Raw genomic sequence first — 72,089 nt, 5'->3', positions numbered from 1 at the left:
GAAAACAAATGAAATTGCTTACAGTGGAGACAACTGCAATAGCAAGTATTGAGTTAAGAAGTACTAGCACTAGCCTTTAAAAACTCCCGACTCTACATTTTGAACAGTGACTGGTGATGTAGGTGTTTCACCTTAAAGTATTCAAACTAAGATGCCTCAAACAGTTTTCAATTTCACAGTGATTGAATACTTGCTTTTTGGAAATTAGTTTCCACAAGTTATTTTGAATTAAGTACACAAACCAAATGACTTTTTGAAATTTTAATCAAAGTATTAAATGTATATTGCATTACATGCAATGAAGTTACGGATGGACCCATAGAGTGATGGTGAATAGAGTTAAATCCCATTGACATCCAGTCACAAGTGGGGTTACCTAGGGCTCACTATTGGGGCTAGTTCTCTTTAATATCTTTATTAACGATCTGGACAGTAACTTTGCAGATGACACCAAATTAGGCAGTGTTGATCTAGCAGGAAGGCTCTGCGGAGGGACCTGGACTGGCTGAATTGGTGGGCTGAGGCCAACAGTATGAGGTTCAGTAAGGCAGAGTACTGTACATCAGGCAAGTACTTCAGTTACTACAGCCCCATGCAGCACTACAGGCTGGGGGCAGGTGGCTGGAAAGCTGCTCAGCAGGAGAGGTCCTGGGGGTGTTGGTCAACAGCCACTGAATATTAGCCAGCAGTGTGCCCAGGTGGACAAGAAGGCCAATGGCCTCCTGGGCTATATTAGTGTGGCCAGTGTGGCCAGCAGGACCAGAGCAGTGATTGACCAACTGTTCTTGGCACTGGTGAGGCCACACCTCAGCTCCTGTGTTCAGTTTTTGGGCCCCTCACTATAAGAAGGACATTGAGGTGCTGGAGCATGTCCAGCGAAGGACAATGAAGCTGGTGAAGTCTTGTGAAGAACATTGAGGGAGTTGGGGGTGTTTAGCCTGGAGAAAAGGAGGTTCAGAGGTGACTTTACCGCTCCCTACAACTACAAGAAAGGAGGTTGTAGTGAGGTAGGGGTCAGTCTCTTTTTCCAGGTAACAAGTGAGAGACCAAGAGGAAGTGGCCTTAAGTTGCAACAGGCGAGGTTTAGACTGGATTTTAGGAAAAATTTCTTCACTGAAAGGGTGGTCAGGTTTTGGAACAGGTTTCCCAGGGAAATAGTGAAATCACCATCCCTGGAAGTGTTCAAAGGTGGGTGGATGTGGCTCTTGGGGGATACGGTTTAGTGATGAACATGGTGGTGCTGGATTAATGGTTGGACTCAAGGGTCTTAGAGATCTTTTCCAAACTTAATGATTGTGTGATTCAAAGTTCATTATTGCTAAGGTGTTTTAGAGACATAGTGGAATTAGGAGCTCTATGAATGTATGGATTTCTAAATTTAAGATTACAAATAAGTTTTGGTGAGAAAAATATTACTTACCATATTATCACACATTATGGGTATTGCAGCTAAATTCTAGGCCTTTCTATTAAATTTATGAGACAAAATATCATAACCTCCACATTGTTTGTTTTATTAGTCACTTTTTTCATTTTTTTCCCACTTAAGTATTTCTAATAATCGACTTAATAGCAAGATAATAATCCACTTAGAAATTTTTGTCTTATTTAGGTAAATCATTCCTCCTCATATTTTCTGCTGACAGGTAAAAGGTATTCTTTCAGCCCACTAAGAATGCAATTAACTATAGGTGGAATAACAAGATGATGATATTCATTAAGAAGAGCTAGGTAATTTTAGAATTTAGTCTTTGGTTTTAGTATTACCAGAAACCAAATCATTCTTTGGTATAGCAGCACATATGGCATATAATATCACCCACTGTTCTGAGGCACCCTGTTAGACAACCATATGTGCTGAAAAAAGTCTCTGGTTGTTCAGGAGCTTATTCAAGATTGACTGGCTGCTTTTTCTCAAAATGTCCTTGATTTACTGTTTCACATCTAAATTAGAATTTTTAAACTGTAAATATTCATGTTCAGTTTTAAAATGCTACAGCATGTATAATTTTGGCCTGAAATACAGAGCTTCATTTCTACCAGACAAAACCAAGCAACTCCTTGACATTCAGAACTAAAAAGAAACGTTTGTATTCTAATATTGCAGTCTAAGCATTATTAACTTCCTTGCCTAAATCTTTTTCTTGCTTTACTCCCTACCAATACAGACCTCTAGATGTGACTTTCTTAATGATTGTAACACTACAGTCCTTATTTCACCTCTTGTATTTTAGTATCCAATTTGCACTTACAGTCTCTAAGTTCTCTGTAGTTTGAAGAGCAAAACATCCCATAGGAAATGTATGTAAATAGCAGCAGTTATGGGACAACAAATAATGAATCTTTTGTGAGTCAGCTTTGTCTGCTCTGAATAATATGGTGTAGAAGATAGCCCATCACAATAAAAAGGATATTGTACAATATTTGCTTAAAGGAAATGTTAAATCATGGGAATATATAGTGAAAATGAGTGGAAGAATATTTTACAATGCCAATTTAGTGTGATAGAGTGCAGAATAAAACCACACAATATTTACAATGAAATATTTGATAAACAGTTTTAATGGGAATTAAAAGGTAAGAAGATATAAATTTCAGTTAACACAAAAATAGGTAATGTTACCTCTTTGACATAAGAATTCCTTTGCTAAAGGAACTGAGATAATTTAACTCAGGTTTTAGTAAAGAGTATGACTTAGGACCACACAATACCTGCAAAGTGCATAATAAGGGGACTCAGAAATTACAGTCTGCAACATTGTCAATATGGAATCATCCTAGGGTAGTGTGTCTCTGATGGATTTCCTTATGACTAAATTTCCCAGTATTCAACATTCTCCTTAGTGACTTAAAAGTAAATATAAAATAAGTATTAATAAAAGCCGCATATGACATGAGGATTGCCAGAGTGGTAACTAACAGTGAATATAGATAAATTAGTGTGATTTGGGTCAGCTGGTAGACTTGTCTATTCAAACACACTAATTTAATTCAGCAAGACACAGCTATCCCTGCAGAATACCGAATTCTCAACTGAAGAATAGGGAGTTTAAAATAAATTGTGGAGTCACAGTGGACAAGAATCTGATTTCTCATTGTGATGCTGTGGCACAAAGAGGTAGCAAAAATTGTGAATGAACAAACAAATAGTGAATAGAAACAGGGAAATATTTTTTACTCTGCATGTGGTATTGGTGACACCAGTGTGCCACCTCCAGGTGTGGCATATACATCTTAAAACTAGTGCTGAAAAATTAGAGGGAAGGGCAGAAAAGAACTGCAAATATATAATGAAAGACATAAAGAGCTCAGCACTTATTTTTAGCAAGGAGGATATTATGAAGTGACTTGAATATATTTTCTTTATAAAGAAAATACCAACTTATCTTCCCTAGGAGAGAAAGCAATAATACTGGGAGAACGGATTTTTTTTTTTTTTTAATTCAGGTCTGTCTTCCTTTCACGAGGCAGTTTTAATCACAAAAATGTCTGAAATCAAGTTAGGGGTAAATGGGTAAAATGTGAGGATTTACGAAAGGCAGAGTGACAGGCTGAGTAATTAAGCACCCTTTCTGATGCTAAACAACATGAATCTATGATATGTAGATGAATTTGTTTTCTCCCATCTTCATTTGGTTGTTCCAAAAATAGATTTAATTGTGGTAAGTATTAATCCCATTTCTTTCCAAAAAGCGCTGGCACTTTCAATGGAAAAATATTAGTTATTATAGAAAATCTGCAAATATTAAGTGTAAATGTTTATATTTACATCACCCTGAGATGGGTGGGCAGATGACGATATCCATGTGAAATGGCATTAATATGGATTGTTGAGTATAAAGAGGAGGGGAAAAATCATTTATTCATAGATGATACTGTAAGGGTTCTTGTACTACTTCATCTAAGTATATCGTACATTTTTAAAGTTTTAAAGTGTTCGGGCTTTCAGCTACCAGCTACTCCCACGGAAGTTACTTCCGACAGGACCCGCGGTGGGGTCCTTTCAGCACCCTGGCCAGCATCAGCCTCCTGCACGGCTCTCCGGGCTTCCCACTCCTCCTCCTGCAGGCCTTACGCTTCTCGGAACAAAACCCTTTCTTTTGTAACATTCGGTGGATTACTTTGATTATCCTCCATAGAGAAGTCATAGTAATGATGGACAAAGTGAGAGACTTGTGTTTTGAAGTCATTAGAGATGCGTAGGTGTACAGTCCATGCAGTTAAATTGCAAACAACAAACTGCAAGTGAAAACCTTGTCCTGCTGGTAGCCATCATTGACAGGATGCCAAGTCTGGTGTGTGGTGGGATGGCCTCGAACAGCAGCCAAACACCCAGAGAGCCTTGCGTTCACTCTTCCCTCCTTTGCCTTCTCACAGTGGGAATGGGAAGAATATAGGAAGAACAAGAACTCATTCTAAAAAGTGATACACACACAGGTAAACCCAGATGACCAAACCACAGCTAAGGTATTAAGGAAAAGCTTATTCTGAGGTTGGAAGCCCTGAATACACTGCTAAGCCAAACAAACAAAAAGCATGTCTATGAGAAGTTTGCTCTCATCTTGCAAGAAGGGAGTTAACTTCTCAAAACAGACAAGCAGAAAATAGGTAGCACTATTCATGGGAAAGAATTTTCTCCCACAACAGGTTTTCCCAGGCCTAGTTTTCCCAGCAGCAAAAACCTCCTTAAGCAAAACTCTTTTTTCTCCTCAAATAAATCTTCTGCATTTAACTTTCTTTCCCTATGCTCATGTATCAAAACAAAGATCATTCACCAGTTACTGAAGTTGTCATAAAGGCTCAATTTGGGGAATTTAGTTTAAAATACTTAATTATTTATTTGGGTATTGGGAAACAAAGATGACAAACATCTAAACACGTAGGGAAGACACCTTTTTTGTCCCACTTCCCAGGTTCAACTTCAATCCAGACACCTCTCCTTCCTGCTTCCGAATCTCCACTCTCCACACCAGGAGTGATCCAGATGGTGGTGGCAGGAGCTCCAGTAGAGGATAGTGCCACGTGAACTCTGCAGGCACCAGCAGAGAAGAATTCTGCTTCCCCCACGTGTTTTTTTCTTCCCCTCCCCACCTGGTCCTGTGAGGGGGAAGCGTATGAGGGTGGATGTGTGTGTGTGTTCATTCTTAAGAGGCAGCCCCTCCAAAACAATGTTGGAAAAACGGAATAAAATACAAAATCTCCTTTAACCATGACACCAGCTTTACTGTGGAGTACTTCCTAGTGCTGTGGCCTTATTGTTCCCTCTGTTGTTCACTTGTTCCATTTCCCTTGGTGTCTTCTGCCTTTTCTTAAATACATCCTCACAGAGGCACTGCAAATTCCTCTGATTTACTTTAGCTTTGGCAGTGGATCCATTGCTGAGCTGGCTTGAACCATCCGTGCCTGGCACAGGGCAGTCTCTGACTTACTCCAACAGAGGCCACCTTTGCAGGCCCCCGACTACCAAAATGGCATTTATACCCTGCCATTAATGTCATGTCTGAGCTAAAGAAACTAGCTTTGGAAGAGATCAATGTGTTGAGCAGGGCTCAGTAGTCTTTTTTATATGAAAGAAAGTGCCCCCTAAGGACTAGAGAAAGAGATGTTTGGCTCACTGCATCTGAGATCAAAACAAATGCATTATTTTCATTTGCCCTGGTTCCACAAGGTCTCATGGACTCATTTCAGATTTAAAGCACAGACTTAAAGTTGAAGGATAATGAGGATAAAATTCATTTGTTGTCCTCTTTGATTGAATTGCCCCTGCATTGTGCATTGAATAATTACTTGCAGATGTGCAAAGAAAATGTAGAATGCTACTTTACTGATTTTCAGACATGAAAATCTATAAAGACTCAAAGGATTTGGAAATTAGGCATCTTTCACCACTGATAAGACAGACCTCTTAAGAAGCATGGGTATTCTTAAAAACAGATATGAATATAGCATGCGGCAGAAAATCTCTCTTAGATCAATCTAACTGTTGCAAAGAACTTGCAGCACAGCACCTCAAACTTTCAAACATGCACCCAAGATATGGAGAGAATCTGTGCTGTAGGTACGAGACTGCATGGAAGACCATGATATTTTATCTTCACAATTACTATTTGTGCTAGCTAGGTTAACCTGGAACTGGCAAAATTGCAAATGCCAGATCCATAATTCCACTTTGTTTTTAGACTCATTTCATGTATCAGAGACTGGCTTGGTGCAGCTTTGCTTACCTTTTGGGATTTCTTTGATGTATTTTGCGTGGGATTGATATCAGTGCAGCTCCATTAATTTCAGATGCATAAATCCAGACATACATGAACATAAATGTCATATGTATGATGACATCCATATATTCTTCATTATATTCATGGACAATAGTCTACTAACAAGTCAATCAACCTCCTTCCAAACAAGCAGACTAATAAAAATAACTTATCAATATCCACCTATTGCTTTTTTCACATACAAAATGAAATCACATCACGCAAACTAAAAAGCCTCAATGTTTCTTCTGTCTTTAATACAAGGGGGAAAAAAGGTAACTATTTTCTATCATGCATCCAAAATTCTGCTTCTGGTGAATTGCATGACTTTTACAAGGTTTTTTAGTTTGCAGTGGATGAATTAAAAATTAACTGCTGTTTAAATATTCATTAATAGAATTTGTGTCATAAACAGACCAAACTAATGTCTCATTACAACAGGGGTGTCCATCATTGTCCACTAGCATTATCCTACAAAAAGCATATTACGTGTTATCTATAGATATTTGTATGTTCTATTATAAGATTGAGATTTAATGAAGTTGACTATTACATAGAAGATGCAGAGTCAAATCACATCACCTCTTCATAGGCAACATAATCAGATTTCCATCACTGCTACCATTTTTAAACATCTTTATCTTTATATGAGTCTGTTGCACCCAAACCCGGAAAACTGAATTGAACTAGGACCAAATATCCTTATATAAGAGCAATTTCTGTCATTTTTGTATTCAGAGTACAATGATTAAGCATGTAACAAGTCATTTGTGTCCAGACACCCATATGTCAGACATTCCTACAGAATATTTTATAGAGTACAATTGTTTTTTCTTGTTTTCATCATAGCAATTTGTTTTAGTGAAAAGATTGTTGGGGAGTGAATAGGTTGAGAAAAAAAAATGTCAGAACATCGAGTACCTCCATTAACACAGGATGTTCTAAAGCTCTGGAACAGCTTTTCAAAAATATGCAGTGTTCAGTGTTTCTCAGTGTTCCCTGTAAAAGACAGGATATGAATAGACTGTAAGAAAGTAAACTTCGCCCAGGTTCTGGAAGTGTTCAAGTAGAAAAATACACTGGTAGCATCCTTGAAAATTATGAAGTAAAATTTCTAGTTTTCTCTCCTCCATCAGCTTTTGATTCTCAAAAAAAAATCCCAAACAAATACTTGATTTTTAAATGGACCTTCCAAAGCTTTGATTTTCCTGTCATGACTTAAATGGGTAAATAGATAAATTGTCAGTAGTTAGAGGTATAGCAGGAAAATTTTGATGATTAGCATAGCTCCTGTGGAAACATACCTCTATGCAAAAGTCAAAGGGTTTCGTCCAAAGGCAGTCCAAGGTTTCTTTAGAAAGTGAAGACTTTGACAAAACAACATTGCAAATTATTATCTTTATGAATTTAGTAACTTGTTTTACTGTAATTTTAGCTGATGACTAGAGTTCCTGGCTGAGATGTTCAAATCCCCACTGTTTCAGTAATATAGGCAGTTAAGCAGAGATCATGTTCTCATGCACTCAAAGTGCCTACATTTTTAATGAAATCATGCTGAAATTAGGTACCTAATAGAGAACGTAACTGTATTCTATAAAAATTATTTCTTTACTTCTTGTCATTTTGACACTTGTAAAAAGTTTTATTGCTTTACACTTGTCAGCCTTTGGATTTATTCAATTTCAGTCAAGAAGTTGAATCTTACGATAACCAAGTCTTCTTTTTATACCAGTGGGGCTTTTCAGCTATCAAAGGTCTTCAGATAGCATATTTGTAAGAAATTGTCTATGCTTCCTCCTCCAGCAAGAGGTTTGCCTTTCGTTATAGAAGCCTTCATTTTTTCTTTCCTTCCACTTTGCTGTTATGCAGAAATGCAAGACCTCTGTTTTCAATCTGGGCCTTACATGGTGGAGTAAACAGGAGTGCTTTCACACCACCTCCTGTCGATGTTGACATGAAGCAGCTTCAACCACAGCATCAAACTGAAGGGACACAATGATAATGAAAGGTGAGAAAATGGCAGCTAGAAGCTAATCAAATGAAACTTTGCAGTTCTTGACTTGCCCTGTGTAAAAGGGCTCATCATAGACTCAACAGATTTTTTGGGGGGTATCTGAATCTCAGTCTATGGTTAAAATTTAGATGGCAGATTTACATCTACTCTGTCTTTCACCTGTGTTGTTTCTCTGAACATTGCATTATTATGCTGGAAGAAAATGGAAACATATACAAACAGCAGGAATGAAAGTCAAGAGGAGGTTTCTGAAAAGAGCACTTGCCCTTAACAAATCCTTGTCAGGTCAGCAGTACCTTGGTGTATGCACAATGGAAGGTGCTGTGGGTAGCAGAAGAGATAAAATGACTCCACAGAGGTTATTATTTTCACTCACCTGAAAACAATGGACTTCAGCTGATGAAAAAGTAAAAAAGGAAAATTACAAATTCCAGAATATTCAAAAATTTCTGATGTAATGTCTAGCTTTTTAGAAAATTTTCAAGTCTGGAATTGGAAAAATATATTCCTCTGATATTTTTCTATGAATTAGCATAACCCAATAAAGTTTTGTAAAAAAGCAAGTGTTACTCAGAACTGCAAGCACCATCACTAACAATGTTCTCCCACAGCTGTCCCATGAGCATATCAGACATGGAGGTCCGATCTAAAGCCAGATACTCTGAGCACTTTGCTGTTCACTCAGTTTTGTCTCATGATTTCCCCTGAAATGTTATCAATTATTAGAATTCAGAATTTGTACCAGATTGTCTCTACTGCTATATAAAGTGCACGTTCTTGTTGCTTTTTTATCTTTCGCTTTAGTCACTCCTCTTTTGTCCATGCTAGTTTGTTGTAGGGTTTTAATGCTTTTTTCTAATGGTTCGTTCCAACTTTTCTATTATTTATCTTGTTTCACTGCTTCCATCTGCCTCCATTGCATCATTTCTCAAAATCTTCTGTTTTTTCTATCTCACTGAAACTGTTTTGGTCTGTTACTCATATATTTATTTCTTCACTCATGAGATATTTTCTGTTGGCAGAAGAAAAGAAATTTCTTCTCTTTACTCTTGTTCTAGCAGGAAGGGAATGCTCTACTCTATTGCTGCTCTGGAAGGATCAGAGTTCTAACTGAAATGGAAAGACATTTCTGATGCTGATTTCTACCTAAATACAAAAAGTCTCTTCCCTAGAATCAGGCTTTTTACTTCTCATTATCTGATTTTAGCTGTTAGCTCATTTTGACCTTTCCATAGTAATTTTTGTCCCTTAGATCTCATAAAGGAAAAATTTAGTACGGTTTCTAATACTACATGCTTAAATCTGTATTTCTTTACCTATTTTCCAGCTGAACAGCATACTGCATGACTCCTATGAATTCCTGTCAGCTCTGGAATAAATAAGATGGAAAAAGAAGATAACATGAATTATAGTTCTACAAATCCTTCTTTTCCTGTTAGATTGTCTATGGAGAAATTCAGTAACAGCTAGGCAATCCATGACCCTTGACAAATCATCTCATTGTTTTCTTAGGCTTTTCTATTTTCTTTTCTGAAACTTTGCCAGTAACCTCTTGGATGCAGCTACCACATTTCAATATTTTTGTGCCAGACCTAGCAACTTAGAAGGTTCATTGTTTCTTGATTTTTAGTTTGTAAAAATAATTTTTAAAAATTATCTGAAAAGATTAGTGCCAAAGTCCATAGATTTTTAATAACTTTTATGGGTATTATTTTTCTATATAATCTAGTCTATTATCAAAATTTGGTGTTTGTTTCACTGTGTTGTATTTGTCTGTCTACCAGATTTGGAGGGTGAAGAATTGTAGTCATTCTGCTCTCCTTAGGGGACCTGCTTGCTGTTTTGTGGTTGTTTTTAGGGATTTCTCAATACCAGGAGGAAAAAGATGCCTGAAAAATTTAGAGTTGGGCTTGCGCTTTACACTGCTGGAGGATGGACCAGTTTGTATCTTTAAACTATGTGAAGCATGTATTGGTAGGCAGATTTCATCCATGTATTAGAGTACCCTGGGAACTGCTACCAGGACTGTGTACTTTTTGTTGATAGCTTTATTTGTCCAAAGACAGAAAGAGATATTCCAGTACTCACGATATTGCTTACTGTATCGTTATAATCACTGCAACATTTATAATAAAAAATGGGCCAGATCCACCTAAAAATCAGCAGATCCATCTAAAAATTGCTAGTGCTGGGATTTAACTACTTAAAAGTCACATAAATAATTTTTCTCTGCCTTCATTTTGCTTCATTTTGATGTCCTTAGAGAAGTCCTTTGTTTTGTCCTTCACATTCACTGTTGGTCCCAGCTGCGGGTGAGCTTCGACTTTCTCATCTTTGGGCACCATCTCTGTCTTCCTTCTGGGAAGTCCATTCCTCCTTCCTCATTTCATGTACTTCTTTTTGGTGTTTAAGCTCATTCAGGAGTTCCCTGTTAAGCCATTCTGATCTTCTGCCACACTTGATCACCTTCCTGCACATATGAATAGATCTATTTTATTTTCCGAGGAAGTTCAACCAGCTCTCCTGTACCCTGGTCCTCTGTGGCTGCTCCCCACTGGACACTGTCAAGAAGATCTCGGAATAAGCCAAAATCTGTTCTCAAAATGTTCATGGTTATAATTCTAATATTTGTCTTCCTCGTTTCTCTCAGGATTCTAAACCCTACAATCGCAGGGTCACTGTAACCAATATGATTCCCGGCCTGTAACAGTTTATGTATTGGAATAGTCTCTCACTTGGTGGGATATTTTAGGTTCTTTGGATCCTTTCAGCCCCTCAGTCTTGCAGGGATTGCATCCACCTCACTGACTGATACTATACTTCTATACTTCCAGTTTTAATAAAACCATTGAGCAAGATTAGGCAAAGAGCAGATCTCTGGAGGACCTGCTAAAAACACCCCAATGGATGATTTGCAATTTACACACATAATTACATATTGCAATATATTAATTGGCTAGCTTTTAACTTGCTTGAACTAGGCTGTATTGATTTTGTATACTCTTAATTTTTACCAGAATGTCATAAATCTAAAGCTGTTACACCAGTTACTTATTTTAACCAAGCTTTTAGTCCAACTATAAGCAACATCAGATATTTTTGGTAAGACACAGTCAACAGAGCCATGTTGATTGTCATTAATTAAACATCTTAATTTAATTCCTTGTGGATTGCATTCTGTATCAGCCTTTTTTGTGATTCTCCTCAAAATTACTGTACAGCTGGTGGGCCTATTGTTTTAAGGTGATGGCACTTAGAAGATAAAAACATGGAAAGGAGAGAAACAAGTATTTGACATCTGAAAGTCTGTTTTACTGCTCCCTTGGACACTGGTCATGTTGAAAAGAGACCAAGCATACATGTTTAGGATAAAACTTGTCACAGTCAGGAAGCCTCAGCAGACAGAGAAGGCAAACAGTATTTTTTACATTATTTTGTTGCAACAAAAAATTGCTTCAATTTTTCAGTGTTAGAGGATTTTTTTGCAAAATGCGTATCCTAAACTAGCAGAACAGAGGTGGCAAGGATGTTGTGCTCCCCCCTGCTGCTCTAAGAGGTTATCATGGAGAGACAACTGTGTCTGTTGAGCAGAACTGGCTGCTTCAGAAAGCATCCTCCTCTGATAAAGCTGAAGGAGACAAAACTCAAATACAGAGGATGAAAGCTCACAATTGCTTTGAATATAGGTCAGATAGTCTTATTGTTTATTCATTAGGTTTTGTGGTTTTTAAGTATGGGTTATTTAGCTATATAATTGTTTAAACCAGGAAATGAGGCCCAGTTGACACTTACTTGTCCACTAGCTTTTGCAATTTAGATTGAGCTAGACAATGCTGTGTACAAACACAGCTACTGCAACCTGGCTTACTCGTGCACTGCCACACCAACTTTTTTCCATTAATAAATATATTGAATGCTATACCTCTCTAGATAAGGCAACCCTTTTGTTTATTAGAAAATTGAGCCTAAGGTAGGTTTCTTGAAAGCTGACAGATATTTGACATCAATTTTCACTGTAAAGGGACAAACATGGTAAACCCCCTGCTAACTAGCCCTGTAAGTGGGTAAAAATTGTGGTTTTAAAGGTATCTTAACATTTAAATCTTTGAAAAGTGTTTGTCTGGGATCGTTTGGTGGGTTTCTGTGTTCTTGGGCCCTTTGAAGTTACCAAGGATTTTCCATAGACCTCAAAAGGAACAATATCAGTATTGTAATGTATACACTCACTGTTCAAAAGAATCATAAATATTCACACCACTTCTGGCAGGTATATCATCTCTTTAGCCAGCAGAGAAAATGGCATACAAAGAACAATTTTGGTTGTCAAAATGGTAGGGTTTTTTTTCCTCTGTTTATCAGTAGATTTTGCCTTTGGTGCGCTTCCCATGCATGTCCTGAAGGCCACACACCAAAGGTTTAAGCATTCCCTTGCTCAACAACGCTGCTATCAAAATCTTCTTTCCCCTTGCAAACAGCCTTCCCTTCTCCCCACTTTTAAAAATCCCCATTTTTGGTCTGTCTCTTATTTCTTCTCCTAGAAAAACTAAATTATAAAAATCCATCTGAGATTGTCAAAATACAGAAGGGAAGAAGTCTTGTAGACACAAGATACACAGGTGTTCTTGTGTATCTTGTGTAGACCAGGACCCTTTTTGAGCTGTAGAGAAAGGGGACAAGATTTCATCCCATATTATTAGCTTAATTGAACTGAAAACAATACCAATTTCACTGGTATGTCATGATGTGAAAATAACCTGGGTGACTGTAGCTCTTCACGCCTTCAAGCTCAAACTTAAAAATAAAATAAGTTGTTTATTTGGATCTCACTGTTAGCTATTTTCAGATCATCTTGCTTTTTTTTACAGATTGAAGTCACCCTTGATAACTTGGCATCCACAATTTCCAATTCTAAATTCTTGGAGCATTACAAGAAAGTTTGTGTATAAATATCTTTAGAGCAGCTAAACTTCCAAAATGCTGTCGATGTAGCATAGCAACTCTGCATGGGTATGTATTTTAATTGTCTTATTTGTTTCTTAGTAGCAATAACATTACTAGTTCTTTCATCTCTCGCTGTCTACTCCATTCCTTCAAGCAGGTTGAGAAATAATCTAACTAAAAAGGAATTCTAAACCCCTCAGTTAACACGCTTTCCAATTTATGATGCTTGGAATACTGCCATTTGAAAATAAAGGCCACAGAATTAGAGGGTGTACTGTGCCTTGATTTTTTCCCCCCTCTTACATATAATAAATACTTATTTCTTCCCCACTGATAAAAAGGGAACGCAGGGTGATTAGCCCAGCAGTAAGTGGCTCTATTGTAGACACCTAAAGTTAGATGAGACGAGACCCATCTTTCTCCACAGTAGAGTGCTTCAGCTCTGCCAGGTGAAATCTCTTGCACTTGAATGAAATTCAATTTCCCTCATTTTACCAAAATACTCCTTCAGCAGGTCCAAATGAGATTGTCCTTTCGTGACCTAACACCTTCAAAGCTGTAAGGTCAGTGACCATCTGCAGCAAAGCAGCAACCTCTTTTCATATTACTCAGTATGGACTCAGTGTTCGGAATCACCAACTTGATTTTTTTTTCCTTGTTTAGTTAAGAGCGTCCCTTTATGTGGCAGCCAAGATAGCAAATTATATACATGTCTGCAATAAGTCTCACCATTGCTGTCCAACAGGCCATGGACTGAATTATTCTCCTCAGAGAAGAACAAGATTCTTATGAAAATTCCTCACTCTCAATGGTTTTTTTCTTGTTACAGTCACACAGCTGTTATGGGTACTGCTTTCCCACACTTCAAATCTGTTAAAGGAGAGGACCAAAAAACAGAGCAGAAGTATAGGAAGTAAAACTGAGAACTTCCTGGGTGACAAATTCAACTGCAACTGCCTCAAGCAATCATATAACACAATCTCTTTCATAATTCAGTTAAGCACCAAGCTATCACATTTTCACTTTATTACTTTTAGAAGATTGTTCCAGAACCTGAATGTTTTGAGTACACAAATTCTTTGAGTTTCAAGCCTGGAACTAATTCATGCCAAATTCTCTTAATCTATGCTGTACTGCTGCCCCTTAGTTTAAACAGCTCTACTCCTACATCGATTTTTATATTTATAGGCAGTGATCATTTCTTCTTCCAGCTCTTAATTTAGTGTACTGAGAGCCAATCTCCCATAGGCTCTCCATTACCCTAATTGCCATGTTAACCCTTTAAAAAATGCATTCCAGCTTCCCTTTTTGCACATGGATGAACAGGGCTGCATAAAGTCTCCTGCATCAAAACTCACCAAAGTATTCTAAACTTGCATTCATATTTGCAGATCAGAGAAACCAAGGTTGGTGGAGATCTTTCCAGAGATGTAGGCAAGAAGGTTATATTCTTTTTATCTAGGATATATACAACGACCACATCTCCTTTCAAAACTAAATGGAACTGTTATAGATGATGTCCAGTACACGCTGGCCTGATCAGGAGTCAGAAATACAGCCAATTACACACACTTTGCATCCCAAGTGATTGCTGCTGGTGCCCTCCTCAGGGGTTTTTGATATTGCACTGTGTATACTAAGTGCAAATAATAAAGGATAATAATGGCAACTGAATAAAACTTATTTTCTTGTGTATGGAACAGAGATTTGATTAGCCACCAGAGAAGAGCTCCCCTTCACAGAAACCCCAGTGCTGAGGTGGACAGGAGAAAATGCTGAGTCTAAAGCAAGCCACCTTCATGGCCATGACATGCATCAGAAGACTCTAGAAATTAGTACTTCTGTGCAGGATGTGGCACAACACAGAAATTCAATTTCCCTTATTTTACTGAAATACTTTTAACCTAAATCTCTGGCATCACATCAGCCCATTCATATATGTTGATGGTATCTTTGCCAGAGGCTGCTGGAAAGGAAGGGCGTCTTCACCATACAGAACCTATCTCTACAAATCTATGTATCTGTAGGAGGAGATCTGTGGTGTTCAGTGTTCACAAGGTGTGAGAGAGGATAGTGGGACATCTAGATGAAACATTTTCATGTCTGCCAATCACTCCAAAAGGCAAAGGTCTGTTTGTTAGTCTCCATTGTATCATCATAGTAGCTGTAGTTACTTGCTGCTGATTCAAGATACACCATTTTTATCACAGCTGACATTTCTACTTGAACTAGATCCAATCCATTTTATGTTTTTTCCATCCTTCCCAGTATATGTCTCTGTAAGAAGTTAGCCTTTTGAGACAGAGTAGGCAGCAATACAAAAATCAAAGCATAAATAATACAAAAATACCTAAGTATGTGTACCTCATTTATGCCATGCAAAATGCATTTTAATTAATTTTTCAAAATGGCAAGGATGAATTAGATGAGCAGAAATAAATATTATACACCAAATGACATAAAATTTAGCCTATTTTGTAGTCTTCAATTTAAAATGGGTGATGGCCTTACATTTTAAAAATCTAAGATACAAATACTCCGCTCTCAGTTTTGAAGAATTTTGCTTCAACTGCAAAAAAAGCAAATATAAAAAGATCTTCCTGGGTCAGAACAGTGGCTTAACAAGTCACTAGTAACAAGCAAAGCTTCAGAGCCTGATGAAAATTCCTTGGATGACCAAAATCTGTGATTCTGTGAAACAGCTAGGAACACTCAAATATAATGAAAAAAAAAATCCTTTTTCTTGGTATCTCTTCTAAATAGCAGTCAGAAGGTTTTCTCACTGTAATGTGAAAATTTCTAGACTTTATAGTACAATTATTTCTGTTCAGTTATCAGAAGTTTTTGAATTTTGGTGAGATCTTGAAGCCATTGTTTTGAAGCAGTAACTTCAGTGGACTAATTATGCGTATGTGGAAGTACATTAATGGGTTCCCCTTCTAGTCATCCTTTACAAATATGAAATTGTAGCAAATTATAATTTCACAGACTTTGGTAAGCTATTTTGCTGAAGCAATAAGAACATTTTATTGATAGAATAAGGGAAGAATTAAAAGTATGAAACAAGAAAAGAAATGGAAGCTAAAAAGAAGAAAAATATATTGTCTCAAAATAATTTGTAAAGAAATTATGATTTCAGTGACTTTGGTTTTCACGTGACCAAACATCTATTTATATGGAAATTTACACTAGGTTATAAGAAGAGAACATATTTTTCAAAAGTATTACTCAAAATATCAGATAGGGGCAAAAGTAATAACATTATGTATGAAAAAAAAAGAAAAAAGCTTGAAAACAGACCCTGTATTAACAAAAAAGTTGTTAACTGATCAAGAAAGGGCTAATTAGAGAATGAAAATACAGAGAGTGAAGACAAGTATTAAGAAACAGGTCCTTTTATGTTTATGTAACTCAGACAAGACGAGAGGGGAATCTTCAATGTAGATGGTGATCAGGCAATGAAGCACTAAAGGAGTTGAAATGGCTAAAGACAAGGAAAGTATATAGTGTTAAGATTAAGAAAACAGAGGAGGATTAGATTAAATACTATAGAAATAGAAGAGGACATTTACTACACAGAGGATGCTGAAAATTAGGTAAGAGAAGCAAATATGGAAGTTTAGACTGCAGAATTTCTTGGAAATAAACGTCTTAAATATAGTCTTCTCGTGCCTGAGAAGAAAAAAGCAGACTTGTAGGCAAGTGAAATGTTGCTGCTTTAGTCACATCTCTTAGGCAAAGAGATCCACAGCTTTCATAAGTCACACATATTGTCATGGAAACAAACTGGAAGTCTTGCCTTGGCAAAGGGTATTTTGAGCCCAACAAAAGCAAAGCTGCACATTTGCTTGTTTCAGTTATGCTAAACAGAGGAGATCTGTTGTCACGTTATGTTTGGATAACTTTGTTACAAAGACCGCTTTACCTAGTGCTTTTAACTCATCAGCAAATATGGAAATGAGAAAGAATAAATAATAAAATTATTTATTGTAAACAAATATTACTTCATTTTTAGTACTTCCATATTATTTTCTTGTTGGATGTATTCAAACAAGTTTACTTTCTGGATTATTAGATTTATATTACCCGCTTACATAGAAAGAAGCATTTAAATGTTTAAAACTGACTAGGTTATCTTTTAAATAAATCACATATAAAGGCAAAATGCAGTTTTGGTTTCTCCTTGGCACTATCCAATTCATTGATGGAAAATATTATAGATGGCATCTGAAGTTTCTGGCCATTCTGAAATACCAATTGATCAATGCATTGCTTGAAACCCAAAGGTTGCTACATAATAACAGTGTTACCTAAGAAAGAGTTATTTTATCTAAACCAGCTCTCATTGGAAAAGAAAGAAAACCAAGAAGAGGAAATAAAAATAAGCTAGAAGTGACTGACAAAACTCTTGTATGACATAGGTGTCTAAGATTTATCTAGGCTGGACTAAGGTGTGCTAAGAATTGTGTCCTCTTTCTGAAACGCTGAAATGAGATACTTTCAAAGAAGAAAAACAATGACATTGAAAGCACGGTCATGTCCAAATATTTAAAACTGGCTGTCCAAATTGTTTACGAAGTTGGGTTTTCAGTGAATACTTTTCATTAGGCAATCTTATCTCATTAAACAGTCATATCTATGACATTCACTTCATCTCTGATGGACTGTTCAATATGTTTTCCAAGACAAGAATAGAACTTTAAATGAAGATAATAAGAACCTGGTTCAAAACAAAACATGGAGGGTTTGTTTTGGTGCAAGAAAGCCCCAGGTAGGCATTGCTTTGCCAAAAAGGTCTGAATGTTCCCATTAATTCAAAGGGCCACTATAAATTAATCGCAAATAAATACTCTGAAGGTTACAATAGGCAGAAATCATATGGAGATAGGAAGCCCCCAAGATGAAGATGGCTAGAGGCTGGTAGAGCATCAGGTGTAAGTACTTGCCCTGCTCTTATGTTTTTCTCTATTTGCTTATGGTTGCTGTTGGATACATGAAATGTAGTCAGGGGGAGCTTTGGCCAGTCATACTATGCCTGGTTTTATGTTTTTCTAGTCTAAGCTCTTCCTCCTCAGTTGAGAAACTTGCCTCTTATTGCCACACTACCATGTGTTCTCGTTGTTTAAACCTTCTAGTCAAAGGTCTTGAAAACGAAATCCCATTTATACACTTCTTTCTGATACCTTCTTTTTTCTTCATCAGAATAATTTCTTTTCCATATTATCCATTCAGCATTTTTGGTGTTGATTCAGTAGCTTCCTTGCATTTGAGTTACTTATTCAGTAACACTGCTGTTTCTACCATAGTTGTGCCACAGTGGTTCTGCCATGTTGGTTTTTTTGTATATTTTGAAAATTCTAGGGAAGAGGTTCATACTTTGTCAGCTGTGGTGCAAAAGCAAGGGTCTTTATTACTTTTGCTGTACGATCTCTACCTTCTGGAAGTCACATCTCTCTGAAGTCTCCATGGTACTCGGTGAGACCAATTCATGCCGAGCATCAAGGGTGTGGCAGTGTGCCTGCAGCTCTGTCCCCTTCTGGGAGGCACAGGGATATGGCTAAGGCCAGGATCTAACTCATATCTACAGGTATACCACTCTCCCAAAACTTGCATGTGCACTAGCACCCAGTGCTCATCTAACCTCTTTGTCCACACTTTTCAGGCATCTCTGATGTCATTCCAGTGAAGAGCTGTTTCAAATAGCCTAGGAAATTGAGAGCAAGTCCTAGCCTGGACTTGTGAGAGCTCTTTTGCCATTTCAGGTGAAAATACTCCAACTGTGTATTTGTCCAGAAAGAGAAGACCAGCCCGTGCTTGTACAAACAGCTTACGTGTATCAATGGCAAGCAGTGACTGGCAATGTTTTAGCCTCTCAGAGGACACTGAAGAAGACAATATGTTGGGGAGCAGCAAGAGGCTGGCTGCTCCCTCAGGGAAGTAGCTGAGGGAGGGTGACTCCAGCATAGGCTGTGCCCTCACCAGCAGGTGCCCTCCCTCAGGAGCTGAAACACACCTGGCTGTTCGTATGCTCAGATCTCTGGCACTGCAGATCAGGCATCGAGTTAACCTCATGCCCAGCGAATATTGCAGTACTATACATGAGAAAGGGAGAGTCATAGGGGAATAATAATACAGTATCATGCTAGGAACTATAAGCCAAAAACTTTTTTATTTAATTAGTGTGTTCTTATTAACGATTTCTTTTTATCCTGGTAAAAAGTTAATAGAGCTTACAAGTTGATAAGACTTCTTCCTCTTCTCGTCAGTTTAAATGCATAGTGGTCAGATTCTTCCAAACTAGAATATTACGTATATATTGCAGCTTTCATTACTCCCTCAAACAACTAGCTAATTAGTTTATAGAAAACATCAGGCAGTGAATAAAATCCAAGCAGCTGATTAAAAAAAGCAATATAGTAAACATGAAAAATTAATTCTAGAATGTGCTGTAAGCAGTGGTTTAATTTATCAAATCATGAGACTTCCTTGAAGATCTCTGACTGGTCCATAATAAGGACTTGCATCTAATCTAGTTACCCTAGACTTCCTTTTAAATCTGGAGATACAAATATATGCTTTTTAGGTGTGTTCATCCTAAAGTTTCTATCTAAAATGTAACCTATAAATATGTACTTCTCTCCACAGACTATAAAGTGTGTTGGCTACTCTCCAGTATAAATACTGTGTAACAGACAATTCTCACCATCAGGTGAAATGAATCCCACATTGTATGTCTGAACAAAGTCTAAGATATCACTCAGATTTTCCTAAAAATGTTGGTTCCCTCTTTTTGGTGTGTAAATCATCCTATCAGCAAGATATTTACTGAAGTGTGTTCAGTTCTGTCTAGCTCCATTTAACATTTGTCCCTCAGCATCACTGGAACATGCCTTGCAGAAGGAAGGAAGTTAGCTAGAAGTCATTTGTCAATTTTGATGTCTTCCTCCCAGACACTCTGTTCTGTGAAACTTTCCCTTACTCAGTCAGACTGTCACAGCTTGTTATTATCATACTGTAGCTCAATGTATTAGCTTTGCAATCTCAGACAGCTTGATAGCCATCAATCATTTATAATACAAAACTCAAATCCCTGGCTAATTTTTTATGGGGGAACCAAAACAAATTCTTCTTATTATGGAATCATTCTGCTTATTTTCTTTATTTGCACTTGGCCACATGAAAGTAGGAACTACATGATAGTTCAGTCCACTGGTCATGTCCTTCAAGAATATTGTGACAACAAATTGGCCCAAAGTAATATCATATGCCTAATTATTTTACCTCTATTAGAAGCTTGCCTTTTTAAGACATTTCTCAGAACTATGCCACAGTTAGCCCTTTCTTAAGTGAGAAATACTTGTTAGGCTAAGGAAAGTTGAAATACCTTTGCTAATTGAAAGCAGAATATTTTTATAAAGAGGATCTTGAGATTAAAAGTGGTTATTTGTACACAGTTCTTACCACTCACACCTAACTTCTATAGTTGTTTGAAAAAATTCTGTTGTCACATCTTTCTATAAAAATGTTATTCCGTGGAAATCAAAACTTTCTGTAGGAATGGACCAGTTTTGGTGACCTTTCATGAGAAAAGAACAATCCAAATTGAAGGATACCAGTGAGATCAAAATATTCCATTTTGACCTCATCAAGTTTCAGTTTTTCTCATTAAAATCTCTCTTCACTTCCAAATGTAATTTTTCCATTATGAATTATAAAACATAAAAGCAGAAAACATAAGAAAATAAACCCTTTATTTTACTGAGCAAGAATAAATTTTTAAATAAGTAATTTTCTTGAAAATTTCTTGAAAGTTTTTTCTTTATTCTAGTAGAGTAGAAAACAAGTTCTTTAAATTCATTTCCCACATAATATGAAAACCATTTCCTGTACAATTTTAACCATTTCTGAGGCATGTATTTCAGAAAGCAATCCTTCTCCACTTACCATTTCTTCTAAGACAGACAGATGAATCATGCCCTGGAGGTGCCTGTTTCTTTCAGCTGGCTAAAAACGGAATCTAGGTTGATGAGTCTAGACATCGACAACCAACTTTCAGATATTTACCCTTAGGCAAGATGACTCCTTTCTATTGAAAAGATGAAAATACTATACAATTACTTTTCCGTAAGCATGATTTTTGAATCATGCTTAAGGGAATGTTTATCAACAGTTTGTCTTCTAATTATAAGCCTTAAAAAAGATTAGCTAGGGAGGTGCTGGAATCTCTGCCATACCAGTGCAAGATCACATTAAGCACATGCATAACTTACCCATCAGTGTCAGTGCCAGCAAGGTCCCCTTTGTCCAAATCTTTGGCTCAAATTATAGTCTGGGTTAGCTGGGTAGGTCACAAGCAGAGCTATAATACTCCTCTTCCCATAGTCACAGGAAAGCAGCGCCCATGTAAGCATGTCAGCAGACTGCAAGAATGCATGTGTGGGCATATGGAGATGGCCAGAGCCCTTCCAGCCACTCCAGGCCTTCACATGTGGCCAGGAACGGCTGTTTTTCTCACTCACCCTTGCACACAAGGTGACAGCAGTAGACGCTGGGCTGGATGGGATCACCCAGCTGCTCTGAGCCTTTTTGCTGCTGCTATGGACCATGATGGCCTGCATAAATCAGCATTAAGTCTTGTGTCTTCATAGAAAAATGGACTGCATAATGTCTGCAGGTGTCTCCTGTCCCTTAAATTTCAGAGGCGTAGACTGGGCTCCATTTAAGGCAACTCACTTCCACTGATATGCTGGAAGTTCACACCACGGAAAAGCCGGATCTCTACCACCTCATATAACTGAGGGTATTGTAAAGCCAAACTTACCAGGAGTTTAAGACGAAAAACCATCAGTCACTTGAGCTACGCAAATGAGATATTTTGATAAACAGTGCAAAAAACTAAAACTGAGGTTTTATTCCTTCTTTTGCCTTGAGTCACTGTTTGTGATGACAAGTTGTAATAATAATAATAATAATGGCCAGTCTTCGCGAGCGAAGATTTGGGAAAGGTCATTGACCCTTCGAGCCTGCGCAGTGGATTTTTTAGGTGAGACCCAGCGTGCGCTGAACTGAGCCCACCCTTTAATCTTGAGGTTCATCTGCCGGGGCCGAGCAAGCTTGGACAGTGGCAGTGAGGGTCTCAGGACGTAGGTTTGTTTAGAGTGACCTTCTCTTAGATGGATTGCCTTACAAGGCTGACGAGCTCCACCTGCCCGGGGGGCTGGGAATCGAACCCGGGTCGCAGCGGTGAGAGTCCTGCACCCTAACCACTAGACCACGAGGGGCCATTATGATGACAAGTAATATAATGTGTTTACTTAACAATTTACTGAGAATAACTAAGGACACCTGACACCACCTTTGTATAATTTCAAATTCAGCAAAACCCAAACTTGTAAGAAAGCTTAATAAATACAGATAAATTGAATTCTGAATTCTGCCTCTTCTTCCCTTGGGAAGAGTAGCCCTGGGAAGGCTGGGAAAAAGCCCAGTGTCCTCCCAGTGCCAGTAACTGCAGCATGTGACAAGAGCAGTGTGGGTGAGCTGTGGGTCCAAGACAAGGCATCAGGGCATTTTCTGTGTAAGAAAAAGGGCCCTATCAGACCTTGCCATGTGACCAAAGAAAAAAGTGATGTGCCAGTGCCTTAAGACATATAATAAACCATATTTGGGATTATTTAGCCTGGAGAAAAGAAGGATCAGGAGGGACCATACCACTCTCTACAACTACCTGAAAGGAGGTTGTAGCAAGGGGGGGTTGGCTACTTCTCCCAGGTAACAAGTGACAAGATAAGAGGAAATTGCCTCAAGTTGTGGTAGGGGAGGTTTAGATTAGATATTTTGAAAAATTTCTGCAGTGGAAGGGTGGTCATGCTTTGGAACAAGCTACCCAGGGAAGCGATGAAACAGCCATCCCTGGAATTGTTCCAAAGGTGTGTGTATGTGGCACTTGAGGACATGGTTTACTGGTGAGCATGGAGGTGCTGGCTTAGTGGTTTGACTCTACGATCTTAGAGGTCCTTTCCAGTCTTAATTATTCTATAAATTTTAGCAATTTAATGGAGAAAAGTGGGTATAGTCACCTTACAGGTATTTTTGTTGTAAAGTTTGTCAGTATTGAAGGTGGAGAATAATATAATTTGTGTAACACTAATGGGAAAAAAAAAAAGAAAAAAAAATCAGTGTTACATCGTACATTTGCATCCAGATAAAGGGGTAGGAAGAGATGGGTGAGGAAGATGTAAAATATAGCAGGTGAGGTGTACTTTTTTTGGATCAGGGTAAGCATGAAAACATAAGAAAAAACATAAGCAGTTTCTCTTTCAGCACAGTTTTTGAGACAGAAAGAGAGAAGTTGTATGTTTATTGGGTCATTTTTCAAATAAAACAGAATTAAGGTTATTTGAGAACTTAAAATAACTCTTCATTTCATCGTTTCCTAGAAGACTAATAATTGTTGACCTTCTCATTCTGAAAGGGTACAAGATACGCCTGAGATGCATTTACTGCCTTAGCAGAATTTTGCAGCAGTGAATTACTTTCTTTCTTGAAGATAATGCATTTACAATCACTTTAGTACATGCCAGTGGACTTCAAAGCAGCTGCAGATATCCATTTAAGACATGGTTATAGTGATGCAGTTCAGGTATGCAAAAACCAGACAATGTTTTTCTTGGCACTTACTGGAGGAGGAAACACCGCTGTCATTATTGCACAGAGAAAGAAAGATTCAACTCACAGGGTACAGACACAAGTATCCTCCCAAGGTGGAAGGCTGCTCTAGGGATCACACATCAGTCTTCTCTCCATTAGCTGCATAGGTGACAGAAATGTCCAGTTCTCATCCCTAAACTTCTGGTTTCTTATAGCACAATGGAGATTATGGTTGTGTCTGAAATACTGTATTTGAAAACAGAAAATAAACTTGGTTCTATAGCTGATGATGTCAATGACCTTTCATGACATGATGGTTACAGTAATAGTAAGCACTTTAAAAGCAAGCTGTCTCCCTCTGTCATCATTTGTTTCCCCATTTCCTCATGCAAAAGTTATACCCACCATCCTGGCCATCCAGATCCTGTTCCCATTACAGCAACAGTATTTAAGAAGCAAAAAACATTCTCACAGTTGTTAGAAAACCTTGCTCTTGCTTTCTCCAAAGGCTATCTCTGGAGAGTTCAAGGTCACAAATTCCCCAAAACATATCTCTGGATCTTCATGACTACAGCACACTCAAAATTGAGTAAACATAGAGATTTTAGAGTGCTTAAACCAGCTATCCTTTACACATGAAAAAGTTCTCTAGGTCATTCATCCAAATGCTTTAAATGAGTACAGGTATTCTGGAGCAGAAACAACCTGAAAAAAAAAATCAACTCTGGCCATGTCACCCAGGGTGGGTGGAGGAGGTTTGAGATAGCCCCTTACCAGGAGGTTCTGTGGAAGAAAGGTGAAATGCTTAGCACTAACTAGGAGATATCCCTCATTCACACACAATGGAAGAAAACGGGTAAGTGGGGAAGGCCAAACATCTTGCTGCTTTATCCTTTTATTCCTCTCTGACCTGAACTTCACTATATTACCTTTCCTTTACTAGGATGGTATCTTTTCATTCCCACTCTTGCCTCACCCTTTACTTCACTCTTGCAACCCTTACCTTTCCGTTGTAAAACACCAACATTGTCACATCAGTGGCCTTACATATTGGATTCTGTTAAACACATCTGAGAGATCTCTATGGGCTTCTACAGATTGTTGCTTTGGATCAATATTTGTTGGAAGTTTTAATCTCAAAACCCTCTTTTTCACCCTGCGAAGATGTGCTTAGACATCCGTTGTTGTTGCTTGGTAGTGTTTTCATCTCAGAGGAAAATTAACAGCAGGTGAAAGCTTATCAGGATTCTACGGTGAATCTATTCAATTTAAGATATGCATATTTCCCCCTACATTTAATTTATGCATAATATCTATGAAATATTAATTTACCATATAGGTAACTCTTAAACACTTGCTTATTTGAAAAAAAATATAAAATTAACACTCTTTCTATACCAAATGATATTCTGTTAAAATGCTAAAAATAACTAGATTCCTTCATTATATGATGCAAACAGCTGAGATTTATTCTGGGAATCTTGTTATCACACCTTCAGCTGTATCAATTATAATTAGAGTTACATGAAAATATTCCTATTTATTTGATTCATTTTGTCTTTTTGCTGTTTCTAAGTTGGCTGCAATTAGAACCAGAACTCCCTCTTGCTTTACATTGTAAAACCAGCTTGAGAACTTGGCATTCTGAATTCATAGCCAAGGAAATGTAACCGAGGGGGGTTTAGACACAGCTCCTCGTGTACCAAGAGGCTCTCCTAGCAACAGGATTTGCTGTCCTTTTTTCCCTGACACTCCCAGACTGAAGGGTGAAGAGGGGCAGGATGCAGTTGCGGAGCCACTGGCTATTGCTTCCAGTTTCCCCAGCTGGTAACCTACCAGTATTTATATACTTGGTTATTTTTAATAATAAATTAGAATAGAAAGGAAATTGAGGGAAGAAACTTTGGGGAAAGAGGTAAATCCATTTTGACATCAATCCTTTTGAAGAGAACTTACTGCCACTCCTTACCGGTGCTACACAAAATATCCTTTAGGGAAGTCCAAGTCCTTCTATGGTACCAACCACTGCAAGGTTGAAAAAACTCAAAATAACATCTTTCAAAGAAAAAAACAAATTAAAAAGTCCTTAGTTTTGGCTACCATAGCCTATGAAATGCAGAATCTTTCTGTGAGGTTGGAAAGTGTCTTAGAAGGCATTCCTTTTCCTTGTTTCTTGCATCACAATAATGGGAGGGGACCAAGCTTCAGTCTGTGTCTGGCAGGTCACCATCAGCAGAGGTTTCTAAAGATAAGGTAGAACAAACTTTTTGTAAGGAATGACTGAGGTTTAGCTGACTCTGCTTCCTGTGCAGGGGGTAGACTAGGCTGGAATTCCTCAACACAAGATCAGGGAACACTAGCTGCTTGTAAGAGAGCACACATGCCACTGTGAAATCACTTTCTTGCAATGCATAAACACATTTCAAAACAGGCAAGCAAAAAAAATAAGGTAAATAGTTTTTCCAATTTAAAATTCATTTTTATTTGTTTTTTAATTAAAACTTGGTCACACTTACAGAAGCTTGTATGTGGATATGTTCATAATGATTCTTGCACCAAAAAGAGTGGAGACACGCTGGAGCAGACATTCTCCAAATGGCCCTCTGTGATCTGAAGTTATGAAAACAGTGGAGCCTGGACATTACTCTATTTACTCCTCCCCTTGTATTTTTAAGACATGACTTGTCTGCCCGGTGCTTCGCTTTGGTGACATTCTTTAGTGCACTTCAGTCAGCCAGAGAACAGCCCTGCCCAGGAGCGAGGGTTGTTTGCTTCACTTATCTCCACTGAGGGCCCAGCACCAGCTGATCTATCCATCATCAGCAACTTTCAGGAGTTCTGGCACTGCTGTTAGATGATGCTGTATTAGTGAAATCTCATCACTGTAAGAGCACTTTATTTTATTAAAAGTGCAATTAAAACAAAATCAAATACTTTCATTAACTGCAACAACTAAAAATTATACTCCCAGTTGCTTTCTTCTCATTAAGAAAATTTGCATTTGAATAACTTTTCAACTGTGTGTATTTGTAATTAATGCAATTACAAGCCAGAGATCTGTTCCCAAAAGTAAAGGAAACTTCTTTATCAGTTTTACCATTTTAATTAGAATAAGACTTGGTATACTGAATTATTTAATGTCTGTTATCTGAAAAGTACACATAGAGATAACAAGTCAGCCTCAGTATTTGGGACTGTGCTCATTTATTTTAGAGCTGGTGTAAGTCCTGGGAGCCACAGAGAATGAATTGTTGGGTTCAACCCCGGAATACTGAGTATTATGACTTTGTTGGTTTAAAAGTAGGGCCTATTGTTTATTTAACTCTGTAAAATGATCTTTTTCTTTTCCAAATTAATATATGACAGATAGGAAGATGAATATTAGTGAAAGGGGAAACAAATTTTAGCTAGGTTGAGGAAAGATAAAATGCGTTCATGGCAAAAAAGGAAAAAACATATAGTTTATAAATATATAAAATAATGCAACCTGGGATTGTCACATACTCAAGGGTTTGGGGCATAACAAAGGTGATATCTTGCTGGATGTTGCACAAACACATGGTGTTTGGAGCCTTTACTTCAAATAATTATCTCTGTTTTCAATCCTGAAACCTTCTTTTGCAAATTTCTCCTGGGACTTCAGAGAGCCTCTCAGTCAAGCCTCAGCATTCACACAGTCTACATGTAAGCATTACTGCAGGACTCTGCATCTTTACACATGTAAAATTCCATGATGAAGTTTAGTTTGAAACAGGAGCCACAGGTGTGTGCTATCAGTAAGCTGAGATGGGGCGAAAATGGTTAAAAAGATATATGTCCATAAATTGGACAGTCCATGAACAGCTTAAAAGGTTTTCAAAAAGGTGCATCTATTGTTAAACAACTTAGCTACTATTGCTGGGGTAATTTTTCATAACTACTAGAGCAGTGTTCTTCTTCAGAGGCCTCTTAAAGGAGGGAAAAATGAAGACCGGGTTCAAGAAAATGTATGTATCACAAATACAGTGGAATTGAGCACCAAGGTCTAGGCCAATGCAGCTTCAGATTAGGTCTAATGAGACACAAAACTGAACTACAATTAGGATGGAGAGAATATATTTTGTGGGAAAACAACATATGAATCTGTTTGTGATTTTGAACTTCACAAAAAAATTATATCACAGAAGAAATTTTGAGTTCTATATTACAGAGGGTCTGCTCTGCTTTTGCTTCTCATTCCGTTGTTGCCACAGCCAGGTCTGTGACTACATGGAAATTGGTAATCTTTTCTTAATTTTCATTTTTCATTCTGAAAATGTATTCAAGATGTATGGAGTTTCTTTAAATGTTTTCTCTCCAGCAGTAAGAGAATACCCATCTTCCACTAGTCCTGAGGCACAAATATGTACAGATTTTTTTTATATGATGTGTTCAGAACCAAAACAAACTGTATAGAGGGAACAAACAAGCAGAAAGAAAAAATACATTATTTTCCAAATTCTTCTGCTCCCCCTCCTTTTCCTCCCTCAAAAGTACAGGGCTCACATCCACGCTCTCAAACTGTCTATCTTCTAGCTTTGTTTTGCTGCTGAAAGAAAAAAATTGCATAATGACCTGGACACCAAGGGTGCAACAAACCATATGTAATGGACAAGAAGGAAATATAGTCCAATCAGGAATTGATTCAAAAATGTCCTGTCCACTACAGAATAAGTCACAATACGGTCACATTAGTTCCTTCAGGGTCATATAACGTTAAACCAGGAATTTGCCATGAGTTACATCTTAGAATCATAGAAATATAGAATTGTTAAGGTTGGAAAAGATCTCTAAGATCATTAAGTCCAACCATCAACCTAGGATCACCACCGTATATCTGTACGGGATTGTTCATTAACAGCCATTTACTGTTTTCCCATAAAAGGAGGCTTCCTTCTCTTCCCTTGAGGGGGTTGTTGCAAGGAGGAAATTTAACATCACAGGAACTCAGTTCTAGAACTGCTAAATTTAATTTTTCTTCATTTCACCCTCATTTCTCTACCCTACTCATTGAACTGTGTAATTTTCCTCTCTTTCTGTACGCTATTTAAGCATATATACATTGTTATTGTGCCTTTGTAGAGTTTTGGCTATCATGTAGCCAAGTGATTCAAGTTCAGCCTTCCCCTTTCTCTCTTCCACTTCCAAGAGGTTTTTATTGCACTTATTGTGTACCCGCTGACTTGTCAAGCCCTTCAGGACACTGACTCATCCAGACTGAAACACACTACATCATGTCCAGATATACCACCAGCCCCACAGAACTCTTCAACTGCTCTGTGCTCTTTCCTCATATCCATGAAGTAGTTTCCAGATTCCTGCAACAACTTTCACTGAATTTGGCTGTATGTCACAAGGGTTTCCATCTTGGATCAATACTCCCATCCTCATAAACCAAGAGCAAAAATACTTACATTAAATTTCGTGGCTCCAGGCCACAGATAAGGAACTCCTAAAATCTGTCATTTGAAAGTCCTCTGCAGGTGAACACATTTAGAAAATTTGACAGATTTTTTTCTTACACATTAAATGAATTAATGGCAATATTGCAATATGTTTTTCAACATTCACCAGATTAATTTAAAATTTGAGAGAACTACAGAAATCCATATTCCACCAATGCAAATTTTAACTACGACTCAGCACTTCTCATTTCCATTAAATTTCCACCCTTGTAAGCCACTGGTGACTTATCCCTATTTATTTCTACTGTCCTTTTAGCATTAGTGCACTAGTTCAACATAATACATAAATTATTGGAGAACTTACAAGTTACATCACAATCTTTGTTAGAGACTTTTCCACAGTTTCATATTATTTTACAGTGTACTCAATTACAGATTATTTGGAGTTTTGACTTTAAAACATTTGAATACTCTCACTGAAATAAATAACCATGGCAAGAAATTTATTGGAATCTATTTAAAATCTAGAATCCTATAGATATGCCTCTCAGGTTTGAATTGCAATATGGCTTCTTTGATGGCTTTTCAATAAAGAATGTTTTATACACAACCTTTCCTTCAAAACTGCTCAAGGCACCTCTCTTCTTTGAACATCTTTATTCATGAAACTTGCACAAAATCACCTCAAAGTTTTGTCCCTTCTCAAATTTGGTTGAAATGGGGCACTAGATTCAAAAGTTTTTGAAGGAGTAGGCATGAGGCAGAAAATCAAAAAAGAAAGTTGAGAGGACACTGAGAAAATACAGATCTCATTTTCCTTTAGAAAATATATTGAATGGAGGTTTATAAAGCTATGCACAATCAAAGCCTAATTTTTTCACAATTTACGAATCACAGATGATAACTAGATCCTCTACAGTTTCCTTTACTCTGTCTCTCAAGTATTAACAAGCATTCTGTACAAAATAAGTTGCTTTAAACTAGATACTACTGTGATTGCACAAACAGTTAATCATACTAAGCTTTCCGGTTAATTTTAAAATTTGAATTAAGGTAATGGACCATAATAGATTTTTGACACAAAGGCTTTATGTTCTTTCAAACAAAGCCATTGATGGTCCGTAAAATAAAAAGGAATAACCTCCAGAAACTAGATTTAGAAATTTATTTGCAGGTGTTTTGTTGTATCTTCAGATGTCACACAACAGTTACTTAAAGTTAACAAGAGTGATTTTTTACAATATTATTATTGTTCTGATACTAAAAGACATGAAATTGAGAGTAAGAAGAATGGAAAGATGCTTCTTGATAGATTAGGTAAGAAAGAGGGAAATAAGTTCTATCAGAGTGTAATTATTTCAAGGAAATCTACTGTTCAATAGAATAGAAGTTATATTTTAGAAGAATTCTATAAAAAAACCAGCTAAGAACTTGTAATGAGGAAATTGATGATTAACAGATGAATCTGCTGTCACCTACACATAATGGGGGAAATATCTCAGATTTTGTCTCACAGGAAATTGAAAAAGCAATTAAATTTCTCAAATTTGAAAGCTTTTTACTAGTGACGGGTTTCCAATATTGTTTTGCAGACATTACTGACTGCACATACTTCACATAGTTCAGCCTTTAATTCAAATAGATAGTCCATGTACAAAAGAGTTACTTGGTATACTGCTGCGCAAACAGAAAGAATCTCTGCACTGCTTAAAATAGACTGGGGTCACTTAAGCAGCATCAGTTTGTTAAATCAAAGTCACTCCTTAATAAAGGTTGCAAATTCAATTTCAACCTTCTTAATATATATGCTGGCAAAATAATCTTAAAAAAATAAATAGTAGGTGTTAGGAGATATAGTTTATGTATAATAAAAAAACTGCTCAAATAAATAAAAAGCAAGCCTGAAAACCTGCTCCCCAAACTGTATTATACTAATTACCTAAAATGTCCATTCTGCAGTGGTTTCTGCTTTCCAGTGCTCTTGAAAGTCCTTCGCTTTCACTGAATGGCTGTGCAAAATTCTGAGTCACTTCAGTATGGAAAGATCTTTACCCAGTGGTTTAAGGCAGTGTTATTGGTGTAACATATCTGAAGATACTACATCTGAGAGATCATAGGAGATCAATTCTGTGACTTTTTGTTTGAAGACACCTTCTACACTGCGACCCCTCTGTATTTATGTAGGTGTATGTCACAAAACAGGCATTTCTCGGTATCTTTCATTTTAGCAAATGGCATTATCATCAGATAAGTAGAGGTTGGAGTCAGACAAACTGAAGCACTTCGAGGTGGAAATTTAGACTTTTGTGCTTGTATGATACCCAGCAAATTGCAGCCTATACTGATCAACGATATCACGATATAAAATAAAACACAACTACCTGAAAGGAGGTTGTAGCCAGGTGGGGGTTGGTCTCTTTTCCCAGGCAACTATCAGCAAGACAAGAGGGCATGGTCTCAAGTTGTGCCAGGGGAAGTTTAGGTTAGATATGAGAAAGAATTTCTTTACAGAGAGGGTAATCAGACACTGGAATGGGCTGCCCAGGGAAGTAGTGGATTCTCCATCCCTGGAGGTTTTTAAGAAGAGACTGGATGTGGCACTTAGTGCCATGGTCTAGTAACCGCAGCAGTAGTGGATCAAGGGTTGGACTTGATGATCTCTGAGGTCCCTTCCAACCTAGCTGATTTTATGATTCTATGATTAATCTCCCTTAAACGGCCTCTCTTTACATTGTATCTCATGTTCTTTTTCATCTAGACTGTGGATTGGGAAAAGAATTTTGGATGAATGAACTAGTGTAAAAGTACATATTTCGTGTCTGTTCTCATTTTACAGTCTAATCTTAGGCATGCTGAGGCCATAAACGAAAGAATCCAACTGCCTTATGAAACCTCCTGGTAAGTGTGTATCAGGGTCAACAACGCCTCACAAAGTCATAGAATCATAGAATCATAGAATCGATTGGGTTGGAAAAGACCTCCGAGATCATCGAGTCCAACCCTTGGTCCAAATCCAGTCCATTTACTAGATCATGGCACTCAGTGCCACGTCCAATCTGCGTTTAAAAATCTCCAGGGATGGTGAATCCACCACCTCTCTGGGCAGCCCATTCCAATGCCTGATGACTCTCTCTGTAAAGAATTTTCTCCTGATATCCAACTTAAATTTCCCCTGGTGGAGCTTAAGCCCGTGCCCCCTTGTCCTATTGCTGAGTGCCTGAGAGAAGAGACCGACCCCCACCTGGCTAGAACTTCCCTTCAGGTAGTTATAGACGGTGATGAGGTCACCTCTGAGCCTCCTCTTCTCCAGGCTAAACAACCCCAGCTCCCTCAGCCTTTCCCCATAGGACTTATGCTCCAGTCCCTTCACCAGCTTTGTTGCTCTTCTCTGGACCCGCTCCAGCACCTCAATATCCTTTCTGAACTGGGGGGCCCAGAACTGAACACAATACTCAAGGTGTGGCCTCACCAATGCAGAGTACAGGGGAAGGATCACTTCCCTGGTCCTGCTGGCCACGCTATTTTTGATACAGGACAAGATCCCATTGGCCTTCTTGGCCACCTGGGCACACTGTTGGCTCATGTTGAGCTTCCTGTCAATTAGTACCCCCAGGTCCCTTTCTGCCTGGCTGCTCTCCAGCCACTCTGTGCCCAGCCTGTAGCGCTGCATGGGGTTGTTGTGGCCAAAGTGCAGGACCCGGCACTTGGCTTTATTGAACTTCATCCCATTGGAATCAGCCCATCTCTCAAGTCTATCCAGATCCCTCTGCATGAAGTCCTACATGAAGAAAACACTGCACATGTCCAGACAGACCTAATCATATCAGCATATGGCATTCTGTCAAGAAAGCTCTTCCGCAAAACCTGTCTGCTATGTTTTCTGATAGCAATCAAGTACAAGAGCAGTGTTAGCACTGACCTTCTGGATGCTTCTTTTCTACTGCCTTTGATACTCTAAACACAGTGGCAGAATGAAAACAGGAAGGAAAAAAGAGTTGATTACAAATACCATGAGCAAACCCTAATAAATAATAGAAATCACAGAGATCTAGGTTTGCTAGTGTCCCAAAATGGGGGTGGATCTATTGAGAAGAAAATTCAGCATATCAAGGCCAGCCCTAAAAAATATTTGGGTAAACTATTTCTAAAATTTTCCCACAGAAATATTAAAGAAACAGCAACGTAATAGAGCTTGTCTTGCTTTAGACAGAAGGCCTTCTTAAATACAGGTGTCGATAAAAAATGAAATTGGTATCTTCTTGCTTGAGTGACAACTCCTGCCTTTGTAACAGCTTTTTACAGACTGGGAGAGTTAACGAGTTTCCCTTAAGAGATTCTTTATACACATAGATATGTACATATACATCTCATTAAACACTAAATACTTCTCACTAAACACATATAGCTAAAGTGTGAGTCAGACACCTAAATTAGCGGAAGTGTTCTCCACTCCCCATTTCTACACTGCATTCTGCTCTCTCTTACAGGGTGTGTTTTCTAAGACATTTGTATTTTTTGTTGTTCTCTGGATTCTCTCTAATGGCGTGTTGCCCTGTAGTAGCTCAGCTGATGCCATGTAGGGTAGATCATCTACCTCCAGTGCTTTACATATGATATTTATTTAATGCACCACGGAATAAGCTTTGGCTTTTCATCAGCAGCATTATATTGTCAACCTGAACTGAATTTGCTGTCCACGGTGGTTTCTGTTTCCTTTTCTGTGTAGTCCAAAACTACTGAGGAGGAACTTGACAAACGTATTATTCTGATAAAGAGTTCTGTGGGTTGGATGAGAAATTGTAAAGAAGGAGTAACATTGAGATGACAATATAAAAATAAAGCTAAATTAGAAGCTTGACTATTTATTTAACTGAAACAGAAGTAGATATTATGTTGGAAGAAAATTGTGTATCTCGTGCACTGCTTAGTGTCAAAGGCTTTATACTTCCTTTGAATTGTATCTTTATACATATTTGCATGAAACTACTTATAAAGTTTTATTACCATATTGAATAATAGAGTTCAGAGCTGGTAGGAACCAAATGATGTATCTAGTCCCAAGGCAGTATCTATTATCTCTGACAGATATTTGTCTGACCAGCTCATAAACAAGCAGGCAGAGAAGCCTCTACAGTCCCTGTGCTTTCGATATGCCTAGCAAAAATAATGTTACAATAATATTTAATCTGAAATTTTCCTATGATTTAAGCCTCTTTTATATTTTCCTACTCCCATTAGCCCACAGCATAGCTTATTCTCTTTTTACTTTCAAGTCTTTTAAATATTTGATATGTGTCATGTTTTCCCAGCACGTTTACTTTTTTATAGTAACACAACACTGTTGACTCATGCTCAACCTAAGTACCACTGTCCATTCCTCATACTACATTTTAGATAAGAAATACCATCTAAATAGAGCAGTACTTTGAATTTGTCCCTGAACTGCATCCTGATTTTCTCAGACTATTTTTCTATATCAGTATTAAACCTCTCTTGGGTGCATTTCATTCCTCCCAGCTTTGAATTTTCTGTAAACATAAAATAACTGTAATCAATATTGAGAAACATAGCTCATGGATACTATATATTTGCAAGCCATTGCATACGGGATATTTTCTGCCATTTGAGATCAGTGTGAGACAAGGGTAGTCACATCAAGACATTTATTCATAAATTAAAAAATTGGAGAAGCGATTCATGTAAGCAAGAGTATCCCTAAGCAATTCTAATTTATGTATCTTGCGTTTACAGAACATGGCAGAAATCCACACTTCCCCAGCTTAAATGGTACGCACATCCATATGCAAGCCTAGCCTTAACTATGCTTTTAAATCTCTTTCTACAGGTGTTGAGGAATATTGAATATTTTGTACTTTAGTAATTTTTAAATTTAATAATTAATCCACTGTTTCCAAATACAATCCAGCTAATAATAATTTCTTATTGCTTTAATCAAACTGGTAAGTATGTGTTCAAAAGACACCCTAATAAATCAGTAAGGCCTCTTCTGTATCTTCCCCAAACCAAGGTTCATCCCATGCTGCACAGTTTAAGGCTTCTCTTCATCTCTTCAACCATACACACACACAGACTTAATCATCTGAAAATGCGCTGTTTAGTCCTCAAACGCTGTTTTTTAGTTTGCACTTACCCTTTACAAGTTTTTATATAATCATCCCAGAATGTTTTTACTTTTCATTCTGTGAGATAACCATGGAGATCTGAAGGGGTTGACGTTTCTCAGCAAGGAGGAGTAAGGCAGTGCTGCAGAGTCTTTGTAGAGAAAGTAATCCAAAACTAATCCTGTTTATTGCAGCAATAGTTGTTCTACAGCCTTTACCAGTGAACATTGTTCAGAATTTTTAGCAGATTTTTTTTTCTTAATCTGGATGCAATTCAGATTGAAAAAAAAACCGCACAGGAAAAAAGAGCATTTAATTTCTGTGAACAGTGAGCAACATGACCACCCATGTCAGAAAAACTGCAACAGCAGCTTCATGTGTTGTTCCCAGGCGTGTTAAAGCAAGCTAATTTTAGCAATCCTTATGTATTCTCAGAACATGTGTTCATTCTTTATGAAATTGTGGGACATCTTAGTAGAGAGATTTAATGTAAATTATTTATGATTAATCCTGTAGCTTGGTTTGGCTTATGTCCACTCTCGGTGAAAGAACTTTAAACTTCTTAAGTGGAAGCATGGTGTGAAATATTAAAGAGAAATATTTATATATATATTCTCTTTCTATCTATGGATTTCAGACATGAGATAAAAGGTTTCTATTGTTGATTATTTCAGCTCTCTTGGTACTATTGCAAAGCACTCACTGCTGAGCTTGAAGCTACAGCCTGGGGATTTCAAACTGACAGAGAAATGCTCCAAACTAGCAGTCTCCTTTTGATTTGCCAAAAAGTCTTCTGAGCCAGCACCAGCAGTATTTTTCTGGTATGAAAAAGATCAAATATAATGAATCACATTCATCACCCTCTAGAGAAACAATTACATTTCTCTATTAAATACCAGTTTGTATGAGGTAATGATTCCAAGAGTCCGCAACGGAGTCCTATCTGTATCATGCATCATTTAAAGTTTTGACCCAGGTAAGGGAGATATTAGCTGACAGCACAGCCAGGTTTATATTCAAAACCAGTAAACTTCTCACAGTCCTTTTTTAACAGATGCACTCAGATACAGAACTTGCCATGCTGTCCAGCCACTTATCTTTAGAGTATGTTTAAAATGAAAATTAATTCAGTAGCTGCTCAAGTAATTTCCATTACCCTGTTTAATGCTCCCTATTATAGACAAATCTTCTTTATGGAACCATACAGTGACAGATTGGCTTTCCTTGTTATCAGGTATCTAGCAAGTGAGACTCATCAAACAACTCTGGTGACTATAAATGATGTTCTTGTTCCCCTGGATACACCCTTGTGTCCTTTGCAATTTTACCTTCCTTTGTCTTTAAAAGAAGAATTACCAAAGAGTAGAATTTGAACTTATCCACCAGATTCAAGGTTGTTTATTATCTCTAGTGGACACATTCACTATTTCTTACAGTTACCATATTAAAGTAATTTTGTCACCTAAACTCCTTCACTCTGAGACAATGCCCAGGGTAGAGCACTTATAGTTGTTGCTTGTTTTTTGTAATATGCCTCCTTTTCTTCCTGAAAGTCTGGAAAATCCTCTTTCCCCATGAGATAACATAATATCTATATTGTGCTGTTTTCTCCCAGTGTGTAATTGACTGAGCAAGGCTGATCTGTGTTCCTGACTTCTCTTCACCCTTTGCTGATTTTGTGCTTTATCCATAAACTTGGACTTCCATATTAACAGAAAGGAAAATCCAAGGATTTCGATTTACCATGGCAATATGTTCCTAAATTCTGCAGATGACTTTTCAAACCACAGCAAAACGATTAACACCCTGAATTGCGAAGCTCTGTACAATCTGCATAAAGCAATATATAACCAGTTATTATACTTTCAATGCTACAGTAGGACTGTGGTGCTTTAGGTAAAACAGCTGCTGACCAACAAAAGAATACAAAAATTCATTGTGCTCTTTGATACAAAGCACTGCAGCCTGACACTCCGAATGCAATGGCAAATGGAAGAGGGCCTTATGGTGTCTGTGCCAGGCAGCAGCTCGGTACTCAAGGCCTTGCAGACACAGGAGAGATTAGAATTGTCTATGATTCAATCAGAGAGCACCCAAAATGAAGGCAAACTTTTTGAGAAAACCAAAGGGATTTTGCTGATTATTTTGCACATTCAGGGGGTGCTCTGTTAATTAAGTTACAAGAGGAAAAAAGTTTAAAATTGAGCATATTACACACACTACATACATACACACTACTACTACATTACACTGCATACTACTACATTAACATTGCTGAGCATACTGCATACATTAACCATGCAGCAGGCACTTCTAATGCAAGCTAAACCTGACATTCAGGAACATATTCTAAATAAATTTAGAAAAGAATTCCACTCTGAATTGATGAGGTATTTGTGACCCAAGAATTATGATAGGAAACAATAAGACAAATATTCATGTTGCCCACTTTAACAGCCTACAAAACCAGGCTAGGCTTCCTCCACAGTAAATACAGAGGGATAAGCACCTCAAAGATTATTTCAGAGGATTCAAGCTAAGCAGGAGCAGAAGCCCTCTGGAGGGCAACCAGAGCACTACCTCCCTGCTTACATTATCTGCTCTGAAGTGTTCCCTGGAGGTGCCAACTCTACACCTACTGATTACAGAAGGTGCCTAGACTCTCACTTAGAAGCTTAATTTGCTATCTAAAATCAGTGATGAATAATTCCTAAATATTCACTAAGACCTTATAATTTTCAAATTGGCCATGTGATGGGTTTCGATTAAATATTAATTAGTTTAAAGCTTAATTTTTGTAAGTTCTGAAAAAAAGTGCACCTGAAGCAGTAACCAGTGGACAGTGAAGTTAATGTCATGTGCAGATATCCCCTGCAGATTGCAGATCTTCATGCTATATTTAAGCATGTACATGCTAAAAACCTTTTAGTATATAAATACCAAGCGTAATGGATTTTTTACATCCAGTATCACTGGTATCAATACAAATCAATAATGGAAACTGATGCAGAATAAATATCATGCTCATTGCTTCATATATTTGTGTAATGTAAATAACAGTTATCCCTTCCCAGTGGAATTTTTAAGGTGAAGAAACACCTTCTTTTTCTCACCTTGATATAGATTATTTAGCAAAAAATAAAATCAACATATTTATGAAAGATACAGAAGAACAGCAATGCAGGTCCATCTCTTTTTCAGCATATACTGCATGATCAATGGTTATACAGACTTTTTCACAATGACTGCATACTCGAGCCTCTTTTCATTAAAAGACATCAGCACTGAGTTCTCTCTCATATTAACTACCAGTCCAGAATTTAGTTATCTAGGGTAAGTTAGTCATCTAGGTCTCCCTCTGTCGTCAGTAGAGTGGCAGGTACTTCCAGAGGATGAGTCATCTCAGCTATTTTAGACACATATCTTAGAACAGTATGAATCACTCTGAAAATCCCTCTCCCCACAGTTACAGAGGAAGCCTAGACATCCAGCTTAGCCAGGACACCTAACTTTTTACCAGCTATGTCATGTGCCTGCTACTCAGTGTTCTTGCAAAAAGGATGTCAGTTATAAAAGACTGTTTCTTTGAATGTAGACACGTGTCAACTGATGGCAACATAGAGATGTGTTCATGCTGAACTACCAGACCATAAGAGAATTAAATCAGTATCAGCCTGCCTTGTTTCTGACCTTGAGGTGAAAAATTCCTCATTCCCCTGCCAAATTTTTGTGCTAACTAATCCACAGTTGAACATGTTGATAAGGCAGACATAGCTGGGCAAATACCCCAGGAAACACCAAGCCTATAAATTAGTGACTGGACAGTAAATTTTTTCTAGTCAGTTCAAGTAGTCTTTAATCCCCATTGGTTAATACCACTTATTGTTTTTATATCCTTCTGATTCAAATTCATACAAGAATGCTTTTATACAAATTCCATTCAAAATATGCAATTAAATTAAGAAAAGAATGAAGTATTATCACAGTGCTACGTATATATATTCTTTTTTTTTCCACTTCAAAATGGGCTAGAGAGGGAAAAAGGAATCTGCTAATTAAATTACAAAATTCTGAAGAGGTCAAAATAATGTAGCACACACCAATCTCTGATTCAAAGAACACAGGAAGCAGTGCAATTTGGATTTGTCATCCTTTGACATAGTCTGTAACAATATAGTCAGGAGTTTGAGCGAAATACGCATCTTTTTCATTCTTTCTCTCCCTCTAGGGTCACTGCACTGTGATCTATTTTTACACAGGAAAAAAAGGAGTTTCCATTGTTAAAACAAGTTGGATGCTCCCATATCTCACATTCAATCAGAGAGCATTTCAGAAAGCCTAGCGTCCTCCTTTCAGCCTGGTTTGAAGTATTTCTACTGGTTATAGACATCGTTCATCCACAATGTTGTAATCATAAAAACTTTCATTTCTTAAAAAGTGAGCAGGAAAATGGGACTTCTAATAACTTATGAATAAATGGTATTGAAATACTGACTTTAAAAATGCAAAAGCTAGAATAGGAACAAAAGCAGCAGAAAGATAATAGATCTAACTACATATCCTCAAAATTTTAGAGATGCTGATGTCCAGATGTTAATTACTTATCCATCAGAACTCCCTTCCAGAAACAGCTCACCAAATATGGTGAATCTGGTACTATCTTAGGTTCTTGAATTTTATATCAACTTTAAATATCAATTCTGCATTGCCAGTTTCTTCATGAAGCCCACTGTACACAAAAAGAAACCTGGACAGGGAAGGAAGGGAGGAGAGAGAAAGATGAAAAAGATGAAAGAAAGAAAAGGACAAGAATGGCAGTTGTCTTGGAATTTATGATGTCTTGCTGATTACAGCATTACCAAACCAATTACTTTGCATTACCAAACATAAAGTATAGTTAAAAAAGCACAGATACCATTTTAGTCATAACAGCCTAAGAAGGAACACAAGCTCCATTGTCCATACCGAGACTCCCATGCACTGTCAAGGCTCACCAGTGTGCTACCTTAGGTCCATGCCACAAACCTCATAGTTTCCAAATACTGATCAGAGTTCAGCTCCCCTGTATGAAACATCCAGTAGTCGTAGAAAACCACAATTCCTGAGAGTCTCCTCTCCTTTCCTGTAACACTAGGAACTATGCAATATCCAAAACCAGAGCTGTTTTGTTTGGCTTTATCTCAGTACATTGGTCATAAAGCCTGTTCCAGTTCTCTGGACAAATGTGACACTCAGAACTAAGTTTTTAGTTTCAGGATGAAATTTTGCCCTTGAAAAAAATATCATCTGTTGTTATGAACATACCTACCAGGTAAGTTGTTTATTAGATGTGCATACATTTGGATGAAGAAATAAATCTTTCCTGCACAGACCACCAAAACCTTCAATATAACTTCAATGTGTGAATGACCTTTAAAGCATCTGTTTCATATTGTACCAATTCATACCCAGCTGAAGGTGGCTACAGAATGTAATGGTATGCATGATGATTTTCAAAGTTCTCTTAATAACATTTTAAATTGAGACTACATTAAAAAAGAATATTAAAATAGGGACTTAAGAGATAACATCAGAGGCTGTTCATAGGTACATGAAGTAAAGAAAAAGAAGACTTTGTGGTTCATAAAAGAATTGATTTCCATCTTACAACTCCACCCAAATCTGGACAATAAAGCTTTAATACACAGTATCATGTTTGTATTCGCCTCATTTCTTTACATATATTTCAGTGCTGAAAACAGTAGAGTGGCACCAACATTTTGATCCTTAGCAATGCTCATTTCTACACTTCATACTCTTCTTAAATCAGCCCTAATTACATTTGTTCAATTGTTTGTGTGTTGTTAGCATTGCAATAGTTTTATTCTATTCAGTAAAATACACTGTGAATCCACTCCCATTCATTTATCTTTCCTTGAAGATCAGATGACAAATTGTCTCCTTCTGTAACCTTAGATTAGCACCTAATCCTGAGTTTTCTTTCCATATGAGATTGTTTAGAAATTTGCTGGCACCAGCAACATGATAAAATCATAGATATCCAGTTTTGCAGGCATCTAGCAATCCAGTGTGCATGTGTAAGCTACATTTCTGCTTACTAGAAGGCAAATGAAGTTTGCTGGTCTCAGCAGCATTAGGATAATGGGTACCAAAATAAACAATATTCCCCACTCGTGATCAGCACAAGTGACGCTATGGAATTCTCTGTAAATCCAGTCTTGAATTTTTCTCCAAGCTCTCATGAAATAATCACCTTCTGTACTACAGTTGAGGGCAAACATCATTGCTTTCCTTCCCATGATTGATGAGAAAAACAACATACTGCCGTCACATTCAGCCAACTCCACTGGTTCCCCATTCATATCACAATCAATTTTAAAGTTCTTTTTGTTTCCAGGATCCTTGCATGGCTTACCCCAAGATCTTACACAAATTTCATCACCTGTTACACTGCATTTACAGAGATCTGACATCAATTCTCTCTGTAATAGATCTATGTCTATGCCTGGCAGACATCAATTGGCCATCTCATTTAGCATTCTCATTTTCAGATACACCTTCTCTCTTTTCCTCGCTTGATTTTTTTTCCCTGCCACCAGCCTTACGACTGACTTCTTTGATTTACACTGGAGAATTTTCTGTTATCATGCTATTTCTGGCCTACTCTCTGTAGTACTCTTGCATTTTATAAATAATTTGATCAAGACCTTAAAAAATCCACCCTTCAATCTGACTTTCAGATTGATATACTACAACACAGGTTTTAGTTACTTCATTAGAACTGGGGTTCTGACATAGGGATAGAAATAAAATAGAAGGTCAAGTTTTCAAAGTGAAACCCCTTAGTTCCTGACATTTCCCTTGAAATTATTTTCACATTAAAAACTACAAGCACAGTGATGTCTTAACTATAAGCTTTTCCAGTTTCATTTTTTATCATTGTTACATTATTACAGATATTGTATTAGTTTATACTTAGGTGGAAATGAAGGGAAATAAATCCAATTCCTTATTAAAAAACAAAAACAGATGTTTGCTCAAAAACAATCTGGCAGCAGATAAGATCTATGAAAAACAATGCAATTTTCTTAAGAAAGAAATTGAGGAAGAACTCTGGAGAGTAACTTTTCTAAACATGCCTTTTGAATCTTGTTTTATGTAAATTGCATGCATTTTTTCTAAACATTTCTCTAAGGTAATCACTACATTATGAAATACTTTTATTGGCTACATAAACCATTTGCATTAAACTTATGTCGTCACTTAAATTTTCATGGTTCTACTGCTACATCTTAGCTTTTTACTTCATTAAAACAAACATAATTCTAATAAATACACCAAACATATGAACTAAGCAAAAGTATCATGCCTTTATTTTTCTTTCTAGTGGCCATGCATGGTCCTTATAATCCTCCTGGTAAAAGGACAACTGCTATGTATAAGCATACCTCCAATAGAACACACACCCAGCAAAATTCCAAAGCTTAATTTTTCCCTACCCACCTTTCTGCAAAAGTAAACACCTCCACAGGGTTGTCTGCAACTAATGATTATGACACCCTGGAGCTGCATTTACTAAGTTTTTATGATTTGAACCCCATTTCAAACCACAAGAGGGAATATTCCATCTGATACAAGAGCCCTGTAATTCTCTTCAATGCCTGGCAACTTGGTTGTCTTTAAAATGTTACTCAAAAGTAATTTTTTTAATTCCATGACTGTGCCCCAACTTAGTTTCATTTTATTCCTATTTCATCTCTCAAGTATGAAAAGCATCTCAAGTATCATACATACACTTGGTATGTATCTGCCATGCTGATGTTCTTTTATTTCCTGCCTTCTGTGATATACTGCGTTCAGGTTCATTAAAGCTCCATACATTTGAGTGACAAGAAATTGCAGAGTAAGAAACTTTGACAGATTTTCATTTGTCATTTTGTTGTTTTTCATCCTGCTCCAATGAGGACACAGGGAAATCTTCTATGAATTACTTTAAACTATTTTGTGCAAAATTTTCTCCCGAAGGTGTTTTATATATTTACAAGGCCACTTAAAACCTTTACTGTAGATACATCTATTGGCCTCAGTAAACCTGCACACATGACAAAATTCTTAGAAGTGTGACTTAATTACTACTAAGGTGTATTATAATTTTGCCTGGAAATTGCTGGAGTGTTTGGAAGCTTGAGGCCTTATCTCAAGTAATATTTAAGCAAACATGTTCTAATGTATCTTAAAAAGTAATGATGGTTTTGCCTAAAATATGGGCTAAGATAAAAACCTTTGTTTTAATTATAGCCTTTAGCACGTTAATTTTATATCATTGAGAACTAAGAGAACTGCATTTTTCCTAATGTAATCAAAACATAGGACAAAATATATTTGAGAGGCACGTAAGAGAAATACTTCCTAAATTCCACAGGTTTAAGTGCCTGTAATTGTGCTATCTCTGGAGTTTGCAAGTTTTTTTGGATAGGGGTGTGGGGTTGAGCCAAAGCAATTAAAACTCTTGCGGGCCTGAAGGTGCCCTTTTCTCTGAATGGATCGATCCAGAAGCCCCATGCACTTGCTGGGAAACTGTAAGCTTCTGTCAGACATACAGACAAGTTTTCCAGCGTGCTGCCTATGATCTGCCTATGCAGATCAGCCAAAACAGGAATGTCTGAAAGAGTTTTACAGAGGGGATGTAAAGCTTGGGATAAACAGAGAATTGAAAATAATCTCAAAAAATTGAACTTGATCTGCCTTCTTTGAAGTTAAAGTGATTAGAATGGAGCAGGCTGGGATTTTAGACTTCACAGGCTGTGGGAGGGACTTCAAAAGAACAGAGGTGATAGATGAACATGTTTTTTCAGCTGTGCAGTGACAAAAATGCAACACGTTTTCAGGGCTGTTATAACAACAGGAAGAATATGGAAACAAAAAGTTCTAATTTTAGTCTCCGCCAGTCATCCATGTTTCAGTCTGATTGCCTCCTACCTAGGACGCTCACCTTGAATGCCCCTTCAGCAGAGCACAAGGCTGATAAATACTAAGAAATTCTCAGTAAATAGACAGGACAGAGACACAGGAACCACTAGGACCATTTTTAAACTTTAGCTTTGAAAACTGGTCAAACCCACTCCTAGGATCTGAATTGGGATTTCCCATGACTAGTGCTGCATCCTATGCTGCTCTGCCTCCTTCCTCAGTTACACAGGTTTCTAAGAGAGTTGCCCACTTCTGTTTCTCTGTTAGGACCACCCCACTGCATATGAAATACTCAAATACTGGGAGCAGTAAGATGCTTTTAACTTCTCATTTTGGACAATCTGCCCTATTAAGGACATCTGAGTTCTGGGGTTAAAATCTCCCCAAAGCAGTAAAAGGAACCCATCTCCAATTTAATCTCACTTTCGGGTAGAAGGAGAGAAGACATCATGGACACTGGTGAGTCTAGTCCCTCCTCCCAGGAAAATATTTCCAGCTAAACTACTCAACATCCAACTCATTAATCAATTAGAGTTGACCACAATTGTATTTTAGTGAATAACTCATCTACCATTTACTGTCCTAATACTGCACATTTCACTGCTGATCTTACCTGAACATAAGTTTAAGAAATACTGCGCTTTGCATGAAAAAATTAAACTGACTCTCAGAAGAACTGTTTTTTCCAGCTCCCCTAAATGGTGGCACGCACTTTGCACTAAAAATATGGTAAGAAGTAGTTTACAGACTTAATCAAATTGTGCACATTAATGAAGTTATCAAACATGTGTAAGTTTTTGCAGGGCATCCTAATGCTGCAGTGATCTCCACAAGACAGTTCTGCCTAATACAAAAAGATCCATGTTTGCAGACTCTGTGAATTAGCATTCCCCTTCTGCATGCTTATGGCACTTGCTTAAGCAGCCTTAGCCTTGATCAAATCTGCATGCTCCTACAATCCAATTAATAATATACAGAGCACTGCTTTCTGTTCTACATCATACTATGAATGTTTTAAAATAGTTATGGATAAACAGACAAGTTGCTACAAAAACATTTATTTATTTATTTATTTATTTATTTATTTATTTATTTATTAGATTTATTAATGAATATGTGTTAAACCAGTTACTTTTACAATATATTTTACTTTCTTTGCTGGTTCTTAAAATTAAATTTTCAGTGAGATTCTAAGGGAATTATTTCTCTAGAAGTAGGAGGGCATGTCCTCAATTTATGGGTTCCACAGGAAAATAGAAGGCACAAATACAGCTGTATTTTAGTCACTGGAAATGCAGAGCAGACCCTGCAGTATCAGAGTATTTTCACACACAGGTTCCTCACACAGGTGTCCAGATCTCTTACTTCCCTGCTTTAGCCCTCTAGCCCTTACTCACCTGTGGTTACACATTCCCAACTCTTTCAAGGAAGGCACAATCAGCTGACAAGCAGGAAAGCTAATCTTCACAAGGCTACACATGCAAAAACCCTAATTTATTCTGTATATTTTAAAATTTATTTATCTAGCAGTTGTATTTTGCAAAGGTGTCATGAAAATTAGCAAGAACAAAACCAATAGATTTTTACAGTAATTATTTAAAACTTATTCTAACAATTTACATAGCCTTAGGACAGGTTCCTGATGTGCAATTCAACGTGGTGATTTTAAAAAAAAAATTAAATAATAGTTATAAAACTAAAAGTAATACTTTCCCATCTGCTCTGAGAAGCTTTACAGCATTTTAAAAAGCACATAAATGATCTGACAACAATGGAAAGACAGTGGCCAAGGAGGGCTTCAGGTAAAAAGTTGATGTAGAAACAAATTATTCTAGTTCTATCAAGTGACATGCTTGTTTTGTTGAATCGTAACATTAGACTAATATTAAAATTTCAACTTAAAGTTACTATATAAATTTAGTGTTCAGCTGTCCATGCAAACAACCGAAATAATTCTTCTAAACTGTTTAATCTAACTAGCATTCATTTCCTGTTTTGACACTACCTGAAAGCAAGATAAATATTCTATAAAACCAGGGAACACTCTTAAATAATTCACATAAGAAATTTAAATTCCTCTTTGTTAATCCTATCAGTGACAATGAAAAACCATCAGGAGTAGTTCCTTTTAATTAAACCACACTAATTAATTTTCAACCAACCTTCAGGATCAAAATAGATCTTGAATTGAGTGACTTTTGCATCGCCACATCAGTGACTCCCTGCATGGCCACAGCGGGCTGCATCCACTGGTCTCCCTGCAGCCTGGACTACAGCAACACAACAGAGACAACGAAGCAGAGCGGTGGTGAATTAAGCAGGAATGGTCAGAGAAGGCGTCCAAATGCTTGCTGGGTACAGTTTGTATAATTTTGAGAATTATTTGTTTACACTTCTAATTACAAAAGTAAAGAAATTCTGAATTGTGGGGGTTTTTAACGAACTCTACTTTTTCCACCAGCAGCCTATAATTAAAACTAAAATAAACATCAAGCTTATTCCTTGTCTTTGCTGTCAGTTTTGCATCAGTGGGGCCCCATACACCTTATCCACACCTGGCCTGTGCCAACCTGACACAGGCTGGGATGCACGATGCTCCCCACAGACCGGAGACCCTTTTTCGCTTACGCAACTGCACCAGCAGCCCGAGCTTTGGGAACGGGAATAATCTGGCTTGGACAGAGGGAAGGGGAAGAGTGGGCACACGGGAAATGCTGCTAGGCATCGATTTTCGGGGAGCGGGGGGTGTGCCATTTTCCTAATTTAACTGGAGGAGAAATCGGGCGGTGGCAGGCGATGAGCTGATGCGACACTGCAACTATGGCCTCGCACAGCGCGGCGACGGCAAGCACCGCGGCTGAGGGGAGAAGCACGCCGAGGGGTGCACGATACGGCAGCACCCACTGCTGGTAGTCCAGGGCCGGGGGGAGCGGCCCGGCCCCTGCAGGGTGCTGGGCGGTACCGCCCGGGCACGAGTGGCAGCAGCCGCCATCTTAACTGCGGGCGAGCCTCAGCGCGCGCGAGGCGCGCCATGTCCGATAAGGGCGGCTGCGGGGCGCGGGGCTCTGCGGCTGCGCCCGCCCGGGCCGGCGCCCAGGGCTGCAGGTGGGGTCGGGAGCCGCGCTCCCGCTCTTGGCGGGGCGGGGGGCTGGCAGCGGGCCGGCGGTACAGCGGGCCCCGGCTGGGTGCGGGGCCGAGGGGAGCCCGCGAAGAGCATGGGAAGAATGTAGCTACTGGTTGAAATAGAAGCCTGCACGGCCTCGCTTAGGGGATGTTTTGCCCCACGGCGTTCCAGGATGGGGTTTGCTGGGCTCCACGCCTGTTGCCATCCCGTCCGGAGGCCCCCCGCCCTGGGGCAGCAGGAGAGAGAGGAAGTGGGCTGCGGGAGTCTCTGTCGGAAAGGTTTGCCTGCAGGATGAGGGAGAGGGAGTTAGAGTTTGTTCTTCACGGTCTCCAGAAATAGCTGTCCCCTAGAAACTTTCCACGTGGGGAATTTTCACTGAGAGATGCCCTAGATTTCAGTGGGAGATGAGGCTGCTGCTGCTTCTTTGCTTCTTTCTAGAATCAAAAATGTGATTTGCATTATCGGAGATTTGTAGCAACAATCTCTTTTCACTCTCAGGAGGCCGTGAGCAGTAACAACAAGCTATTGCCTGCCAGGTGTGAACGCCTTGTTTTCCTGCACGAAGTTCAAAGTTTTGCAAGAGGTCAGAGGTCTGGGATCCAGGTGGTTGAGCTGGGTAAGCTGTTAACTCAGGTCGGGTCAGCTGCTTTTTTTTTCTTTTTTTGTTGCCGGTTATATATTACTCCACTCAGACAGTGGGGCTACCCATCTAAAATAAAGAGCAGCTAGCAGGACCTCAAATGCTTGTTTGTGTGTAATGTATTATCACCAGACAGGGTTCATACTAAATCACAAGACTGTAGCATAACTTAGCCTGAAAAGGGCCCTTCCTGTGCCACCTGGCCCAGTCCTTTGCTCAAAGCAGGGCTGGCCTTAAAAGTTGTACCAAGTTGCCTGGGGCCTTGTCCAGACCTGAATTAGGAGCTCCCTCGTGAGTACTTCACTTCCTGGAAGGTAAAATTGTTGCAATCAAACTGCCTGTATCTGTTAACTAACCTGCAGTCCTCTCCATGTAGAAAGGAGCACCCGCTACAGACTACTCTTTCCAAACAACTAACAGGTGTGCTCAGCTAAAAGACTTGGGAGGAACTTGGCAGAATGAAGCCTGTCATCGTGGTGCATGGTGGAGCTGGACGGATCTTCAAAGAGCGAGAAGAGGGATGTCGTGCTGGCACTGTCAGAGCTGCGCTTCAAGGTTATGGTGTCCTGAAACGGGGAGGCAGCGCCGTAGATGCAGTTGAGGAGGCAGTAAAGTCAATGGAAGATGATCCTCATTTTAATGCAGGTAATTTTTCAAGAATTAAGTGGGCTTAAAATCGTCTTGTATTTCAGGTATTTTGCCCTGATGCTTCTGAAAATCCTGGCTTGCATTATTATTGAATTATGCACATTGCAGTGGAGTAAATACTGGTGTCACAAGACAGTTGATTTCTCAGTATAAAACAGCATGGTGTGTGTGGCAGTTTCTCTTGAGTACACTGAGGAAATCGAGTTACTCTGTTCTCATTCTTCTTCTCCCATTTCATTCATGTGGAGCTGTTCATTACTGTGTCATTTATATTCAGTTTTAAGACATGGACTCTATTATGGAGTATATGTTTAATTAACGTTCATTTTCAAGGCAATTGGATATAGCTTGCAGCATTTGTTTAAGCCTTAACACTTGTCCTTTACCAGAGGAATGCTGTTCTTGGGGATTTTAGGTGTTCTTCTCTTCATTAATGCTTACAATTAGTTATTTTGTAAATAACATTACAGAAGTAATGCAGTAATGGTATATGAGTCGTGAATCTATGCAGAAAGAGTTCATAACTGGATTTTCTAATGAGTAATGTAAATTAATGTTAATGGAAGTTGTCAAATATTTTCTCCTCTTGATATGACTCGTTTATGATTTTGATAAGTTTCAGCAAAAAAAAAAAAAACATTCTCACCAACCTATGTCAGGAATAAACATGGAAGGAAAGACCTGTCAGTGATCAGTGCTTTAGATAACATTAGTTATATGCTCATATTAGTTATATGCTCAGTTAGTTTGCAGAGGTTCATTTTTTCCTGCTTACCTTGCAATTGAGAGCAAGAGAGAGCTTTTATTTCATATGAAACTTTCAGTGTTTTGTTACTGACTTGGGCTGAACATTTTGATTTTTAGAGCATCCAAGCTGAAATCATGAAGCAAACTTAGACGTGTGGTGTGTACTATTACATAGTATCAGGGTGGCATTCTCTCATTTAGTTTTTACTTAACTGGACTTGAGCCTTAAGCACTTGTTCAGGTTTGGCTGTGCTGATCTAAGTGTGGCAAATAGTCTGGTAATCACTTACAGATATCTAATTGTCTTAACGCTCCTTAGATACAGCTGTTCACAGTAGCTGGCAAAAATGAGGTGAAAGCTATGTGAAGAGGATGCTGATTGGAGTGGCTGTTTAAAACTCACTGTGTGGTATTTATAAAAGAAAAAATCTAGTTTGCTGTAATATTTTCTAGGAAGACACAGACATTGCTAAGAGACAACAATAAACATGGGGAAGAATGGGCATAACGATCAGGTTGTGTCCTTTTTTGAATTACAGGGTGTAGCCATTCTGTGTAGGCTCATCTCTTGCTGGCTCATCTCGATGCTTGGCCCTTCTGAGAAGGGCTCAGAAGCAATCCTGTTGTCTAAAACTACCATTTCAGTGACTTGTGCAGCATAATGAAGTCATCCAGTTCTGCTTGTGATGAGGAAGTGGCCTTGGTTGTATTTACCTCATGTGATTGCTTTGGCTAGCAGTGTTCATCAGCTTGGTGTGAATACTGCAGATATATGAATTGACACTGTAGTGGTCCCTGCACACTCTTCCGCAGCCTTTGCAGGGCACAGGACAGATCTGTTTATCTGTAGACAGAGGTAACTGGAGTACTCCTCTCAGTACCCCACGGGTGATTTGACTAATCTCATAGGTTCGTTATTTATGTCCCCTTAGATTTTCTGTCTTCTGTTGTCTCTGTTCTTTTCCCAGCCTTTTGCTTAACAAGTGAGCCAAACTTTTTTTTCAGCACTGCTGCCAATGGATACCATGCCCTTGGTGGCTGGTAGTCCCTACCCATTGCTTTGAAAGATGGATGAAAAGGCAGTCTGTAACCATCGTACTCATCCTACCTGAAATAACCTGAAGTTCAGTATCTAGCTTTGTTGTAGTGTACAGACTTTCATGGTGGTCAGTGGAATGAAAAAGATGTACAGCTAAGATGTAGGAATTGTGGAAGTAGTGGATGCCCCATCCCTGGAAGTGTTCAAGGCTAGGTTGGGTGGGGCCCTGAGCGATCTGATCTAGTGGGTGACATCCCTGCCCATGGCGAGAGTCCCTTCCAAACCAGGCCTCTCTATGATTCTATGGCAAGTGGGATGAATTGTTCTTAGAGAGCACCTGTCTCTCTTCACTAGCTGTAAGAGGAGGCTTTTGTAGGAAGCTGCCTTTGATTGAAGAAACTGTCTGCATCTGTTTTCTGCTCAGGAAATTTTAGGAAATCCTAAACTGTATCCCATGAGAGATGTCCAGTAGACATACGATACTATTAATGCAGTGGTGAAGGGGCCTGGTAGAGTTTTCCTTGGAATTGTGGTTCTGGTCACTGATACTTAAGAATCTCCTAGTTCTAGTGGGAATTTCAAGGTCATAGGCTAGAAAGCCTACCTTGTCAAAGGAAGTTAAAAGAGTATGGCAGGGTTTAGCTAAGTAAACAAAGAGTACTAACTCCTTACCAGCATAAAGGAAGAGCTGGAAGAATTATGTTAAAGCGGATGGCACAAGGCAATTAACCTGTAAGCTCTTTACAGATCAGTGTAGTCTAGAAATTAACACATTGTGAATGATGCAGGGCTGAACTCTGGAACAGCTTATGCAGTCGCAGACAGGCAAAAAATAGCTTTTGGGGAGTGTGTCTGTATGTGGCAGGGGAAGTTTTGGAGATTACAGGAGGAGGATTACAGGATTTTGTTGTCTCTTGTTACAGAGGATTTAACTTCATATATTCAGGTCTGAAGTACACTGGTATAGAAGTCTTATGTCAGTTATTAACAGTGGTTTCTGACCTGCTTTAGTACTGGTTTAACAGAAAGAAAAAAAATTGCTTTAGCTATCTGCAATGTTCAGGTCTTTCTACCTGAGCTAATGTGTAAATCTGCCATGTTTTGGTTTGGCTTTTTGCTTCTTTTTAGGTTTAGTCTTCACCATCCTTATGAGCAAGGCTTGTGCATTTGATGACTTAAAACGTGTTATTCCCCTGTGATACAATTATTGGCATTCCTTAAAACCCCACCCTATTTGCGTTGTCTCATTTTTTTTATCTCATTAATTTTCAATTAGATTAGTAATAGCACTGATAATTATAGAAGAAAATAACTACCCACCATTTTATTCCTTAATTTTTATTTTTTTAAATTACTGTTTTTATTTGGTAATGAAGAACTTATTTGAGGCTTTTGCTACAGTAGTGAGTGGATGCTTTTATTCTGCTCCATTATTTTGGCAGTTTCTTGGAGTGCTGTATGACACTAATCTGTTGATAGGATCAAATGCTATAGTATTTCTTTAGGTTATGTTGTATCCTCCTTTGGAAGAACTGTAAGGTAAAATACTTTTGTGCACTCAAAGTGATCTGAGGAATAAAGAATTCTGTTCGTAATTGTTGTTTTAGCTTTTGGACCAAGTATATAATTTGGGATGTGATTGGAAGTGTTTTTTATCTTACAAAAAATAAAACTTGATTTTAAAGTAGATGTTGTACTCTGTGAGACTGCTCTTAATGGCTGGATTTTGTGGTTATACTCAGCAGTGTTTCTGCTGAGATACTTTCAGTAAGTCAGCAAACTGGGAAAGAGAAAAGTTGCTTGATAAGAGCTAATAATTGAATCACCTGGTGGTTAGGTCTTAATGACTTTCTTCTCTTCGTCTTCCTCCCTAATTTTTTTTCTTTTGTCTTTAGGTTGTGGATCTGTTCTAAATGAAAAAGGTGAAGTAGAAATGGATGCCATTATAATGGATGGAAAAAACTTAGACTCTGGAGCAGTATCTGCAGTTAAATGCATAGCAAACCCAATAAAACTTGCTCGACTTGTTATGGAAAAGGTATGCTGGTTATAAAGCATGTTTTTCCTTACAACTTCATCCAGTATATTGATACACATCAATGATGATATTTGTGTAGTGCTTGAAGGCAGGAAAGAAGGGAGAAATGGATGAAAGTGTTTGGAAGCTATTGGTCATGACCATGAAGCATTTTTATTTTAAGGGTTTTTGAGAGATATTTATAAAAAAAAATAGCATTCTAAGAAAACATAAATTCTGCTTTCTCAAGGAGAAATTGAAATATGCATGTTGGTCTCCTGTAGTTCCACAGCTGGTGTTCAAGATATTTATTTTCTTTATTTTGTTCACTTGTTTTTTGAAGAGCTTTTATGCTGTCACTGAGTCTTCTGCTTGATCTCGCAAGATTTAAGTTGGATAATACATTGTTCACTTTGCAGTGATAAGGCACTGGATTAAATGACCCAATTACATATTTGGCTATGTAATGCATTCTTACATTGTTCCAGATAGTCTTCTCCATTGTGACCTGTCAGATGGTAGCTCTAGTGCAAAGTTGTAGTCTTCCAGCAGTAGAGGGTAACAGTAGCTCTGTTGGGTGGTGACTGATTTTTCAAGAGAATCGAATGTATCAGGGCAGCAAAATGATTATTACTTGACCTTCTACATAAGATCAGTCCCATATTACTCCACTAAGAAGTCCACCTAATATTTGCCACAACAGACTTCTCTTATTTTTCAGAAATGGTGGCTACTGGTGTGTGTCAGGATTGAGTAGATCATTTGTGTGATATTTGCATCTGTTTTACTTGGCAGTGACCAAAGAGTTTGTACTGTCTTTGGAGTTCACACTTTTCATCCTGCTCATGCAGCTGCCCCGTTGCTGAAAAGGGTTTCATATTCACTTATGAACAAAGAAGACTTTTATGTTTCTTTAACCTTTTAAAGTGACTTTTGAGGAAACCAAACCTCTTTTGGTGATCTATAAAGATGATTGAAATTTAATTTGTCCTCAGTGGCCTCCAAGGCAGATAGGATTTTTTTATGTCCATAATCGGAGGATAGTCCTGTTTTTAGAATCAGAACATTTCACTAAAACATTTAATATAAATACTTTGTTTTCTGGAAGACATACGTTTCAATAATGTTAAAACTTGCAATGAATAAGGTTTTTTTCCTTCAGTTGGCTTTTATTTTGTCATTCAGCTAGAACAATAGTAAGTATAGGTGGTAGACAGCTTCACAAAACCAAATTTTTCAAAATTTGTGAATGTAGGTGAAGAGTTGGGGGAGAGATGTCTTTAACGTGTTGTATTTCACTTAATTTCATTCTTGGAGAACTTCTATTAATGCCCATTGTTCACTTCATATTCCAGAATCATTGATTTATTTTCTTGTCTTGTCCATGACAAAATCCTATTTAAGTGAACACAATATTGTTGGATTTTGAGAACATAACTTTACAAATTCTGTTTTAAAAATCAAAGAAACAAAAAAAAACCCCAGCAAACAAAAAACCCTCTCCTTTGTCCATCTTGTCTCTTACAAGGTCTTTTTGTCATTGTGTTATTTCTGGTGTTCAGAAGTTTTGAGGCTAAATTTGAAACAAAATCATAAATTCTACTGTACAGGACCAAGTATAATGGTGTAGTCCTAAAGCCTTAACATTTTTGCCCAGATACAAAAAAAAAATCTCTGTAGATGATAAAGTTCAAATGTAAATGGCCTAAATTGCTTAATATAGCTCAAGATGAGTTTCTGCTCCTTCTCCATCAGGTATTATAAATGGGAATACCAGCTGATTCTGCTTTTCTGTTCATCTTGGACAGGAATTTTGGGACACCAACCCAGGCTATTTCACAGTATATTTCATAGTGTGTTTTGTTTTACTGTGCTTAATTAAATTTTTTTCCACTTTGTGACCAGTGGGTAATAAGACTAATTTTCCCAGGGTCTTAAGCATGTGTAATTATTTTCCAGTGTTTTTGAGATGCCTCGGTGCCATAAAGAATTTTGAAACATGCAGTTCCCGAAAACAAACCAACCAACCAAAAACACCCTCCCATCTGCTTGTAATTGTATTTCCATCATATTATGGAACAGTATGGGCTCCATCTGGTGGCCAGAGTAGCTCCTCGAGATTGTTCTTGCACACATTTATCCCTTTGTGATGTCAGTTTCCCACTGGGCTCAAACTTGTCCAAACCTGTCAAGTAGAAAAAAGGAGGACACCACAATAATTTCTATTCAGCATTTACCATGCTATCAATCACAGAGCTTCTAGAGGTGCAAGTCTTTTACTGTGTTCACTGATGTTACAAATTCTTGAGAAAACAGTTACATGTTTGTTGAATTATTCCTGTTTGCAGTGAACATAAATGGAATGATACATTGAAATGACTTTTTTTTTCAGATAGGGGGTGTAACCCCTTCCAGCTCCAACACTTCATTAGATGGGCTTCTCATGAACATTAGAGAACTAATTTATTGCTATACATGAACTGCATATGTGTTCCCCTACTATATTTGCAGCTCTTTACATTAGACAAAGGAGAATTTAGCTTAGAACACAGACTTCTTAATGCAAAGGGCTGGATTTTTGCTGTGCTCTGTGCTGCCAGAATTGTCAAATAAAGAACCGTGAGGATCTGAATTTCAGGTCAGCTGCAGAAGTTTGGGAGATTTTCCCCATTTCCCATGAAATTAACTGAACTTGCCAGCATTTCTTCTTGTTAGTAAGATGTCTGGAACGCCTTTTTTTTTTTTTTTTGTCCTTTTGAATTACTTTTTATAAACGTCTCCCAGAAAAATTAGGCGCTCTAAGTTAGCAACCATATTCATGAAACTGTGGACAGATGAGACAGAAAAATGTGCTTTTGTGTTGTTCTGCTGTCTCTTTTGATTGACAAGATGTGTTGGAGAGAACTTCTTCCAGTAAGGACTGAAAAAGAAAAAAAGAAAACAACCACAAAAGCCTATCATAGAAGCTTACTCCTCTTTATGCAAGTATTTCTTGTTTGTGCAGCTTAGGAAGGTATGTTATCTGAATCTGCATATGGGAGGGAACACTTGGAAAAAGTTTTTAGAAATAACTTCCATTTATCACTGTAAAATACAGTTAAAAACTGCATTTTTAAAAATCTTATTTAAAGGACCATATAGCCTTAATTGCTGAAGAAATCAAGTGATGGAGGACACATCCTCCTGCTACAGATACAGACAAAAGAAAATTGCAGTGTCTTTCCTGAAAAAAACTCCACCAATCAAAAAAACCCCACACTTACAGATAAAAACCAAAACTAGTTTGAATTTTGGATCGTGTACTTCTGATTGGGTTAGTGGCAGTGGCAGAGGGGGGCAGTATTGCACTAAGAAGTTGGCTTTCAAGTCAAAGAACACTGCTCACCAGCTTTGTTAGAAATAGGTAGGTCTTATGTTAGAAATAGGTAGGTCCAGTAATGTCACTCAGCACGTAAGCCTGATGTCCACTCTTTCACATATACAGAGGACTTATTCCTTTTAACCTTTATTCTTGTTCCCTAAAGCAATACTCTCACGACTTGAGGATTAATTAAAAGGCATTTAAATTTTAGAAAACGTTTGATTCAGGGCCACATCAGCAGGAATGTTTCTGAAGTGTAGCCACATTTCCCTCCTCTGAACCTGTCCAAAGGGGTTAGTGCAGAGGCTGTGATAGGCTTAAGTAGTGATCAGTGTCTGATTTGGGAAGATGTTTGTTTGTAATCCTTTAATAAACAATGCAGTGCTATGGGTTGGTCATGATAGTGATTACTTGTCATTGCTTTAGAAATCAACAGAAGTTGATGGTCTGCAACATTGTAAAAATGAAAAGCTTTGAGATCTAAATGTCTTGTACAATGTAGCACAACACAGAAATGCCATCCTGGCTTCTGGCTGAGAGCTGCATATGTGCCACTTTGGTGCTTTGCAAGGCTCTGCTAGCCTGCTGCCTCCAGCATTAAGTGGCTCTACTTTTTGGACCTCAGCTCGTGCCTGTGTGCTGTGCTGCTGCATGGTTATAAGAGCTTGCTTGAAGTTAAGTGCTGTGCTCTGAAATTACTCCATATTGTATAGTCAGACTACTGCTCCTCCAAAACCTTCCCAGGCTCTGATGAGTGATTAACAGCTGTGCAGTTGTGCAAAAAGTTGATGCTTACTTTTTGACATAGATTTAAAAAAAACCCAAAACAACCAAACAAAAGAAATCAGATTTTAGAGCTACTACTAAAGTTTAAGGATTAATTAAACAAATTTATCTGGCAAGTTTTTCTAAAATATTAATTAACCCAGCTGTACAAATTTTGAAGCATGGAATTAACTAAGGTTGTTGAATTAAAATCTGGTCAAAGTGCTCTGTAAATAAAGGAATCCAAATAGAACTTGCAAATGTTCTTAGAAGAGGGTAAATGTATTTTGGTTGAGCCCATTAGAACAGTTTGCTGTTCTTAAATTTGAAATTCTGAGTCTATAAGAATAGCAGCTAGTTGAAGGATATGTTTAAAATAAAATTGTTCTGCTGATATTAAGAAGCACTTCAGTATATGATATTTACATTTGTTGGTTATTTTACTATGTGTAATGCCTTTAAATGGAACAGGAGTTTATTTACCGTTCCTGTAAGTAAAATCCTTCTAGATCCCTTAGTTAACTGGACTAAACAGTTAGTTATGTAGTGATTTGGTGATTGACTGGAAACAGTACAAAGAAGTTGCATACAAATTAGCAAAAGAACAAATTTACCAATTTTTCTTCTCCCGTTATAGGAAGTGTGCACTAGATAAATGCAGTTTTCTACTAATGATGACAGTTTGTACCTGTGTTTTGGAGAGCTGACTTTTTTCAGCTGTAGTGGAAGGGCATATGGACATAGAAATCTAGAAAGTTTAAAAATAAAATGTGGAATTTTCTTTATGTGGATACATCTAAAAATAAAGAGTGATTGTACAAAGCTGCTCAGTACAAGACAAAGCAAGAACTGTCAATGAATCTCATGTCTATCTTCTGCAGACAAAGCACATGCTGCTGACTGATCAGGGTGCACACCTGTTTGCTCAGGCCATGGGTATTCCTGAGATTCCAGGGGAGAAACTAGTAACTGAGAGATCCCGTGAGAGATGGAGGAAGAACCTTGAACCAGATTTCAACCCTGAAGATTTTCAGAAGTAGGTAAAATTTTTCTTGAATTCAGGTAATTTAATTTGTGCCATCTGGTTACCAAAACACAACCCACAACCAAAAAAAACAACCAAAACCCCTCAAACAAAACAACCAAGAAAACATACAAAACCAAAAAAACCAACCAACCAACCAAACCCCCTTGAAGGTCTGTATTTCAAATGTTAGATGGTTTGATACAGTCTTTACAGTATGTCTTCAGTGAAAGTACTGGAAAATCAAGCTTTCAATGAATTTGCTCAAGTTTAAATGACTGGAACAAACTCTAATAAACTTGTTGCTGCTTAAGGAGATTGTTTGTCACTTTAACATAGCATAGGTTTTACAAAATCAGAACTCGTTGTTCCTCTTAAAATCACCAGTTACAGAAGAGCATAGAGCAGCTTTAAAAAACAGCAGGAGTAATTTTGTATAGTTCTTTTCCATGGAGGAACTGTGATTTTAAAAATCTTACAGTACACATTTCAAAACAAGTCCATGAAAAAAATTTAAGAAAGCTGATCTCGGTTAAGTAGATGATCAGATTTCTCTTTAAACTGGACTAGGTAGTTAAATGACCTCAGATTTTGGCCAGTAACTCCTTCCGAGTGCTGATTGTGGCTATTGTTTATGAAAAGGAATGAAAAAAATGACCAAGAAGTTCAGTGGTGGGTATGAAGTGAGATGCTACTGGATGGTATTGCCCAACAGCAAAACGAACGTCGCTTGAAAAACAAGCCTGTCTCATATCAAGTGAAGGGGAAAGTGAGATGGACATGAAAAGGAATGAAAAACATGAGGTGTCAAAAATGGGGTTTATGCCTGTGAGGTAGGGATAAATACCAAATTGTTTTGAGCTTCCATTTGTATGTCAGTGATTGTGGCGCAGGAAAGCGCTGTATTACATTACATATATGCTGTACTATGTGCTGTTCATCTGATTTTTTTTAAATAGTAGTAATGAGAGAAGCAGAACTGAATTTGTAGATCAAAAGAAGTAAATTTTTTCTGTGGGCATGTTAATTAAAGACTTTGAAACAAGGCTATAAACTACAAGCTGTATGTTACTTTCAGTAGATTGCTAGAAGGAAAAAGAAATTAATAAGGCAAGCGTAAATATGGTCTTGTAAACAAAGTGATGTTGTTCCTTGACCATAAGGTCTCAGTCATAGTTCATCTTGTACACAGAAGAAGTTTTCTTTTGATACATGGTCTGTCCAAGGACTGTGTGGTATTGCCATTCATTATGAAGAATTTTGAGGATGGTGTAACCTCTGCTGCGACTTGGTCTCCTACACGTATCAGTTGGAATGGTATGGCATCTAAGTCTTCATTCATTCTTCGTAACTGCTTAATTTTTAAAGTTTTTTTCTGATAACAGTGTTAGGCATCTTCAATTTCAGCATTGTCTTGCTCTGGAATATCTGATAATAGAAAACTTGTGTATCTCTGAAGGGCTCAAGACTTTTTCTGGTGTTGGCCACGCTGTTCTTTTTCTGAAAACCAGTGCCCAAAACATCAGCACAAGTTCACAGAGTTGAAAACAGGTCGTTTTTTATGCAAGCTCATTTCCTTCTGTATCACATGTGGAATGTTCTTTTTCTCTGTTATGTCCACAGTGATTACACAGAAACTTGCCTGAGGCAAACATACAGAAGGTGAAGTAGTGTTAGTCAGAGGCAACATAATACCAGATCATACTGGGAATTTGAAGGTTGATGTGTACTTAACTTCCAGTGCTCTGGTCCTCACAGTGTTGGAAACCATGGGGTTTCATAGGCTTTCCAGGCAAAGTCTGGTGTCTCCATGAGAGATACTTTTCTCTTCTGCTGATTAGGAGCCTGCATTCATTTATGCTAAAAGCTTAGGATTCCGTTGCATGTACGACATTCCATCTTGCACACCTTTTGCTGAGAACAAGGTGTGGTTTGATTTATCTGCAGTTTCTCACTCCAAAGATTCTCTGGCATACCTTTGATAAGAGTCACTGGAGGTTGCCTTAGAACCCCACAAAAAGGGAGTTGAGTGTGCCTGTAGTAAATGGGCTCCTAGCCCCTCTGCGAATCGCACTGCATGAATAACTCGAGGAGGTGTTAAATAACAAGGGCCCTGACAGCAATCAACAGAAAACCCTACTACTGATGCAGGGCTAAGAGACAAACAACAGATACCTTATTAGGGATAGAATAAGTACATGTCACTTCATGGATATTGGATAATGAAAGATTTAGACAAGAGGGAATGAATAAATCCAACTAATATATTTTGTATCACAATATATGCAGTATATAAGAATAATTCTTGATTGAAGAAATCCCTAATAGCATCCTCTGGTATACCAGAGGTACTTACTGAGGTTTTTGCTACCGTCAACAACTAACAATAGAGATTGCATTATAGTATGATATCTCTACTTCGGCAGTTTTGCCTGCCTTGGTAATGTTTTGGAGTTAACTATGCATGCAAAAAACCTGTTTATATCTTCTTTGCCTTTGTTCTGAAGATGAACAAAGAAAAGGTTACACTGAAGCAATAAAAAAGTTTAAAGGGGCAGTAAGAAATACAGTATAGTTGTTTATTTGCTCCACTGCAGATAAGGTATGTTGGACACACTCACTTTGGAATTCATCAACAGTTGTGCTCTCATACCAAAACAGATAGCTGCTGCCTGTGTGATCTGTGTGTTTTTATTCTCACAGTTTCTTAAGGTAAATACTTACCTAGAAAAATATACATCTGGATGTACCTTTCTTAACTTCTGAGGAGGATCTAACTTTAGTTGGTTGAAGGGTGCCGCATGAATGTGCAAGAGAGTACTGAATTTACTCATGTTCTTTTCAGCAAATCATTTGTAACAGATGGATGGGTGGGAAGCCCATCTGCACCATCATATCAGTTTGAGATGAGGTCCATATCCACAGAAATGTCAGAGCAGTTTGTAAGGCCTGTGATTCATCAGTCAACTTTGAATTGCTGTGAATGAAGTGTAGGGACTGACAGTATGATATTTTACATAAGCAGGAGCGAACAGGAAGTTGGTTTTCTGAGAAAGTGACTGTGGGTTTCAGGGTACACAAGGACTTTGTCTGACTTAATTAGCTGAGATTTTGTGGAGCTATAGAGAAACCCTCACCAGTGTCCAGGCAACTTCCTGAGATATCCCTGTTCCAGTTGCCTGTTGAGTTAGTTCCTTGAGGGATTATTACGAATTCTTTTCCTGTGTGGAAGGATGCAGATTACGCTTTTTTTTTTTTTTTTTGTATGCTTCTAGCCAGATAGTGGTTTATGTTCCTATGTGAAATGCTGGAATATGTGGATATTTAAACTGTTGCTTCTCACTAGTGTCTTGCTTCTCAGTGTAGCAACTGTTACAGTATGTTATAACAGGCTTTTTTTTTCTTCGAACATGACTACACATGTATGATTTGAGCAGTCTATCGTATATGTCTTTTCTGTGCTGAAGAAATAAAGCAATCGTTGAGACTTCTGTTTTCTTCAGTGCATGAAGATTTTTAAAATGATGTGCGGTTTCAGCGGATTCTACTGGCCAAGTGATTTAAACCTCAAGATTGCTTAGCTACAGAGTACAAAGACGAAAATATGTATTAATGATGCATTGTGAGCAGTACTAGTTGAAAGGCACATAAATAACCTTTTTTTTTTTTTGTAGCATTCAAACATTAGGGGGAGTAAGGAAGAGGAAAGAGGAGGAACAGGAAGGAAATGATTCAGTACGTGCATAACATTACTGTCCTTTTCTGTATTCACTTATTTACGTACATTGTCATTAATAATTCCGGTTAACCTCCTCTTGAGACAGTGGAGCCAATTGTTGCATCTTGGAGTTGCCATTTAGGGGAAAGTTGTGTGTCAGTTTGTGTGTCAGCCAAAAAACTACTCCAGAACTATGATGACTAGAAGTATTTCTGCCCTGTCTGCTTTTGCTTTGTGGGTTTTTTCCTCCCCAAGTCGAAGTTTCCATGCTATGAAGGTAAACAAGTCATGGGGGGAGATAAAAAAAAAAAAAATGAGTGTTTTCTACTCTGTTAAATATAAAGTGAGAATTGTTACATATTGCTTGTTATTTTTGCAATGAGAAGCATAGCAAAAATAGCTTTATGATGAGCAGTACCTCTTTTGTAGTAATCTTTTTTTAAAGCTACCTGGAAAATAAATGCAACATGCTTTGGCAGGTATGCTTTAATTCTGTCTAATTTTGTGAACTGTTTTTCTTGGCAGAGACCTTGGAACAGTCGGTGCTGTTGCTATAGACAGTGAAGGCAATGTAGCTTGTGCAACATCCACTGGAGGACTCTCTAATAAACTGATTGGCCGTGTTGGTGACACAGCATGTATAGGTATGGGGTGTGGGATCTTACCTTTCATTTTTTGGAGGTATCTCATTTAAAGAAAGAAAAATAAGTGTTGTACCACTCTCCTTTTCATTAGTGAAACGCACATAAATACTAGTACATCTGAAATGGAGATCTAACATTCGGATGTATAAAAGCTCAAGCTTCTTACAGCACGGAGATTGCAAGAAAGGACTGGGAGTAGAGGTGTAGTGCTGTCATTATTATTGTCATCCAAGACTTTTTTGTATGGAAAATGTGGATGAAAATTTCTTTTTTCTGCTCTTTCATAAATGTTAACAGTTTTTTCCTGTGTTTCCTTTCTGTTGATTCTGATAAAGCTGTGGTTTTTTACATCTGTGCTTTCAACTAAGTCAAAATATGTAGCCTGCTCTATATTAAGATGCTGTTTTCTTGATACTTAAGGAAGTAGGTGTAATTGCAATTACTATTTGTTTTATCAGTGAGTGAGAATTATAAAGTGACTGGCAACTTTGAGTAAATTCCTCTTCTTAGAGAAGACTACCTGATAAGACTACCTCAGAGCCTAATAGATGTGTTGTGGAATAAAGGAAATATTTTAAGAGATCTCTTATCCAAGTATAAAGAAACACTTAAAATCCTTTCCACAGACTTCTTCCTCTCATAGAACAGACTTGTCATTTGATTGCTTTAGGGTTCTACCATACAGCTGGGATTTGAAAAATAATTATTTTTAGTAAAACATGTTCCAAACTCAAGTAGCACTACTATTGGCAGTATATGATTATGAAGAAACTAGTACTATCTTTATTTTGCACATGAAGTTGCTAACGTTTTGGTACCCTCTGCATTTTGACTATTGACTATATAGTCAAAATATATTTGACTATATTTTCAGCTTCATTTCTAGCTTCAGCTTTCTGACTGCAAATATCCTTCTGTGTAGGTTGTGTTCAGGGTTCCTGTAGTTTGGGACATGGTTCTATGAAGGACAAGTGAAACTGGGTGCTGTTGAGCATATTGCTTGTAACTTTTGGTCTCACTAGACATCTGCAGGCTTGGAAACAGAAAAGCTGTGCTTTTAAACATCAGAGGTTTAGTAAAGGGGCTTTGACAGACTGATTGTGGCAGTGTTTTTCCATGTGTAAATCAGGGTCCATTGAAAGGGTCTGATCACAAAAGTACATAAGGGAAGAAACTTTCATTGCTCTTCTAAGGCTCTTTCCCGTCCCCCAGTACCTTGTTTATAATGCTGTGGTATGTTTCTTTCTAGCTCCTGGGAAATATTTTTCTTAGGAGATGTGCTAGAAACATGGGTATTGAGCAAGCAGAAGCTTGGTGGAGAGCAACAGGGTGTGGAATGTGCCAGCAAAACAAGGATGGGACAAAAAAAGGGGGGGGGGGAAGGGGAGTTCAACAAAAAAAACACTCTGCTTGTGATGAGGACTTTGAAGATTCTTCAGGGGTGCTTTGTGAGGTTTCACTAGAGCCTAGGCTCTTCAAATCTTTTACAAGGTGTTGTGGGTAAGTTCCCCTCAAACTTTGGTCAGTTCACCAATGTCCTCACAAGATCTTCCTTCATATCTTCTCAGCTGGTAATGTTGTGTGACCTGGCATTCTGCATCCCATCACTATCTTACTGGTCCTTAATATACCCTCCGCTGCTGTTCTGGAAAATATTTTTGCTTATCCCTGTGGAGTGTTGGCCTGCTTCTGCTTCTTGTACCACAAGCAGATCAGTAGTCTCTCTCAACTCGGCAACTGACTTGCTCCCACAGTTGTTGATCTCTTTCATATATTTAACTTTTCAAACAGGCAGAAATGAGAAAGAAGTATTAATGGCACTTTGCTCCCAGAAATGCAGAAAGCTAATGGACCTTTTGGATGAAATGTTCAGTACCTATTTTAAACAGTGAAAACAATGAAGGGCTTGTAAATTATATTATAGAATTATAATAGAGAATTTTTTCTTTTTTTTTTTTCCCTCTGAAAAGGAAGTGGAGGTTATGCTGATAATCATTCTGGTGCCACTTCAACCACAGGACATGGGGAGAGCATTATGAAAGTGGTCTTAGCCCGACTGATCCTTTATCACATGGAGCAAGGTATATCCCAAACTTCCTGTAAACCGAAATAATGAAGATATGAAACGTTGATAATGACAGGTTTCAGTTTATCTACTACCATGCTAGAACGGGTGTCAGAAGAGTTGCTTCCAGGGATATGCGGATGGGTCACCTCTCTTTAAAACCAAAGTGAAGTACTAAAGTATTAATAAAGGTTAACTAGCTGAATTGGACAGAATTATCTCTGCTGCCTGATATTTAATCATGCTTTAGCCCCGGCAGATGAACCTCAGGATTAAAGGGTGGGCTCAGTTCAGCGCACTCTGTGTCTCACCTAAAAAAAATCCACTGCGCAGGCTCGAAGGGTTAATGACCTTTCCCAAATCTTCGCTCGCGAAGACTGGCCATTATATATTATATAAGATGGGTGTACATTGAAAGACATTACTGTCTACTTTGTTTAACTGAAGTTCTCTTTAATATTTTTTCCTAATTATAAACTAAAATTTTGTGAACAGGAAATAGAAAACAAGTAAAAGTAATACATTTAAGGAAGCAGTAAGGGGGAATGCTAGAGACACAATTGGAACTGAAATTAGAAGATATAGGATATTGCCCTTCTAATAAACTATAAAGGTCTTTATTTTAACAACTCTGATTACAGCAACAGAAATTCTTTTAAGACTTTTTGACCATGATTTCAATTTTCATTTTGTTTTGGAAAATGTACTAAACTGACTGGGTGGGTATGTGGTAAACAGCTGACACAGTATGTCTTATATGACTGTAATATAATCTGACTGTGGGATGACCCTTTGGAGCTTTACCTTCCTGAGTTAGTCTGTCATCTAAACCCTTGATTATGTTACAGCCTATAAACATAGCCAGACAACATACTTGTATTGCATGCAGTTCAAGAATCATTAATATAGATATCACCATTATTTTTAGAAAGCTGTAGCTTCGGGGCAGTACAGTGTAACTTGCTTTGAGATCAACCAAACTGGAAATAATTGGAAAATGTTCAATTTACATTTTCATTGGAGAAGCAGTAAGTAGAGAGACAAGTAACAGCTGAGAATATTTTTGTTATGCTTTATAGAGCTGTTTGCATATAATGGGTGCATTTCTCTAAATCTTTGATATGACAGTTTCAGCATAAAATAGAACCTACAGATTATTTCCCAAAGCTCTAACACATTATGCTCTCCCTTACTCTCTATGTTATGTCCCTAACTATTCACTTTGTGAATAGAGCCTTCTAAGCTCTATTCAGTCTAAACTGTGTAAAGCAGTTTCTTCTCTGGCTTTAAGTTAACTGCATTGCAAAACTTATGCATTGACAGCAGTTATCTGGCTTGTGATTAATCAGTATGAAAGGCAAATGAGTATCAAATTAAAAAGTTTATTGAAAAAAAGAGAAAAAGAAAAAAAATGAACCCATATGTATTAATGTCTAATTGATTTGCTCTTGTTCACCCTGCCAGTGCTTGCTTTACCTTCATTTATCCTGCCCAGAAGTATAACTCAGCTGCCAGGAAAATATGTCAGCAATAGACTCCCCCTGCCCCCCCCAAAACATTTCCATGAAGGCACTGAAAACAAACCCTCAAGTTATTGTAACTTTTGAGTCCTTGAACTGAAGTTGCATATTTGAGAACAACTACAGAGCTCTCATAATTCTGTTTAGCTATTCAGTAATTCACTTACTAAATATCTTCTTTTGGATGAATGCTGCAAAATTTACTTTCATATTTTAGGAGTGAATTGCTTTGCCATTCTTAGCAGCTGCTGGAATCTTTGTCTTATGGTGGCAGCTGTTGTCTTGGTGAAAAATCAAACAGTGAAATACTGACCCTTTGAAGACAGTGCCACTGACTTGAATAGTCACAGTGTCACCCGTATGTCAGAGAAAGGAGCTTTATCCTGTCAGTCACCAGTGCTGTGAATAATCTTGACTCTGATGGTTTTATTTGGTTTTAACTCAAAATTTGCAGGGAAAGAAAGCATGAAGGTCAGTTTTTGTTCTGTAACCTAAGCCGCATAACATTACTGAGGGAATATATCTTAGGGCAATTAGGCCAAGCCAACTGCGTTCCTGAATGTTCATTTAAACTGGTAGTGAACAGGTATCTTGCAGCTATTACAGGTCTGTGTGTATGATGTTCACATTCAATTTGATTTATTTAGAAAATATTCCTGTTAATACAAATCGAGTAATGAAAAGCTAAAGTTACCTTGCTGGTCCTTTGTCTGATGTCTAGTACATTGAGACCTCATCTTGCCTGATAGTTTCAGAAGTTTCAGGAAGAGTAATGCTGATTTTTGGTTTTGATAACTTATGACAATGTGAAGTAATGTGCTTTGAGCTCTGTTGCAGCCAGTGGACTTGGAACAGAGATGATGACTGAAATGTTTGATTGTTTTGATGTGGGATTTTTAAAATGGTAAATGCTTTAGACCTAGCTTGTGACAAAACTGTGATGAAAACCTTGCAAATTGGCATTTTTCCCTTCAAATGATAGCATAAGAAACATGTCTCTTGAACATAGAGTTGGTGAGTTAGTTTGTATCAAACACTGAAATGGAACTAAAATCTGAAGCTATTCAAATAAATATTTGCAGCAGCACCACACCACAGCAGCTCTTAGCAACTGTACAGTGCCTTCCTATAAACGGTTCCTTTGATACACTGAAAATTTCTTGCTGATTTAGTTGAGAGAGAAATTAGATTTGACTGGCTCTGTGGGGAGGGGTAAAACTTGGAGTTTTAAAACTAGTGTCAGGACAGATGCCATGAAGTGATCTTATTTTTCTTTTCAGGAATGTCACCAGAGGTGGCAGCGGACGCTGCATTAGACTACATGAAGACAAGAGTTGGGGGCCTGGGCGGTGTCATTGTTGTCAGCAAGGCAGGAGAGTGGGCAGCAAGGTTCTCCACCAAGCAAATGTCCTGGGCTGCTGTAAAGGACGATGAGCTGCATTATGGGATTTGTGCTGGGGAGAAGCATGTAAAATCTCTTGATGAAGCACTTGTATCTGCAAGTGAGGGACTGTAAGCATGAAGAAATGTTGGCTGAGGAGGAATGAAGATCTCCAGTTTTCAGTGGAGGACAATGACAGTTGATTTTGTCTTTCTGAAAGATCTGTACTTCTTTGTGGAGTGGCATTGCCACATTTACATTCGAAACAAAATCTGGATGTAGTTCTCTAGTAGACATGGATATATGTGTAATCTTTTAATACCTTTGTGAAGTCAGGAGATCCTCCTTTTCTAGATAAGAAAGAGAATGTTCAGTAGGTTTTGTGGTTAGCATGCCGTAATCCTACATTAAAGGGAGCCTGAGTTTCAGTATTGGAGAAACTCCTTTCCATGCCCATTTTCAGAGACTGCTGCCAGGATGATTTGAGAGATGAATACCTATTAATTAAAAACCGAATTTTGAAAATCCAGAGTCTTTTGAGCAGCCATCCCATGATAACAGATTGCTGTCAGTGACGTACCACCCAAGAGCAGCGAAGAGTTAAGACTCAGTGATCGTCACAGGCTTGAAGTAACTGTCAGGGGAAATAATGGAGTAAAAAGAATAACTTTTCTCAGAAAAGGGAAATGTGATGCAGTCTAAGGAGCTGTAATTCTGTGCACTGACATCAGACCAGAGACCACAACAAAGTAGGCTACAATATTTCAAAGTATATGTGGATAGTTAACAGGAAAGATATTGATGTAGTATCTGGGGTAGTAATAAAGAAGGTCATGATTTCAATAAAAATAACAGCAGTCTTTACTACTCAAATGCAAAGGTGATAGGCACCTTTTAAGTGTAAATCTGAGACAGAGAGATGCTGATTAACTGGAAAAATAATTCTCTAAAAGTAAGTGATGAAAACAAGCTGTACTAAACCAAACAAAACTGCCTCTTAACAAGCTTCTTGTATGAAGTCTGAAACATCTGCAGAGATTTTCTTTTTTAAAAAGAACTGATGTTTTACATTACTTCTGATACAGTTTCTTTGTTAGGATTTTGGGGTTTTTTTTTCTATTTTCTGACTCAACCATATAATTCTTTTTGTTAAAAACTGTAATAATTTTATGGATTTCAACTGGTGACTAGGTTTCCTCTCTGGGCAGATTTGTATGTTTGAATTGCATGCCATCATTCTGTGGTTTGTTCCTTTACAAGATAGCCCATAAAAAAATCTTAAATCAGGGTTTTAAACTACTAGTGTCCCAACTACAATAAACTGTGTTACTGAGTCGGCGCATAAAGAATGGTAGGGTTGCCAAGACTGTCTGACCTGCTCTCTACTTTGATCCATGGTTTCTTAGATGTTGCAGATGACTGAATATGGACAGTGATGGTTCAAGAGAAGATGGCACATGCAAAACATAACCTTGGAGTACTCGTGTACTTTGTTCAACAGAAGATCACGTAGAGAATGGCTACTATCTGATCATCAGATGTTAATAAAACAGTATCGGTATTTCTGATGTGCTTATTGGTGTTTTACTTCCTTTGAGTAAAAATTAAGTTACCAGTATCGGCATAGCTTCATTTCCAAAATACGTCCAAAATATTTGTGATATTTACCTCACCTGTCCATAGTGGAAGATGAAATTCAGGACAGGTAATAGAAAATATGATCACCATGAGTGCAGCCAAAATTCACTTTGCAGCATTGTTTTCATGAAATTGCTCAAATGAAAAAGAATCAAACTTGAGGGATGCTTTGTAGAGCTAAATGGTGATACATAGGCATGGATGCAGGCTGTACACAAGAATACAAGTATCTCGTCATATACCAGCTTTGTCAGATGAACTTCTCTGTAGAAGGCATATACCTAGTAACATTTCCTTTGCTTGAAGTAGCTGGGGGAGGAGCATTTAACCAGTACTGCTGTAACACCTGCTGTACCATCTTTGTCAAGCTCTGTTTATTTGTTATGTTTTCCTGGTGGATGTAAGCCTGTTCTGGTCACAGTCCAAGCTGACCAAAACCCAAGTGATGGTTAGTGTAGCATCAAGCATAAGCTAATACACCTGCTGGGTGGTTTATTGGCAAGGGCTTGGCACTACGCTCACCCTGACAGTTGCCTTTTGGTTAGCTTTGAACAGGTTCACGTCAGCCGAGAAGGTACCGGCAACCACAGCAGCACTACAGACAGGATCTCGGGGATGTCAGAAGGAGTAGTAAATGTCTGCTGTGGTTAATTCACCTTAGCTGTTCTCAGGAATATAATGTAATAAATTTCTGGCACTTGACAAAGAGCATTATCCTCTATAGGTTCTTCTGTTGCTTATCACCAGACTAGCTGGGCACCTTCCAGCAGTTCATTAAGCAGTGTGACTACCCTCTGGTCTGTATGATTTGTTCTGTCTAACCTGCCCCTTGGTAGCATGCTCTATATTCCTTTCGCATGAAAAAGTCTGTTTTTCAAAAACATGCATGAGCTGTTATGCCTCTCCAGTTCATGTGGGACTGGGAACGAGTGTGCCTTGCATATGAATTGATGACATTTGATAATCCTTAGGCTGCAGTTTGCTCCTCAGTTCAAATGGCATCAGCTCAGGCAAAGCACTGGTACCAGCGTTCAGGGCTACATGTTTTTCTTCCAGCTAGCTGACCAAATTAATGCTGCTCAGTAAAGGTATGTGATTTCCTCACCGAATCTGGACAGCAGGTAGACCTCTTCTCTTCCTTGTAAGGGGGAGCGATAGCAAATGGTCAGGGATGGGGTAGACCTTATTTTTGAAGAAGCTGGAGAGCTGGGGATGGAAGAGTTTTTCTCTCTCTTGCTTTACCCTTTCAGTCGCGTTCTTTAGCTAGAACAGGATGAGACTTTGTTGCCATGATGTAAGAAGTTGCTGGTGTTGCACAGGACTGCCTAATTTTTAAATATGCTTATGTGTCCCCTGACCTTTGTGAATACTGAGAAATTACCCTTTATAAGGGCTTTAACATTCAACAGCTTTTATAAATGTAGTTGCATGATGCTGAACTTAAGGGAGATACCAACAGCAGGACGGGAAGTTGTGTACCCCTGCTGTGCACTGCTGCTGGAAATGAGCATCTAATCCAAATGGCTGTGACCTGGATATCAAAGAAGGAAAATTAGAGGTCTGTTGCCAAGAAACTGGGTGTCCTTGGCATCTAGCAAAGCAGCAACAGTTTTAATTATCTAATTAAAGTGTGGCATACCATTATTTTATATCATTTAGAAAGCCAGTTGTGGATGTTGTCCTGTTTCTTTCTTAGTACTCTGTAGAAAAGAGTCCCTGACCTGTGCAGGTGGCCATGATGGGTATACATATCAAAGCCAAGACGTTAAGAAAACCATCAGAGCAGTAATCATTGACTTTGTTCATGTATTGTTAGTTCTGTGTGGGTTTTGCTTCTTAATCTTTGCAAGTTACAAGTAATTAAAAACTGTCCTGTAGGACACCAGTGTTTGGAAATTTATTTTTTTCAGCATTCTGCTTTGTCCTACATTTTATCTCTGTGTCTCTGGAGTAGTTTTCGTTGACTTTGAAATCTAACTTGGCAAAGTTTAATGGCACTCACTGTTTTGCTTGTTTCTCTTCTGGTCTGCTTTTCCTTTGATATGCTCTGATAAATATTTGCTGTGGGACAGATTTCAATCTCAGTTACGTCAGTATAAATGAAAAGCAAAAAGCACAGTCACTGAAGTCTGTGATTATGCTAGAGGAAGTGAAATCAGACATGGGTTCGCCTGTCCAAAGTTGGTAGCTCTGTATTGAAACAGCCTTTACTAACAAGGGGGAGAATAGGGAGAGGCCAGAGAGCCTGCTGAAGAGAGTCCCTGCGTGAGGCAGAACTCTGGTCGCTGGCAGTTCCAGGGTGAAGATGATGCCCAGGGATATAATTAAATATACACACTGGGAAACAAATAAGTGTCAAATGATTCACATGACAGAATCTTAAAAGCACACAGGGCAAGCACAGAGTCATTTTGTTTTAGACATGTAAACCACAAAGGAGGAGAGTCTCATTTTCCTTTCCACTGAACTCCTTACGCTTGGTTTATTGGGGGCATGTAGATACCCTGCAACTTTTGTATAGTTGAGTTTTGCCAGACCTCGTCACATGTGCTATAACTTCAATTATTTTTACATTTACATTTTTTACATTCTTGCCTTTTGGCCTTTAAAGTTCTCCTTGGTTGGAATGAGGCTCATTTTCTTATGGTTCCTCCCCAAGTCCTTTTTCCACTGAGGACAGGACACGATGCAGTCTGCATGGGCTTTAGCCTTCCAGCCCTGCACTTTTGACCCTTTACTCCTAGGGCTTTACTACAACTTAAGCTATGTAAATGCATGGTAGCATGCAGCTTATTAAATACTCAGCTGGTTCCAGACTTAATGGCTCTGCCTGGTCCTGCCTGCTTAGCGGCATAGCAGGCTGTGTGCTTAGCAACCCCGGCTGCCGAGAGCGTATCACCCCCATGCACTGCTTTCCCTGCTGCCTCCCCACCAAATCAAATATTTCCAGATTTTTCTGATGCTACACAAAACCTTGCTACCACCTGCCAGCTACAGCCCGTGCTAACAACTGTATTATAACAGCATCATGAGGGCTGACTAGTACAGGAGACAAAACCCTGGACCATTAGAGATACTGGGCTCATTTCTGCAAGGACTAATGACCGTAAAACAAATATACATACCAGTAAATGTAGACCCTATTGTTTTAGCACTTGCTTTTTTCTTAGCAATTTCAAAATGTCCACTCATAAACAGTTGCAAGAACAATTCATAAACTGCTGCTCTTTTGGGCTGGACAAGAGCTGGTACTCTTGTCCTCTTTAGGTGGAACTCATTTGCTGCATGGAAGAGAGATACAGCCAGTATTTCTCTCCTTTCCTATATTATAGAAGGTAATCTGTGGTGGTGTTGGTTGGTTAATTTCTTTGGTTTGTTGGT

General features: G+C 38.1%; 1 protein-coding gene across 6 annotated transcripts; it reads left to right on the top strand.

Moving 5' to 3' along the window:
* Nucleotides 1-47,383: 47,383 nt before the first annotated feature.
* On the top strand, nt 47,384-68,638 carry ASRGL1 (asparaginase like 1). 6 transcript variants are annotated; one of them, XM_017826070.1, is made up of 8 exons: nt 47,384-47,482; nt 48,000-48,117; nt 48,562-48,786; nt 52,471-52,613; nt 57,600-57,754; nt 61,986-62,104; nt 64,075-64,185; nt 66,970-68,638. In XM_017826070.1, the coding sequence occupies exons 3-8, from the start codon at nt 48,600-48,602 to the stop codon at nt 67,203-67,205; spliced, it is 951 nt and encodes a 316-aa protein (XP_017681559.1). In that variant the 5' UTR covers nt 47,384-47,482; nt 48,000-48,117; nt 48,562-48,599; the 3' UTR covers nt 67,206-68,638. The 6 variants fall into 6 exon arrangements, with proteins under 6 accessions (XP_017681559.1, XP_017681560.1, XP_017681535.1 ...); XM_017826071.1 differs by having other exon boundaries at nt 48,555-48,786; XM_017826046.1 differs by having other exon boundaries at nt 48,518-48,786.
* Nucleotides 68,639-72,089: the final 3,451 nt, after the last annotated feature.

The sequence above is a fragment of the Lepidothrix coronata genome, unplaced genomic scaffold (genome assembly GCF_001604755.1).
Source record: "Lepidothrix coronata isolate B3197 unplaced genomic scaffold, Lepidothrix_coronata-1.0 Scaffold4, whole genome shotgun sequence".
NCBI classification, from domain to species: domain Eukaryota; kingdom Metazoa; phylum Chordata; class Aves; order Passeriformes; family Pipridae; genus Lepidothrix; species Lepidothrix coronata.
Note: the sequence above shows the minus strand (reverse complement) of the source record. Positions and strands in the feature narration are given on the sequence as shown.

What these genes read in the sequence shown, in the direction of transcription:
- ASRGL1 (XM_017826070.1), top strand. Translation starts at nt 48,600, where the DNA reads ATGAAGCCTGTCATCGTGGTGCATGGTGGAGCTGGACGGATCTTCAAA. An exon ending in TGATCCTCATTTTAATGCAG is followed by an intron (nt 48,787 to 52,470) that starts GTAATTTTTCAA and finishes TTTTGTCTTTAG; the next exon opens with GTTGTGGATCTGTTCTAAAT. An exon ending in AACCCTGAAGATTTTCAGAA is followed by an intron (nt 57,755 to 61,985) that starts GTAGGTAAAATT and finishes TTTTCTTGGCAG; the next exon opens with AGACCTTGGAACAGTCGGTG.